Source organism: Bos taurus, chromosome 9, assembly GCF_002263795.3.
Source record: "Bos taurus isolate L1 Dominette 01449 registration number 42190680 breed Hereford chromosome 9, ARS-UCD2.0, whole genome shotgun sequence".
Lineage (NCBI taxonomy): Eukaryota > Metazoa > Chordata > Mammalia > Artiodactyla > Bovidae > Bos > Bos taurus.
The window spans coordinates 74,948,360-75,020,448 of NC_037336.1; the positions used below are offsets into that span (position 1 = coordinate 74,948,360).

The 72,089-nt window shown below is 40.3% G+C and overlaps 1 protein-coding gene across 6 annotated transcripts; it reads right to left on the bottom strand.

Annotated features, from left to right (window-relative positions):
* Positions 1–20,735: 20,735 nt before the first annotated feature.
* IL20RA (interleukin 20 receptor subunit alpha) lies at positions 20,736–53,863 on the bottom strand. 6 transcript variants are annotated; one of them, XM_005210962.5, is made up of 8 exons: positions 53,622–53,863; positions 50,702–50,747; positions 35,452–35,587; positions 30,290–30,468; positions 28,760–28,935; positions 28,043–28,187; positions 23,793–23,932; positions 20,736–21,625 (listed from the first exon to the last, which is right to left on the bottom strand). In XM_005210962.5, the coding sequence occupies exons 3-8, from the start codon at positions 35,526–35,528 to the stop codon at positions 20,834–20,836; spliced, it is 1,509 nt and encodes a 502-aa protein (XP_005211019.1). In that variant the 5' UTR covers positions 35,529–35,587; positions 50,702–50,747; positions 53,622–53,863; the 3' UTR covers positions 20,736–20,833.
* Positions 53,864–72,089: the final 18,226 nt, after the last annotated feature.

Consider the following 72,089-nt stretch of genomic DNA (forward strand, 5'->3'; position numbering starts at 1 on the left):
CAAAGTTTTCACAGCTTATAACATACTCTTAACAGCTCCAATAACTGGAGTTACCTCAAAATGAAAAAGATTCAAAAATCACTTACATTCCTGGATTTTCCAAGAGCAATTCACATTGCTTTCAATATCATTAGAAAATAAAGTTGCCAAAAGTATAAATTTTGATGGTGTAATAATTACATTTGCAGATGTGAGCCAGGAAAAGTCTATCAGTCAAGCTACACTAATAAAGTATTATTTATTGTGTCAACATTCAGAAAACTAGGATCATGGCATCTGGTCCCATCACTTCATGGGAAATAGATGGGGAAACAGTGGAAACAGTGGCTGACTTTATTTTTGGGGGCTCCAAAATCACTGCAGATGGTGATTGAAGCCATGAAATTAAAAGATACTCCTTGGAAGGAAAGTTATGACCAACCTAGATAGCATATTGAAAAGCAGAGATACTGCTTTGCCAACAAAGGTCCATCTAGTCAAGGCTATGGTTTTTCCAGTGGTCATGTATGGATGTGAGAGCTGGACTGTGAAGAAAGCTGAGCACTGAAGAATTGATGCTTTTGAATTGTGGTGTTGGAGAAGACTCTTGAGAGTCCCTTGGACTGCAAGGAGATCCAACCAGTCTATCCTAAAGGAGATCAGTCCTGGGTGTTCATTGGAAGGACTGATGCTGAAGCTGAAACTCCAAAACTTTAGCCACCTTATGCAAAGAATTGACTCATTGGAAAAGACCCTGATGTTGGGAGGGATTGGGGGCAGGAGGAGAAGGGGATGACAGAGGATTAGATGGGTGGATGGCATCACTGACTCGATGGACATGAGTTTGAGTGAACTCCAGGAGTTGGTGATGGACAGGGAGGCCTGGTGTGCGATTCATGGGGGTCACAAAGAGTCGGACACGACTGAGCAACTAAACTGAACTGATTATGTTATATAAGATTGTAATACCAAAAATATTATTTTGTTCATTTTGCAAGTTCAATTTGTAAATGATTCCTATATATCACTATTATTACCTTGTTACAGTCTGAATTCTGTCCCCTGTCCCCGGTTTGTATTTTGAAATGCTAACCTTCTCTGTGACTGTAGTTTGAGACAGAGCAATTAAAGAGATTGTTTTCTTGTTCAGTGGCTATGTCTGACTCTTTTTGACCCAAGTCCTTATAGGAAGAGGAAGAGACACTAGGCATTTCTCTTTTCCTGTGTGCACAGAGGAAGGGTTATATGTGATACAGCAACCAGATAGCTGTCTGCAAGCCCAGAAGAGAGGTCTTACCAGAAACCCTAACAACACCCTGATCTTGGGCTTCTAATCTTCAGAACTGTACATTTCTGTTGCTTCAGCCACCCAGTTTGTGATATTTTGTTATGGCAGCCTGAGTTGACTAATACACTCCTGTATAATTTATAAACAACTGTAAATGAAAAATATATTGTAATAACTTTAGTGCCATCCCCTTCCAAAAGTTGCTTTTGAATAAGGGGTTCCACATTTTCATTTTGTGCTGCACCCTGAAAATTTTGCAGCTGATCATTCTCTGAATTGAGGTCACCTCTGTGTCTCTCCTAGGGCTTCAGAGTGGCTCTTCTCTCTGTTTCTCTCTAATCAGCTTTTCCTGGTTGCATGTAGCCCAAGATGGCACTTCCATCCTGACTCTCTGTGTCCTCTCAGATCCAGCGCTCAGCACCAACCCATTAGTTCTGTGTCAGAGCCCTGACTTTGTATTTCTAAAAGAGAGAATCTAATTGGCCTGGCGCAGCCTGTGGATTTGCTGGTCCGGTGTTAGCTGTCCATCAGTTCTAATGGACGGGGGCCACACATGTGGACCTGATTAACCAGGCCTCCAGCTGCAGGAGCTGAGATGGAAGGCAGCTGCAAAGGTTGTGAAGTGGGCTTGTGCTCTCAACTGAGGCGATTAAGATGCATACCTGAAGGATTACTGGCTTCAATTCCAAGCTCAACTTCTTTTCTAAGGGTGTGCACTATCTTCACTCCTAAATATAACCAACCATAGTTTAAAAAGCAAAACCCACTGCTCTGTGCTAACAAGTATTTCAAGGCTGTATTCATCAGTTCTCTGCTGGCAAAGAATCCATTAAGAATAGGATTAGGTAGGTGGAGAATTTCAACAGAATAATGCAATGTCCGTTCATTTTAAGTAGAGGGTTCTCAATTCATTTCTACAGGGATTTTTGACATCCTTCCTTATTTAACATTAAACTGTATTTGAAAAAATTAAAAACAGCAAAGATATAAATAAGCAGCAACATAAGTATTTTCCAGTGAGATAAGTTTTAATAACATACTTTGGTAAGATTCATATATATCATTTAAAAAGTATAGTAAAATCAGAAGTTTTGCTATACATGTTCAGAAGTGAATTTGAAAGAGTACTATTGAAATAAAAGTACAAATTAAAATGATGGATTACTGACAATTACCATATGATGTCACTTATATGTGGAATCTAAAATACGGCACCAATGAACTTATTTGCAAAACAGGAACAAATTCACAAACACAGAAAATAAACTTATGGTCACCAAAGGGGAAAGAAGGTGGGGGAGGCATAGATGAGGAGTTTGGGATTAGTAGATACAAACTGCTACACATAAAAGAGATAAACAACAAGGTCTTACTGTAAAGCACGGGAAACTATATTCAACATCCTGTAACAGATCAGAATGTAAAAGAATATAAATATTCTTTTTATATAAAAAGAATATAAATTTATAAAATAATTATAAAAATATATAAACATAACTGAATCACTTTGCTGTACACCCAAAACTAACACCACATTGTAAATCAACTCTGTATCAATTGAAAGGTCACCAATTTTCAAAAAGTTTCATACAGTCACATCTTAGTTACCTCTAGGTAACTTTCAGACTTATTGACAACTCCTGCCGTCTGGAACACAGCAGTCGAACAAAGTTCCCTGAGGTGCTGAGACAGCTCTCACGGAATCAGTGCATTGAAGCTCATTTGCTTTGATTGTAGAAGAGGGACCTGGTCAGGGCCTGTTCACCCTTACTTTACACACTCTCTAAATAACTTTGATTTTCTGGTTTGCTAGCCCATAGCAGACTGAAACCAAAAATTAATTAGGGTAGTGGAAATAAGTGAATAAAAAGCAGAAATACTGCTAAAATTGATAAAGTGATTATTAACAACAGAGAGGAAACTGAAGAGGAGAAACAGTAAAATCACAGTAGTGTGGAGACATTTAATACACCCATGCATCCATTTAGCATCTCCCATGCATTTAATAAGCATAAGCTAAGTGCCTCCTATTAGCCTATCACTGTGCTCAGTGTCCAGGACACGGAGATTGGAAGCTAATGCCTGCCCTCAAGGGCTTATAATCCAGCATACAGACTGACAGATAAAAATGCTGTTATGATATGCTGCTGCTAAGTCGCTTTAGTCATGTCTGACTCTGTGCGACCCCATAGACGGCAGCCCATCAGGCTCCCCTGTCCCTGGGATTCTCCAGGCAAGAACACTGGAGTGGGTTGCCATTTCCTTCTCCATGTTATGATATAGTATGGTGAATAATCAAGTGCTGGATAAGACTGAACCCAGGGCTATGAGCCAGAATGCATTTAAGTGGTTTCAGCTGAGATGTGAAGAAGCCCCAAGTGAGGCCATGGAAATGAAGAAATGTGTGAGACATGAAATGTCATGGAGGTAGAATTTCCAGTTCAGGATGACTGATTGGATGGGAGAGGTGAGGAAGAAGGAAAAGTTGAGGATGGCTCTCAGATTCCTGGCTGGCGTGAAGACACAGGGAGAGGCTCTAATCTCCCCAATGAGGGCATCACCTTATTACAGTTGACAATTTAAATGAAGACGTGGGAGTCATGACAAAAGGTCAGGGAAGTGTGAAATCCATTTAGCAGTGATTTTCTGTGTTGGGGAATAAAACACCTCATTGGAAGTGGATGGTACACAGAGAAGTCCTTGTAAGTTCCTTGAGGGTAGGTAGGACATACATCATTTATCCTGGTGTCCCCATGCCCCAATATGGTGGACACTTAATAATAATTTATTTACGTGAATTACAAGAAACAGAATCACTTTGACCTTTTCTAGTCATCTCCCTTTAGGGAGTAAGACAAAACAGAGGAAATTTGTATTAATAGATGTCTTTCGTGCTTGAGCAGATAGCTGTTGGCTCCAGACATATTCTTTCAAGCAAGATTTTTCTTAAGGGAACTGAAAAGTCCATCTTGCCATGTTGGATCAGATCTTCTGAAGACCCTGGCAAGTAGCCTTTCCATCTCCTTAGGTTACCAGCAGCTTTTATGAAAGTAGCAGATACCAATTCTCTCCCTGAAACTGCAGGGTCTGGAGGGAGCAGGCAGTGCCACCTCAGGCAGTGGGAGTGGCCCTGTGTACTCACAGTGTTAGTCGCTCAGTCGTGTGCAACTCTTTGCGACCCCATGGACTGTAGCCCACCAGGCTCCTCTGTCCATGAAGTTCTCCAGGCAAGAATACTGGAGTGGGTTGCCACATAGGCACTCTGCATTCTCACCGGTCCAGGGATGGGTGTGAGGTAGGAGGCTGTCATTCCCTGAATGCAAGGGGACCTCATTCAGCCTTCCTGACCCCTAGAAGGTTCCTCATGGGTATCTATTCAGAAAATAAACTCATCTCTGAGCAACAGCTTGTAAACAATTAATTAAGTCAAGATGCATTTTAAAAAAAAGGTCAGAATTAGGTCAGGGTTGGATGAAAGGAAGAAACAGTCTAGATACATTATGGAGCTTCTCTGAAAAGAACTGTTTTTGTGAGTTTAATCACTGACATCTACTGGAGCAATGCTATTTTTTTTTTTAATTTGAATGTTTAATTTTGAAAGTTAAGCCTGAGAAATAGAACCATTTTATCCTTTATCAAACAGCTATGAGTCATGGTGGATGTGTCTGAAAAAATCAGTTATAAGATCTGGGTTGGCTTTGAAGCAGAAACAAAAACAAGATAAAACAAGAATCACATCGCGCAAGGAAAACTGACTCCAAAACATTCTCAAGAATGCTCATCCTTAAGAATGAAACACAGCTTATCCCATCAGATAGCCAAATTGTGAGATTGAATACCAGATTTTGTTACTACAAAATCTCTGACTGGATAAACATCCCACTGCAAGGATATGGGTGTGTGAACTAAAATGAGAGACGGCTGTAGGCATGCTTGGTCTTTATGTCTTATTTTTTACATCTCTTCTTTGGAGGAGTCATGCTTAACCCCCCAAAGCAACTGGGACTGTCTGGAGACCTGAAAGATGTTCAGTATGTATTGCTGGCTAGTTGCCAGCTAGAGGTGAGCCGTCCCACTTCAGCTACTGCTCTGTGGAGAAATCATTCTGGAAGCATTTAGCTGGGAAGTGGGCCACCAAGGAAAGGGTGCAGAGCCCAGCTCCTGGGGACAGAGCGTGGCCGAGGAGGGATGGGGGCACTCCTGACCTCTCCCTGGCTTTGCTTTCCCTAAGCAGATGTCACCTGCCAGAGGGAGGTCTTGGTCAACTCAGAGCTGACCCTGAGAGCTGGTGGGGCCTAAGACAAACAGGCAAAGCGGGGCGGGGGGGGGGGGTGGGGGGCGGAATCTGGGGGCTGCAGCACTGAGCACAGTGACCAAACCCTGTTGGGTTTCTGAATGCAAGTGTGTGTGTGTTAGGGGGGCGGGGTGGGGGGTGGCACGCTGAGAATGGAATCTCCTGTTAACAGCGGCTCCTTACCCTTAGTGGAGGGTGATGAAGACATGACAGATTCTCCTCTGGGAAGGCTGTGGGATCCGAACGAGCCATTTTTGGATATAAATGTCAGTGGCTTTGCCTGCTGCAGTTCAAGGAAGACGTAATTGCTGTGTGCTAACTCCCCGCACGGAACCACCCACCTCCCTGGAAGCTGAGCGGCAGACTCCAGCGGAGGGAGAGGCGGCAGAGGCTGCTCCTGCTCGCGGCTGCTCCCCACTCCGGCTATCTCAGAATTCTGACCCTGACAGCCGCGAGGAATTCAAGCTGGCAGAGGCCAGAGAATCCGTCAGGGATGTGAAGACGTCTTGGGCTGTTCTGCAATTGAGGGCGCATGTATGACCCAAAGTGTTAGTCACGCGGTCACCTCTGACTCTTTGTGAGCCCATGGACTATGGCCTGCCAGGCTCCTCTGTCCATGATATTCTCCAGGCAAGAATACTGGAATGGGTTGCCATTTCCCTTCTCCAGGGGATCTTCCCAGTCCAGGGACTGAACTCGGGTCTCCAGCACCTTCTGAACCACCAGGGAAGCCCCACCATGACCCAAAGGCAGGAGCCTTCTCTGTCAAAGACATGCAAGAGTTTACACATTCTGAGATAAATTCTGGGCCTGTCCAAACTTTTGCAGAAGGTCTCCAATTGGAGACCACTGATTTCTGTAACTTTCCCTGGAAACACAGATGTGACTCAGATATTTCTGTTTGCCATTGACCTTATCAGATATGTAGGGTCTTTGCTAGATTCTTGTGAACTTTGAAATTCATAATTTCTTTCTATCATACCTACCACCAAGCCTAGAATTCTGTTTAAAAGTCAGACTTATTGAGGGTTAGGGTAATTGCTGTTCCAATATATTTGCATTTTAGATTCTACACAAACCAAATATGACTTCCTAAGTGAGCATGGTATCTAGCAGTATTGAAATATTTAGCTAACATCTCACTGACAAATACAAAGTTTACTTTGGTTCTTTTAAACAGTTAAGATTAAAGTTTCACAAGTTTGTATGAACTCCTTTATCTGTGACTGAGTTGAAGAGCTATCAAAATTCCTGGGGTGATAAAACTCTGTTGTTTCCTAATTTCGAGTCTAATAGGTGTCACATGGGACGAGTTACCTTCTGTTGTGTTCATCTGGTTTTACTTCCTAATTTCAATTACATTTTTTAATGTTCCTGTCTGAGTTTATACACTGTGCCTGTCCTTATAACATTATTGGAACAATACAAGTCATTTAATTCTCACCATAATTACTTTTTCTGTGACTCTTTGGTTTTTAAAAATGCAATAGCTAGCTATCTCCATCTTCCTGAGAGTGGTCTGGTAACAGAGAGTGTCAGTGTGCTCATAATAGAATTTCCACACTTCTTAAAATGTCACAGTTGACACATGACCATAATGAAGATGAGAAAATATGTGAGCAGAAAAAAACACAATGCATTTATATATGCATATTTATGAATATATATATTTTAAAAATATATGTATATTTGTAAAAATGTGATATATTTAATCACTTTTTAATATTTTCCTGTTTAATATAATATGAACATGTTCCTTTATTCTAATGGTTGCCTAGTTTTGCCTTGTATGGTTGTAACAAAATTAACCTTTTATTAATGAAAATTCAAATTATTTAAAAATCCTTTTTATGGTCAATGCAGTGATGAATGTAATTATAGGCTTGTGCCTACACTGAAGTATTTTTGTAAAGTGAATTCTCTGAACCTAATTTCTTTTTGACCATGTCTCTGCTCATGACCTCTGGTTCCAGATTGGGAAAGGAGTATGTCAAGGCTGTATATTATCACTCTGCTTATTTAACTTATATGCAGAGTACATCACCTGAAATGCTGGGCTGGATGAACCACAAGCTGAAATCGAGATTGCTGGGAGAAATATCAATAACCTCAGATATGCAGATGACACCACCCTTATGGCAGAAAGCTAAGAGGAACTAAAGAGGCTCTTGATGAAAGTGAAAGAGGAAAGTGAAAAAACTGGCTTAAAACTCAACATTCAAATAACCAAGATCATGGCATCCAGTTCCATCAGTTCAGTTAAGTACAGTCAGTCATATCTGACTCTTGGAGACTCCATGGACTGCAGCACACCAGGATTCCCTATCTATCACCAACACCCAGACCCTGTTCAAACTCATGTCCATCACGTTGGTGATGCCATCCAACTATCTCATTCTCAGTCATCCCTGTCTTCTCCTGCCTTCAATCTTTTCTAGCATCAGGGTCTTTTCAAATAAGTCAGTTCTTTACATCAGGTGGCCAAAGTATTGGAGCTTCAGCTTTAGCATCAGTCCTTCCAATGAATATTCAGGACTGATTTCCTTAAGGATTGACTGGTTTGATCTCCTTGCAGTCCAAAGGGCTCTCAAGAGTCTTCTCCAACACCACAGTTCAAAAGCATCAGTTCTTCGGCACTCAGGTTTCTTTATGGTCCAGTTCTCACATCCATACATGAAAGTACTGAACTCAATATACCAGCAAATTTGGAAAACTCAGCAGTGGCCACAGGACTGGAAAAGGTCAGTTTTCGTTCCAATCCCAAAGAAAGGCAATGCCAAAGCATGTTCAAACTATCGCACAATCACACTCATCTCACATGCTAGCAAAGTAATGCTTAAAATTCTCCAAGCCAGGCTTCAACAGTGTGTGAACCGTGAACGTCCAGATGTTCAAGCTGGATTTAGAAAAGGCAAAGGAACCAGAGATTAAATTGCCAATATCTGTTGGATCAATGAAAAAGCAAGAGAGTTCCAGAAAAACATCTACTTCTGTTTTGTTGACTACACCAAAGACTTTGACTGTGTGGATCACAACAAAGTGTGGAAAATTCTTAAAGAGATGGGAATACCAGACCACCTTACTTGCCTCTTGAGAAATCTGTATGCAGGTCAAGAAGCAACAGTTAGAAGTGGACATGGAACAGCAGACTGGTTCCAAATAGGAAAAGGAGTACATCAAGTCTGTATATTGTCACCCTGCTTATTTATCTTACATGCAGAGCACATCATGAGAAACGCTGGGCTGGATGAAGCACACGCTGGAATCAAAATTGCTGGGAGAAATATCAGTAATCTCACATATGCAGATGACACCATGTTTATGGCAGAAAATGAAGAAGAACTAAAAGCCTCTTGATGAAAGTGAAAGAGAAGAGTGAAAAGTTGGTTTAAAACTCAACATTCAGAAAACTAAGATCATGGCATCTGGTCCCATCACTTCATGGCAAATAGACGGGGAAACAATGGAAACAGTAAGAGACTTTATTTTCTTGGGTTCCAAACTCGCTGCAGATGGTGACTGCAGCCACGAAATTAAAAGACACTTGGTCCTTGGAAGAAAAGCTATGATCAACCTAGACAGTGAATTAAAAAAAAAAAAAACAGAGGCATTACTTTACCGACAAAGGTCCATCTAGTCAAAGCTATGGTTTTTCCAGTAGCCATGTATGGATGTGAGAGTTGGACTGTAAAGAAAGCTGAGCACTGAAGAATTGATGCTTTTGAACTGTGATGTTGGAGAAGGCTCTTGAGAGTCTCTTGGACTGCAAGGAGATCCAATCAGTCTAAACTAAAAGAAATCAGTCCTGAATATTCATTGGAAGGACTGATGCTGAAGCTGAAACTCCAATATTTTGGCCACCTGATGCGAAGAACTGACTCATTTGAAAGACCCTGATGCTGGGAAAGATTGAAGGCAGGAGAAGAAGGGGACAACAGAGGATGAGATGGTTGGTTGGCATCACTGACTCAATAGACATGAGTTTGAGCAAGCTCTGGGAGTTGGTGATGGACAGGGAAGCCTGGTGTGCTGCAGTCCATGGGTCACAAAGAGTTGTACATGACTGAGTGACTGAATTGAACTGATAACCTAATCATTTTGCCATACAGCAGAAATTAACACAACTCTGTTGATCAACTAAATTAAAAAAAAAAAAGGGCTCCTGGTCTTTAGCTGCCCCCTGCCCTCCTCTTCTCCCAGGCTTCTCCTGGTTCACCTGCCTTCTTTCTGACCTTCCCTTCAAAGTGAAAGTGTATGTACATCTCAGAGACATAGTACTTATCCTTCTCTCAGCCAAGAACCCCTTCCTGGATTGTGGTTTTGCTGTTGTAATTAAAAGCTTATAGCTAACCCCAAAGTCAACTATTCTACTATGTTTTCTTCTAGAAGTTTTATAGTTTTGCATTTTACATTTAGGTTTATGCTCTATTTGAGTTAATTTTTTGTGAAAGGTGCAAAGTTTTTGTCTAGAATCTGTTTTTTACATGTGGATGTTTAATTGTTCAACACCATTTGTTGAATATATTATCCTTTCTTCAGAACTGCCTTTATATCTTGGTTAAATATCAGTAAACTATATTTGTGTGGGTCGATTTCTGGGCACTGATTCACATAAATTTTAAAAACCCTTTATTCATATTTTCCATTAGCAAATATTTATTGAGCAACTAATATATCATAGACACTGTTTTAGGTGCTGGGAACATACAGTTAAAAGAAGATCAAAATCCCTGCCTTCATGGAGTTTACACTCTAGAGGTTAACTAATAACCTGGGAGAATACTTTTGGAGTTATTCACATTCTTTTCCCTACTAAGTATAGTGTGTCCTTCAATGCCCAGGTATTTGCTGCACTGTGAAGGTACCCCCTTCCTTCCCACCTCCGTTCATTCCATTTTCACTTTCTCTAGTTGTTGGAAAAGCACAATAATACAATTTGTAGATCTAGGCATACCTGAGATTTTGAGTGCAGTAAGATATTGGTTAAGTTGTATTTACCAGTCTACTCTGATGCCTCCAGCAAAGAAACCTCTACTCCAGTGCTAACTGCTGCAGAGTTTTCTGGATAATTGAAATGAAAACAACTAAGATTTATTCAGGTGAAGGTAGTATAAGCAGTGTTTTCAAAATGTAAACCATGACAGAGATCTGAGTACCTCATACGGTCATGAATTAAGAATTGCCACTTAATTACAGAAAGCCCTTCCTTCCTTGGAACTGAACTCTGCCCTCTAGCAACTCCCAAATACGTGTCCTAACTTCATTCTTTGAAGCAAGAAACACATGGCTAATGTCCTCATTCATAGGAAAGTCCTTTGCATGTGGCAGCTGTTAGGACTTTACTAAATCCTGGATTCCATCCACATTTCCCCTTATATCTTGGCTATTGGACCCACTCTGAGATGCTTTCTGATTGTTCAAGCCTTTGTTAAAATGTGATGCTCAGGCAGAAGGAGAAGAGGGCGACAGAGGATGAGATGGTGGGATGGCATCACCGATTTAATGGACATGAACTTGGGCAAACTCCAGGAGATGTTGAGGGGCATGATGCTAAAGCTGAAACTCCAGTACTTTGGCCACCTCATGTGAAGAGTTGACTCATTGGAAAAGACTCTGATGCTGGGAGGGATTGGGGGCAGGAGGAGAAGGGGACGACAGAGGATGAGATGGCTGGATGGCATCACTGACTTGATGGACGTGAGTCTGAGTGAACTCCGGGAGTTGGTGATGGACAGGGAGGCCTGGCGTGCTGCGATTCATGGGGTCGCAAAGAGTCAGACACGACTGAGTGACTGATCTGATCTGAGGGAAGCCTGGCGAACTGCAGTCCATGGGGTTGCAAAGAGTCTCAGCAACTGAACAACAACAACAGAGGAACACGTGCTCTAGATTTTTGAGACTGAGGTTTAGATGATGTGGGTTGCTAAGAAGAAATATTAGCACATGGCTTAATTATACTTCTGTTTATACCTTGTTTGGGGGAAAGTTCAATGTTTAAAGTTCATCATTATGCCTGGATGAAAGGTGTTTCCACTTGAAAGTGTGGTTTAAACCTGTAATTTTGCAAATCTTTCATTCTGGAAGCTGCTAGTAACAGGCTGGCAGGAAATATGGGGACTTAGGAAAAGCAAACACGTTTTATTTGCCAATGGTCACTAAGCATGTGTAACCAAGGCAAGCTTATTATAGAAAGGAGCAGTGAGCTGCAGTATAAAGGCAGAGCCTTTGAAAGTCCTAATCCTCCTTCCCTGCATACTAACATCAGCAGAGATCAACTACTAGCTGCTTCATAAGGAAGGGATGTGTTTACACTACGTAATTTTTGTCAGTGGGGGACTGCCAGCCTGTCTGAGACATTAACTCTTTGTCACCTGTGAGTCAGAGAAGTGCTTGCATTTCAGAAGTTCATGTGAATCACATGTCCTCCTCACTTCCTGTCGGGACTTTGGTATTCAGTCTTTGAATAATGGCAGTTCTCAGTCAAGCCAAGGTTTTCAGGGCACGTCCTTCACTGGGCACAGAAATCCAATGAACCGATCCATCAACAGTTGTTTTCTGTTCAGAATTTTAAGACATAGTCAAATCTTGGGAAACCAAGAAGCTTTGTGAACAGGATATGGCCATAAAATACTTGTTCCTGACCTGCAAGGGAAAATGTCTGACAGTTCGCATCGTTCCAAATGGCTTTACCAATGGTACAAAGCTGACACAAGTTATGGAACCTTGTTATGAGAACAAGTTATGAGAATGAAACAAAATTCAGGGGCTTTCAGTTCAGTCGCTCAGTGGTGTCCGACTCTGCGACCCCATGGACTGCAGCACGCCAGGCTTCCCTGTCCATCGTCAACTCCTAGAGCTTGCTCACACTCATGTCCATCGAGTCGGTGATGGCATCCAACCATCTTACCCTCTGTTGTCCCCTTCTCCTCCTACCTTCAATCTTTCCCAGAATCCGGGTCTTTTCCAATGAGTCAGTTCTTCGCATCAGGTGGTCAAAGTATTGGAGTTTCAGCTTCAGTATCAGTCCTTCAAATGAATATTCAGGACTGATTTCTTTAAGATTGACTGGTCTGATCTTCTTGCAGTCCAAGAGACTCTCAAGAGTCTTCTCCCACACCACAGATCAAAAGCATCAATTCTTCAGTGCTCAGCTTTCTTTTGGAGAAGGAAATGGCAACTCACTCCAGTACTCTTGCTTGGAAAATCCCATGGATAGAGGAGCCTGGTAGGCTATAGTCCACAGGGTCGCAAAGAGTCAGACATGACTGAGCAACTTCACTTCATTTCAGCTTTCTTTATAGTCCAACTTTCATATCCATACATGACTACAGGGCTTTGGGTTCCACTATTTTTCTTTATTAAATATATACACATTAGGACATATATAATATGCATGCACAGTTTAAAGAAGAATACGCTGTCTCCACCTTATTTAAGGAGCCTGCTAATAATTCTGTTGAATCCCCATGAGCTCCATGGGCTCCCTGGATTTTCAGTCCCTGAGGGTATCCATGATTCTAAACTTTGCTTCATGTTAATCATTTCTTTGGCTTTCTTTATAGTTTTACCGTGTATATATGACTAGTGTTTAATTCTGTGTGTTTTGAGGTGTTATATAAAGGGATTTATGCTCTGTATATTCTTCTAGAAATCACTCTTTTTGTGCCACATGCTTGTAAATTTCATTCAGGTTGCCATGTAGATGTCTGGTTCCTTCATTTCCATATCTTTCTCCTGCTAATAGATAAACACACTCAGTTTGTGTCAGGCACTCTTCTAAAAACTGTCAATGTATTGATTCCTTAAACCTCCCACAACTCTAGGAGGTATGGACAATTCTTATGCCCAGTTCACAGATGAGGGAACTTGGTTCCAAGATGTTAAATAAATTGCCAAAGGTAACGTGGCTTCCCAGGTGGCGCTAGTGGTGAGAACCTGTCTGCCACTGCAGAAGATGTAAGAGACACAGATTTGATCCCTGGGTCAGGAAAGTCCCCTTGGGTAGGGCATGGCAACCCACTCCAGTATTCTTGCCTGGAAAATTCCACCGACAGAGGAGCCTGGAGGGTTATAGTCTGTCCGCAATGAGTTGGACATGACTGAAGCTGTGGAAAATTCTGAAAGAGGTGGGAACACCAGACCACCTGACCTGCCTCTTGAGAATTCTGTGTGCAGGTCAGGAAGCAACAGTTAGAACTGGACATGGAACAACAGACTGGTTCCAAATAGGAAAAGGAGTACGTCAAGGCTGTATATTGTCACCCTGCTTATTTAATTTATATGCAGAGTACATCATGAGAAACACTGGGCTGGATGAAGCACAAGTTGGAATCAAGATTTCCAGGAGAAATATCAATAACCTTAGATATGCAGATAACACCACCCTTTTGGCAGAAAGTGAAGAGGAACTCAAAAGCCTTTTGATGAAAGTGAAAGAGGAGAGTGAAAAAGTTGGCTTAAAGCTCAACATTCAGAAAATGAAGATCATGGCATCTGGTCCCATCACTTCATGGCAAATAGATGGGGAAACAGTGGCTGATTTTATTTTTGGGGGCTCCAAAATCACTGCAGATGGTGACTCCAGCCATGAAATTAAAAGATACTTACTCCTTGGAAGGAAAGTTATGATCAACCTAGACAGCATATTAAAAAGCAGAGACATTACTTTGTCAACAAAGGTCTGTCTAGTCAAGGCTAAGGTTTTTCCAGTGGTCATGTATGGATGTGAGAGTTGGACTGTGAAGAAAGCTGAGCACTGAAGAATTGATGCTTTTGAACTGTGGTGTTGGAGAAGACTCTTGAGAGCCCTTTGGACTGCAAGGAGATCCAACCAGTCTAAACTAAAGGAAATCAGTCCTGGGTGTTCATTGGAAGGACTGATGTTGAAGCTGAAACTCCAATACTTTGGCCACCTGATGCAAAGAGCTGACTCATTTGAAAAGACCCTGATGCTGGGAAAGATTGAGGGCAGGCGGAGAAGGGGACGACAGAGGGTGAGATGGATGGATGGCATCACCAACTCAATGGATATGAATTTGGGTAGACTCCAGGAGTTGGTGATGGACAGGGAGGCCTGGCATGCTGCAGTCCATGGGGTTGCAAAGAGTCGGACAAGACTGAGTGACTAAACTGAACTGAACTGAAGCTATTTAGTATGTGTGCATACACGCAATGTGGGTTAAAACATTGCCTGCCATATCCCGATGGTGCACGAAGAGGGGTTTCAGGATAGAGAAAAGCAGGATATTGGCCCTAGATAGTTAAGGTGAGTATCAAAGGAGTGATTTCAAGGAGCCCAGCCTCTTGCATCTTCCCAGACACAGAAAATTCCTAAATTCATTAACTTGAGATATCTGGTTTTCTTTAATTATCAGTAGTCTTTTGATGTTCTGTTTTTTAAGCTTTTATTTTATATTGAAGCATAGTTAATAACAATGTTGTGTTAGTTTCAGGTGTAGAGAAAAGTGATTTGGTTATACCTACATTGGAAAAGACCCTGATGCTGGGAGGGATTGGGGGCAGGAGGAGAAGGGGACGACAGAGGATGAGATGGCTGGATGGCATCACTGACTCGATGGACATGAGTCTGAGTGAACTCCGGGAGTTGGTGATGGACAGGGAGGCCTGGAGTGCTGCGATTCATGGGGTCGCAAAGAGTCAGACACGACTGAGCGACTGAACCGAACTGATACATGTATCTATGTTTTTCAAATACTTTTCTCATTTAGATTATTACAGAATACTGAGCAGTGTTCAATAGATTGGGATAGATTGGGAGTTTGAGATTAATATGCACACACTGTTACATTTAAAATAGAGAACCAACAAGGATCTACTGTATAGCACAAAGAACACTGCTCAATATTCTGTGACCGATATTTTTCGTGCAAAAACTCTACATATCCTGGCTCCTTCCTTACCTCTTCGGAGCAGCCCCTCGGAGTTACCTGAGAGACTGCCTCCCAGGCTTAAATCCTCAGAAGGTCTGTCAAATAAAATATAAATCTTAACCTCTAGGTTCTCTAATTTTTTTCAGTTGACAATCCTTATATAGCTTTGTTTCTCAAATGCTGCCAGATTCTTTTAGAAGCACAAATTTGACAAATTGAATGAAGATCCAATATCCATGCCTTCTTTCGGGGGGGAGTTAGGATTAAAATTTTCCACTCTCACATCAAATGTTCTGAAGGGTCTGCATTTCAAATCAATTTCAAAGTGGGGAAGAATGCACTTCATGAGAAGGAAGAATAAACTGTCTTAACTATGTTAACTCTGTGAGACCTCTCAGAGCAGTGTCTAATTCATACATCCCACAGAAGTCAGTTTCAGGGACAGGCAAATGGCAGATGGTATTTATCCCCAGCAGTGTTCATCGTCTCCGTGGCCTGGGTGTGAAAACACAAACATGAGCCATATGTCCATCGTCTGAATTGGTGGGAAGCCTCCAAATACCACTTAATTCAGAGAATGACAGATTGAGATACCAAAAGAAATCTGTTGAGAAGTAGGAGAAGATACCTCATCTGCTTCCAAATTTAGCAAAGTGCCAGAGATACAGTTGTAGGAGAACCCAAGAGAGGCAGCCTTGCCTGAGGACAGAAGAAGCCTCCTTCAACTGGCATAAACGCAATGCAACCCCCAAGCCCTCACCCCTTCAGGAAGGGAGCTTTGGATGAAGCAATGTTCTCAGAACCTTAGCCCTACATCTATACTGACTTTCAGAAATGAAAACGAACTGGAAGATTTGTTAAAGTCTAAAACTAGTAAAGTAGAACAGAAATCTTGCTGCTGCTACAGACAAGCAAATCTGGAGGAAAATCAGTGATAAACATGAATGAAAGCCCAAAAAGCCAAGATTGCCTTCTAGGACCTATCACTGAAGATCTTAAAGACTTTAAGAGGAAAAGTGGTCAAAATTAAGCGCAACAGAGTCCAGCACCTCAAAGGAAAGGTAAACGACCATCTAATAGTCATCCAGCCACTTTGCAGGATGTGATTTCCGGGAAAAACATTTTGGAGAGGTTCAGTTATGTTTAAAGGATCCATTAATAACATGGCATTATTAAGATCCATGTTGCTCTTAATAATGCCAACTTTTGGTTGCTATTTGACTAAAAAAAAATTAAAGCGTTAAGTTCAGAAAAAATAATTCATCATCTGTCATTTCAGTAGTTCTAGTTTGAATAAGATTGGTGCTTCATAAAGTTAATCTAAGTATAGTTAAGACAGATACATATTTTTGAGTGAGTGAAAAGAAGTTATGAGAGAGTTCAGTAGGATTCTTTTTGGGAGAAAAACTGCAACTAGCTAATAGGCTGCATGAAACTAAATAGTAATGTACCTTGCTGGTAATTTGTGTGTAGTCAACCTCTTCTTTTTTAATTAAAAATTTTAATGTATTTATTTTTAATTTAACTTTTATTTTATATTGGGGTATAGTCGATTTACAACATGGTGTACAGCAAAGTGATTCAGTTATACATACACATTTCAGATGCCTTTCCCATATAGAATACAGAATGCCTTTCCCATATAGAATATTGAATAGAGTTCCCTGTTCTACAGAGTCCTTGTTGGTTGTCTATTTTATATATAGTAGTGTGTATATGTTAATCTGAAACTCCTAATTTATTGTATTATTTATTTAAAAATTATAGGCCTAAGTTTTTGAGCAAAGTCTTTGAAAAAAAAAAAAAAAACCACAGATAGAAGATTTATGGAAGATACAATGTGGGGAATCACAAAGGAAATTGGAAAAAAGTTCTTCTCAAGATAATTTAGCAAAAATTCATCTCAAGACATGGGGGTGGTAGTGTGTGGGCCAGAGAGAATTTGATTTATGAGCCAGGTGCACCGATCCACACTGATGGAGCCCTCTATTTGATGTTCTCATTAGATTTACCATGCTGCACAGACTTGTGCTCTGGGCTGTACAAGCAATTTTACCCTGCACCGATTTCCCTCTGAGATGAGTTCAGCCTGGGGGCATCTGAGCTTGTCCACATTGTGGCTGAGGGGAATGCCCCTCTTCACCTACTTCCTTCCCATGAGCAGTGTTGACACTGGGTCTCACTCACTTTGTAGTGAGGGTGTTTTTATTCACCGGGTTGTTTAGAATTTATGGGGTGTGGACATAGAGCCGTCAGCAGGTGTTTTAACGAGGAAAGACCATCTGATGTAGAAGAGGTGTGTGAAATCCTAAAACTGATGAACAGCTAATGAAAGGAGGAAAGCGCTGGTCCAAGATTCTGAAACCTCAACTTCCTAGCTCCCTTGGGACCTCAGTCCTAGGGATGGAATCTGCTGAGGCCCCAGAGGATGGCTTCTTCAAGCTGCTGAGGCTGTGGTCACAGAGGTAACAGGAAGCATGATGGCTGCCACCCACACAGGTACACCACATCAAAGAATATGCCACCTTTCCCCCCACAAGACATGCCTACTGTATGCTCACATTTGAATATGTATATGTGTGTATGTATATTGCAAAGTACTGAAGAAACAAAATTTTACGAAGGCTTAATACTTCTGATATGCTTAGAATGTCAAGAGCAACTCAGAATTAGATTCTCTTTTACAAAACCACAGATGGATTTCAATCTGAAGGCACAATGTAGGAAGCAAATTACTATTGTACTTTTAGGGAAGAGAAACACAGTGAGGCGAGCTCTGCTTTTGAATCACAGCAGTCATACGTCTAAATGGCTTGTCTTCTTGATGCTAAGCACATGTTTTGGAAGTTACTAATGATAACATGGAGAAGGAAATGACAACCCACTCCAGGATTCTTGCCTGGATAATTCCATGGACAGAGGAGCCTGGTGGGTCCCAGTCCAGGGGGTTGCAGAGTCAGACACGACTGAACGACTAACACTTTGATGAAAACAAGCACTGCACTCACTATGTGCTGGGCACTGTTCTAAGTGCTTTACATGTTCCAAGGCTTTTTCATCCTTAAGATAACCCTAAGGTTGCTGTTATCCTCCCTACAATGAGCACGTGGTAGGACACAGTAGATGCTCAGTAAGTATTTTGTGAATGAAATTAATGAAGCAAACAGTCGTCAATCACTTTATTTTCTTTTTGCTCTTAATAATAACTCATTCTTTCCCACTCCTGAACTTCCTTTATAATAATAATAAATTTGTTCTTCAAAACGGGCTGTCTGTTTTGAAGAAAATGGTGAAGGAGAAAGGAATAGCTAATGGAATTTAACTAGGATAGTACTGTTTTATGATATACATTCGTTCCCACAGTATATTAAGTCAAATCTTTCATACACTCTCTCTTACATATTTACTTAATAATACATTTGTTCTTCAAAACTAGCAGCATAATTTTTACAAAGATTGAGAAGAACAGGACACTCTGGTTAATAGAATTATGCTCTAAATTAAATTGCTAGATCAGAAGCTGTTTGGATTTGTGGACAATCTCAAAAGACCATGACTTCAGAATCCAGGGTTGTCTGTGCCAAGAACATAAATAAGAAAATATGGATATTATCCGTTTTCCTGAAAGAGCATCAATGGATCATGAGTTCATGATTAAAACAAACCTACATTAAGGTAAATTATAAAAAAATTGTTGTCTCTGCAGGTCAAATATGAATAATTTTATATGGCTCAACTTAACAGATTCTGTCATATTTTAACACAGTGTTACTACTGAATTTTTTATTTTCTAGGCAAACAGTGAAGGAGGTGGGAATGGTTACTGAAATTTAACAAAGTTGGTATTGTTTTATGATATAGTTTCATTCTCACAGTAAACTATGTCAAAATTTTAATACACTCTCCCTTACATATTAACTCAACATTTCTTTTGTATGTCTTTACTTGCTGATTTTAAGATTATGTAGTTATGGGATATTCATTCACATAAATTCCAAAAAGTCTCTGAGGCACAGTCCATTCAAATATAATATTTAATATTATAATGGTAACTGGAAGGACTAATGCAGAAGCTGAAACTCCAATACTTTGACCATCTGATGCAAAGAACCGACTCATTGGAAAAGACCCTGATGATGGGAAAGATTGAAGGAGGAGGAGAAGGGGACGACAGAGGATGAGATGGTTGGATGGCATCACCGACTTGATGGACATGAGTTAGAACATGATCCAGGAGTTGGTGAGTGACAGGGAAGGCTAGCGTGCTGCAGTCCCTGGAGTCGCAGAGTTGGACACAACTGAGCGACTGAACTGAACTGAATGGTAACTGACTCAGCTACTAAATATGTTTTGGTTTATAGACTACCTAAATATCTTTTTGAAAAACACATTTCCAGAAATAAATGTAAGACTATTATAAAATGTGACATTTTCTTTTAGGTTAATTCCCTACTAAAAGCTCCCACTAAATTATTGAGAGAATATTTTCTGAGTATAAAATAATAACAACAATTTATGTTTACACTCCAGAACTTCTCCTAAAGTATTAATATATCTACTTACTGTAGTCCAAATCATGTGACATCAAGATCTCTGCCTGATACCTTCACTCTGAACATGGATTATTATGACTAAAGAGTGGATTAGGGTCTTTAAATGTGACCACTTCCCACCCATTTAGAGGTATTTGCAAGTTTTACGTATGTCATCATTTGGGAAACAAACCAAATTCTAAAAAAGTAGCGCTTGTACAATGAATGACCTTCATGGAATGTTTTTTGTGTGCTATACACTTGATAGGGGCTTCCCTGATGGTTCAGATGATAAAGAATCTGCCTGCAATTCAGGAGACTTGGGTTCGATCCCTGGGTCAGGAAGACCCCCTGAAGAAGAGAATGGCTATCCACTCTAATATTTTGCCTGGAGAATTCCATGGACAGAGGAGCCTGGCAGGCTACAGTCCATGGGGTTGCAAAGAACTGGACATGACTGACTAACACTTTCAGTTTCACTTTCACAGTTGGTAAAGGCCCAGGAAAAACTGTACAAGTGTTAGAAAACCATAAATAAGAAGACTACAGTATACCCACCTGAATAAATCCTGCATCCAGTTTGGTCAACATTTTTGAATATTTACTGGGTACAAAGAGGGTCAGCCCCTGCACTCTGGGAGCCCACCATTGGTGCAGGAGACCCCCATGCATGACTAAATCACCCACATGAGGCAGAACTAAGCAAGTGCTATGAAAATAAAAGAAATAAGTGATTCTCACTGACACAGAAATCTGAGTAGACTTCTATCTCAGTACTTTATTATTGGGTCACTTCTCTGCACTGACATGTTTTGTAACAGTAGAGGTCTGGCAAAGGGACATTTGAGGGTTAGTCTTCCATTTGTACATATAATCCCCATTCTTCCATAAATTGCATGAGATAGGCTTCATTTTCTTCCGGTGCCTTGTCTGGAGCCTGGTCCTGGTAGAGTCTAGATAAGAGGCCCTCCTCCCCGAGCCCCTCAGATTCAGGATGGCCACATCCCTCTGGGTCATGTTGAAAGCTGGGTAATGAAGGTATACACAGCTTGCCAGTCTGAGGGTCCCAGTCAACGAGCGTGGTGGACGGCTCTTCCTCTGGCCCCTCCTCTGTGTCCACATGCCCCTGCCGCAGGTGGTCCAAGTCTCTGAGCTGAGGGGTATATGAACACAGCAGTGTTTGTGGACCCAAGTCTGCTAAAGGTGCCTGTTGTTCAAATATCTTTCCTTGAAGGGACACCTCCTCCTGCAAATTGAACTCCTGTCCTCTAGGCCCCACAGAAATGTCACTACTTCTTACATCATATTCATATTCAATGACTGTTTTATCCATGGGCGTTGTTCTGCTGGGTGGCTCTTGCTGGGTTAAGGACGTCCCTTTGGAGCTTTTCTCAAAGTCACATACGATGTCCACCGCATGTGACACATAGCCCAGGTGTTCCGCCCCCACATCCTCCCAGTGGGGTTCCTGGTCCTCGATGGGCTCATTCAGGTCTGATGCCTCACTGCTTTTCTCCATTACACTTATATCCTTGGAAGAAGTTTTAGAATCCTCCAAAATATTGAGGGTGATGAAGTTGATCACAATTTTTTCAGTAGGTACAAAAAATCTTTTGTCAAATTCATTTCCATAAATCAAAACCTAAAAAGAGAGAATAGAACAGTTTTCATCTTTTCACTTTAGGGAGACATTAAAAACAGCTGTTAGTTAGAATTTATACTGTCCCCACATGGTTTTAAAGGCCTATACTTACCAGCTCATGAAAGTTAAAGTTATGCTTGGAATACACAGGAAACCTCCCTCACCTGGACCCAGGGGACCCAAGTTGCACAGGGCAGTGAAAAGTGGTTCCCTGGGTGGTCCCGATCTAATCCAAGGGTCAGGGTGTGATTGCCCCTTCCTCTAATTGGCTCGGGGCATTCAAGGGGGTTATTTAAATTCTGGAGCCTCAGTTTTAAATTCTGTAAAATCAGAATTCCTGCTGTGTCAGGAGGGGTGAAAACAAATAGAGGTTTTGAAATTCCTTTGTTAATTACAGTTTGAAAGTGAAAGTCACTCAGTTATGTCCCACTGTTTGCGACCTTATGGACTGTAGCCTGCCAGGCTCCTCTGGGATTCTCCAGGCAAGAATATTGGAGTGGGTAGCCATTCCCTTCTCCAGGGGATCTTCTTGGCCCAGAGATCGAACCCAGGTCTCCTGCACTGCAGGCAGGTTCTTTACCACCTGAACCACCAGGGAAGCTCTAATTATAGTTTAAATGTACTTATCAATAAATCATCCTCTGGGCCACCAGCTCTTTTTTGCATATACTCTGGACAGGAAATGTGGAAGGGTATGAAAACTAGGTGTAAAAAGGGAAGTAAGCACACGACTAGAGATGGTTTAACTAACTGCCTCCCTACACTATGCTATAATAGGGCCAAAATCGGAAATTCACCTGCCAGTTCATAGTAGATGGAGAAACTCTAGATCGTGGGAGGAAACTTGTTTAAGATTAACATTTTCCTGGGGATACGTGGACGGTGCCGATTTAGACTGTTGACCATGAATTACGTTCCAGTTCTCACTGTCCACGCTATGATGTGATTTCATTTAACTAGAAAATAGCAACTCCAACATCATTCTTTTATGAAAGCTTTGGTTTCAAAAAGCCACACATGGTCAGTTCTCCTGTGCCTTTTCCTCCTAGGAAAGGTCTCCCTATCTCATTAAAAAGCTAACTCTGAAACCTAAATGAAGGCAGAACAATAGAAATGTTTTAAAACAGAACAGAAATGCACATATGTATCATGTACATATGAACATGTATTTTGATAATTCCCAAAGAAATAATTTTTGCTTGTTAAAATATGCTCAGCCCTTGGAAGCCCTCTAGTACATGGTCTAGAAGCATAAGGTTTGTTCCCTCTTCTACCTTCTTACTTCTCCTTGCTGTGAGTGATGAAGTCCTGGCTACTTTCCCCCTAAATGTGTTTCCACTCCGTGTCTGTCTCCAGCCCTATCTCCCACTCTCCTCTTTTAGACTCTTATCTTCTCTCCTGGACAACTCTCACAGTCTCCTAGCTGCTTTTTTGGTTCTAGGCTTCCTCCCCTTAAAGTAGACCTTTACACTACCCAGATGTATCTAAAACTCAATATTGACCCTGATGATTCCAACCCAAAACCCGACAGAGTTTTGCAAACACAATGAAGCCCAAGAATAGCACCTTGGGCTAGATAATTCCTTAGAATAGCACCCAATTCTCCCATTACTTGGCCTTACTCCCTCAGTCTCTTTCATAGTTCCTTATCAGGAATCTTGTGGTTTAGAAATATTATGTGGTTTTCCAAATATCCACCCACCTTTGACTCGGCTATTTTTTCTGCCTGTGGTAGGTGCCCTAACTCTCTCAACATTCATGACCAAGCCCTGGCATGAAATTCCTTCTGATCTTCCAAGTAGGGTGCCACTGCCCTTTCTGTACCCTCAAGAGTCCCAAGAACTCACTTTCATCTTAGTCTTCACATATCATTTAAAAATTCTAGTTCCAAACTAGATTTAAGCCTCTGAAGGGGCATGGATCATAACAATTTATGTGTGTACCTCAAGACCTAGTCTAATCTGTTCAGTATATAAAGTCTTTGTCAAAGTAAAGGAATCTTTCTCTTTAGTTATATTAATGAGCTAACCTAGTACAGAAAGTGTTTTTAACTCAACTCTAACTTGAAACTCACTCTGCCCACAAAAGGAATGGTATCTGTTCTAGAATGTCCTTTTCTATCTTCTTGGAGGTGTGTTATAATGCCTTTACCACAGTAAGCACTCACCAGATTTGCTGGGTGTTTCTCTTTGCCGACATGGATATATCTGTACATAGAGTAGCCCATCACAGAGAAAATAAACACAGTAACAGATATGGGCAAAACATACCAGAGGATGATTTTAACCTCCAATGCTGTTGTTTGATCTGTGAAAACAGAAAAGCGAGGTGGGGTAGATAGTTGTGATTTGGTGGGGTGGGAAAACATTGCTAATGTCAAGCGACTTTGCAGAGATCAGTTTAAAAATTAAGTTTTATCATTTATAAACTGAGAAGCTTGAGCTAAATGTTATAAGGGATCTCAGAATTCTTACTCTAACAATAGATGGCCTTAAGGAATCATCTGGACTTGTCTCAAACCTTTACGGCAACGATGCCTTAACAACCCAAATCAGCAGATATTCCAATAGCTTATATTTGGCTATGAGACTCATACTGGTCCTTATATTTGAAGTTAAGTGTGTATTAAGGCAACTCAGAGCACTGCAAACCAAATAAAACCCTCTTGTGACGATCCCATTAAGCTGCTCCACGTTTCCACATCTCTCATTTGACTCAATCTTTTCCATATATTCGGGAGAGGAGAAGAACATATGGTGTCATCTTCTATGTAACAGATAGAACCATCCGACACAGTTGGCCAGGCCTTCTGGTAGGTCTGGAGCGTGGGGATGCGTGTGGGCGGTGGCTGAGGTGGTATGTGCTGAGAATGGCAGTAACTCTCTTCCAGGTCCTGCTGTCCTGTAGGTGCATGGTGAATTTAAAAGTCCATAGAGGAATGAAAAGATCTGCTGAACAGTTTTAATAAAAGTAGTTCTGGATCACCACTGATCAGACTGTATGGTTGATAGACAGGACTCACTGTGACTAATTTATATTTGCTAAGCTTCTATGGGGTACCTGAAAATTGAAAGGGTTAATTTTACATGTCAATCTATGTAGGCCAAGGTACCCAGTTATTTGGTCCAACATTATTTCAGATGCTTCTGTGAAAACTTTTTTTAGATGAGATTAGCATTTATATGCGGAGAAGGCAATGGCACCCCACTCCAGTACTCTTGCGTGGAAAATCCCATGGATGGAGGAGCCTGGTGGGCTGCAGTCCATGAGGTCGCTAAGAGTCGGACATGACTGAGCAACTTCACTTTCACTTTTCACTTTCATGCACTGGAGAAGGAAATGGCAACCCACTCCAGTGTCCTTGCCTGGAGAATCCCAGGGACGGGGGAGCCTGGTGGGCTGCTGTCTATGGGGTCGCACAGAGTCGGACACGACTGAAGCGACTTAGCAGCAGCAGCAGCATTTATATGAGTAGTCTTGAGTAAACCAGATTACCCTCTATAATGTGGGTGAGCCTCATCCAATCAGTTGAGGGCTTTGATAGAAAAAAGACTTGATTACTCCCCACTCCTCTGGAGGAGAGAATTCTGCTACCTGATCACTTTCAGACAAGAACTGTAACATCAACTCTTCTTTGGTTCTCCAGCCTGCTGACCTGCCCTGTGGATTTTGAATTTACCCTGTGCCTTCAAAATCATGTGAGTCAACTCCTTAAAATAAGTCCTTTTCTCTCCCTCTTTGTGTATATACATATAAAGATTATGTATGTTGTGTTCTCCAGAGAATTGTGACCAATACAGCTGTAGAAAAAGGGGCCGCTTTAGCACAAATGACAAACGTTCTAGGGCATTGCGCCTGTGTGCTCAGTCGCTTAGTTGTGTCTTTGTGACCCCTATTGACTCTTTGTAACCCCAGGGACCCCAGGAGCCCACCAGGCTCCTCTGTCCAGGGGATTATCTGGGCATGAACACTGCAATGGGTTGCCATTTCCTCTTCCAGGGGACACTCCTGACCCAGGGATCAAACCCACCATTTCCTGTGGCTCCTGCACCGGTAGGTGGATTCTTTACTGAGCCACCTGGAAGGCCATTCATTACATACTAATACAATCAGCAGGCGTGTCCCGAGAGCATTCTAACCCATGCAGACAGTGGATGCTCTGGATGCCTAGTCCTGGGAGAAAGCTGCCAAGTCACTGTCTGGTTAACTGTCCAGTTAAAAAATGGAAAGAGAAGCATCATGGACTTCTGGTCAACAAATGCCAGTAGGAAAGGTCCAGGTACATGGGTCTAACTGCAGGTTCTTCCACCCGAGAGTGCATCGGTCTACACGTTCCACATAGAAAGACACCAATAATGCAGATGTGGCAGGTGACTGAGTATCACCTGCTCCTACTTCAGGCTACAACTCAGCCCAGTCCTCTTTATTAAAAAAAAAAAATTTGTATTGGAGTTTAGCTGGTTTACAATGTTGTGTTAGTTTCAGATATACAGCAAAGTGAATCAGTTATACATAAACATATATCTACTCTTTTAGATTCTTTCCCCATACATGCAATTACAGAGTATTGAGTAGAGTTCCCTATGCTATATAGTGGGTCCTTCTTAGTTATCTATTTATTCTAGTGTGTATATGTCAATCCCAGTCAGTCCAGACCTCTTAATACAATCTCTGATCTCTGGACTAAACTCACCCTGCTTAAACAGGGCTGCGACAACAATGACTGATGGCACCAGCACAAGTTTGCAACAATCACTTGATAATCTGTATCTATATTTTAGGAATTGGGGGATTTTGGAGAACAGAAATATTTCTAAGAATAGTCGCAAAAGAGGTAATAGCAAGTTTTTGAAAAAGTAGCCCCTCATAGTGGTGTCTTAGAAAGGTACCTGGGTTGATCAACAGCTAGGAGATCAAGAAAAGGTCAGAACCTGAAATGGAACCTTGTTGTTTTGTTACTTTTCCAGGACTAGTGAGAAAGTCAGTTCCATCTGCTTACTGGGAAGTATTTAATTTAATCTGTATTTTAGTTGCTTTAGCTTTGCCAATGGCTTGAATGATTTCTACTGGGAATTCATTCCTACCATTTGGCCACTGATCAAGCTGTTAGTAAACAGAACACTCTTCCAAATACAAAAATGATTTCCTCAATCTGCTTTGTTTTGCCTTTTGCTTGTTTTGCATTTTAATTGTATTGGACATATGGTAGAGAATCCTTTGTTTAAAAGGGGAAGGTATGATAAGGATGGAGATTCAAACATAAGGCTTTTCATTTTTGATATGTATTCACAAAATTCCCTCTTTAATCCCTGGGACAGTTTCATCTCAAAATGTGGAAGGCATGAGGAGAGAGGAAAACAGGGATTCTGTCACCATTCCTGTCCCATAGCTGTGATGATAAGGGCTTGGGGGAAAATGGTTGTTTCATGTGGAAGGCCAGAACATTTGGAAGAGAGAAACAAGAATGGATGAAGAGCTGTTCCATGAAGGCAAACTTTAGGATTTATTTTTAACTTTTATGTTTTGAGTTCAAGGTCTTAACCACTCTCAGGGAAAGTGTCAGTCACTCTGTCGTGTTGGACTCTTTTGAAACCCCACTTTTGCGAGTCCACCAGGCTCCTGTGTCCATGGAATTCTCCAGGCAAGAATACTGGAGTGGGGTACCATTCCCTTCTCCAGGGGATCTTCCCGACTCAGGGATCAAACCTAGGTCTCTTGCATTGCAGGCTGATTCTTTACTGTCTAAGCCATCAGGAGGACCCTCCCTCAGGGAAGAACAATTAAACAAATGCCAAGCTCCTAACTCTAGTCTCCTAACAGGAACAAGAATCTTCAACCGTACTTCCTTGTCAGCCAAGTTCAGAAAACATGAGAAGGAGGCAAATAGAAAGAGAGAGAAGCAATCATAAAACAGAAAGAGTAATAACTGATTTGCTGACCCCAGGCCCTCCCACAGCCAGCGAGTAATATTTGAACACAATCCACACAGTCTCTAATTTGTATTCTGGAGGAGAAGCCAAACACTATCTTAAAGTGTTTTTAGGGTACTGTCTGTTTCTAGGAATAACATCATCTGATGTTCTTTAAGACCCAAAGGACTTCTACTGATCAGAGTGATTATAGATTTAAAGAAGAAAGACCATGTGAATAAAAATTCCTATAATTCTATTTCTGCAAGGCAGAGTGATATTGGCAGTGGATGCCAGGACCTGTACTGAGAATTCCCCAGGACGTGAAAACACTGTGAGTCAAGTTCAGAGGCAGAGTCCCAGGCTGTCTGGGGATGGTTGTTTCTGCCTTCGCTTCAGCCTGTTTCTGGTAGACATGGATTTGTCAAAACCTTGTCTATACTGCCATACTTCCTTCTAGTTTTACCAGATTTCCTTCCTTAGATCAGATGAGATTTTCAAAGCTTACCTTCTAGAGTACTGACACACTGCCTCTCAGAAGGGTGAGTGAGGCGAGGAGGGCCTGGGACAAAGGACTCCACGAGTACACAGTACAGAGTGCCCGGCTCCAGCCAGCTGAACACCAGAGTGTGGTTTGTCACACACTGGGACCACTAGGATAGGGAATTGCAAACACAGTTAGAGCCAAAAATTTCCAGCAACCCCCAGACAAACAATGACAGAAAGAAATAAAAGATGGAGGTACCAGTAAGTCCTTCACTATCACTATGAGTTTTCTTTTTAGCAATAGCTTTAAAATAACTTTTCCCTTAAGCTTGGCAGGATGTGGTCAGGAACTGAACAAATTGTGGGAACAATTCTAAATAATGACATAGGAGGGATTTCTTATTCAGCTTTGTCCTGTGTTCTTCCTAATATTTTTTTCTTTTCTCGGAGAGTGACTGGCAGATGTTAAGCAAGCAGAAACTCTCCATCAAAGTGAGGTGGACAATTGCTCTACATGATAGCAACAACATCATAGCAGATACTTTCTGTAAGGAAAATCTGAAGGTAGCTCTTTAAATTTCTATGCATCACCTTCATCTGTATCCTGCAAGGCATCACTTTTGAGTAACACACTTTCCCAGATTCACATGCTGGGAATTTTAGAATCAGGGCTGCATGTTCCAGCATTAGCTTCAGAAAGTGACACAGATTACAGGTCCCCATTCCATTTCAGGCTTACCGTTCTATTGGATTTAGTATTATATATAGACACATTATACTTCAGATTAGAGTATATTTGTTGCATGGAAATAGAGCTTTCTTCTGGATTTTTCTTCCACTTCTTTGGAGCCGTCAGAACAATAGAAATGGATTTCTCATCAGTAGTCAAAGCAACCTCTGGTGGGCCAATTTGTGCTTAAAGGGGAGGGGAGAGGGAATTATCATGTTCAGATGTAGAAAACACCTTGGATGAAGCTACAGTATAATTCTACTGGGATCAAAGCTCTAAACCCCATCTTCTTATTTGAAGTGCCTCAGAATGCTCACCTAGACCCAAGTTATACCAAATTTTGAAATAATCAAGTCACAGACTCTGATACAGTGTTAAAGCAGCTGATTTACTTAGTCACATGCAGTTCCTAGTTACTTAGATAAACAGTACTAGAGGATAGTAAATACAATTAAACGTATTTGCAACACTACTATGACCTGACATTATAATGTGATAAATAACATTAATCAGATTTGATGTGTTTGTAAAGATCAGCAGTGGAGAAATGAAGCACTGCTAAAGACCTTTGGGGATGTAACCTTGGGAGAATGATCTAGAACAGAGATTAGCAAACTTTTATCACAAAGGTACAGGTCGTATTTTAGGCTTTGCAGGCCACGTGATCTCTGTTGCAACTATTATTTATATAAATGTAAACACCATTCTTGTCCTGTAGAAAAATAGAAACGAGTAGGGTGCTGTATTTAGTCTGAGGCTCTGGTTTGCTGACTTCTGATCTAGAAGGGCAGCAAGGGAAAGGTGCCAGCTCCAGAACTCAGGGAGCACTTGTAAATGTCATCCTGGCAGCTCTGAGTGGGTCCTCTATGGCCGAATCAGTCTTAGATTGGGGATGGAAAAATTTAAAAAGCAAATACCAGGAAGATGTTGCCTCATTCTGATTTATACCTAGAAATTACGTCATCACTCTATCGAGTTTATAACAAGCAGAGACTTAGTTTGGTGATCAGAACAGTCTTTTGTTAAACTTATTTTTAATTAGAGGATAATTGCTTTACCATGTTGTGTTAGTTTCTGCTGTACAACAATGTGAATCAGCCATAGGTACACATATATCCCTCCCTCTTGAACCTCCCTCCTGAAAACAATCTTTAGTCACCCTGTGGGTGACTAAAATAGTCAAATAGTTTCTAAAACCGCAACATTAAGATAAATCTGTCAGTTGTTCCTGAAATTATACAGTCTCAATTGAGCAATAAAACAAAATCAAAATTTGACAGTTTGGCCTCTAGTGTCAATTCTGGATCGGGGAGCAATTTGAGAGACACTTGGTCAAACCTTTTTTTCTGAAGATGAGGCTCTGAGATACAGTAAGGTGAAGTACCCAGTATTGGGCCGGTCACTCCACCTAATGGACAGAGCGCAGAAGAGAGCCAAGCAGAGCACTGGGATTTGGAGGAGGCTATGTATGAGGCAGAGATTGTTACATTAGGTCAGATGAACTTGATACTTTATTTAATACAGGACTGAGCTACTTACTTTCTAAGAAAGGATAGAATCGTCCAGTTTCTGCCCATTTGGAACAATTTGTTCCCCACATGGCCTTAACTTTAGCATAATATTGATGTTCATAGTCAGAAGTTTCAGCAGAGAGGTCACAGTAGGTCCTACTGATATTTCTGCATTCAGATTTATTCAGCCATTTCTTTTGCCCATATCTGCTGAGAAGAAAACTGTGAATCAACAATGAGGTGCTCTCCATGCTTTACAATAGGAAACAAAAACAGTCATTATATAAAACTGAATGGAACTTAAGACCTTCTCTTCAAAGCAACAAAAGTGCCTGTCACTGAGATAAAAAAGAATCTACTTTTGCTGCTAGCAATTTTTTTCATTAGCTGTCAGGAGCATGAGTCAGAGTTTCTGTAATCATCTTTCCTTTCTGTGAATTATAATGTGGATAGTACATTTGAAAGCATGTATTTTATTATTATTCTTGGGCTACAGTATACATTTTACAGATTGTGTGATCAATTTTTCTATGTAAGTTTACAGCCCACATGCATACCAAGGTCAGTTTGATGGATATTTTTTGTTTGTTTGTTTTGGATGGGATGTTTTAAGAAAAATTACTTTTTTTCTTAGAAATTCTTCTTGACATTTTCATAAAATTTAAAAATATACTTGCCTTCAAGGGTTCTAGGGAAAATTCACTAGGTTGGAGTTCATTTCCAAATCTGCATTTTCGATGATCATAGTGATAATGATGATACAGACTAGGTTGTTTATATAGATTTTTCCTCTCCTTTATCAAAAACATAACACAGCAAATAGGGAGGGGGGATATTTCTAGCACTTTTCAGGTGGGAGAAACTGAGGTATTGAGAGTTTAAGAGACATGGGATGAGCCAAGTGTAAGAGACAGGGTTGCAAGAGAGGCTACTGAAAGGATTAAAGCAGGCATGTTGGGCTATTACGTGTGTCGAGCTATTAACTCTAGTGGTAGCGGAGAGAACGTGATCGGTCATGAGTGTCAGACTGGGGAACAGTTGAAGAGAATGCTGCAGTGGTCCCGGCGGAATATGTAGGTGGATTGTACAAGTATGGTGACAGTGGAATGAACGACAGGGCAAAAGTAAGAAATATCAGGAGACAAGACTTGGTGACTGAGTGCACATAAAAGATGATGGAAAAGAAGGTGTTAAGCATTACATCTCTTTCTGTCCAGGATAGATAGGTAGAATGGTGGTAACATTTTCCAGATCAGGAATGTGGAAGAGTGGGTTTGAGAAATGGGGAGTGGGGGACGGGGAGGAAGGAAAGACGAGTTCAGTTTTTGACACGTTGAGCTTAAGATATGTGTGAAAGGTATCTGAATGCAGGTGCCCGGAAGGAGCTGGAGCTCAGCAGAAAGGTGTGCGTGGGAGGTAGGGATTTTGAAATCAGTGACATAAAGCTGCTCATTGAAGGCACGGGCATGAATGAAATTATCCATGGAGACAAAGAAAAGCCTAGGATAAACTTTCAGGAGCATCAACATTTAAAGCTGAGATACAAAGTATCCTCAGAAATAGCAGCTAAAGAGGGAGAAGGAAAAAGAAAAACAGACATCACAAAAGTCAAGGGAAGACTATGTGTTGAGGAGGAGAAATTGCCAACTTTATCAAGTGTTGCCAAAGCCTAAGGGTATCTTCCCTTTTCAGAATATGGCAACAGAGTCCTGAAAGTAAACATCTCCTGTTTCCTAAGTACCATAGTTACCAGAAAACACTAAAAATGTAGTTAGATCTAGGGACATTACTGGCCGTCCAGTGCTTAACACTTTGCCTTCCAATCCAAGGAGTGTGAGTCTGATCCCTGGTTGGGGAACTAAGATCCCACATGCTTTGGCCAAAAAGCCAAAACATAAGACAGAAGCAATATTGTAAAAAATCAATAAAGACTTCAAAAACGGTTCACATAAAAAAAAATCTTGAAAAAGATAAAAAGAAATAAGAGTTTGTTGACCAATTTCTACAATTCAAGTAATCACCATGCCAAGGGGCTTGCACACTTTTGTCACCTTCTGTGATGGTGAGCCACAGAAAGAAATACATTTCACACTGTGACACAGTTCATACATATATCTCATATACTAAAACAAAGGTTTTATAAGATCATACAACTTTACTACATGCCAGGCACTCAGTTATTTTATTACTCTAATCCCCTCCACACCATCCTAAACCTTGGCATGCTAGTTATGTCCCTCAAAATTGATTTCATGGCTCACCAACAGGTCTTGACTAGTGGCTAGAAAAATACTGCCATCGCCTATGTGACCCTTTCTCCTCAAACTTCCTGACTCTGCCAAGGCCAGTGCAGCATCCCATGATAGGTGTTGAAGGAGAAATACTCTTGACCAAGTTCTGGATATAATGCTTTGTAAGTTTGACAAGCTGATAGACATGAATCCCACAATAAATGCTACACCAATGATGTTTATCCATGCCCAAAAGTCATGTGGGGCTCTAGGTGGTCTCCGACTGCTTTCTGGTAACAGCAGGAAACATTTATCAAGTGCCGTTAAGCATGATGCGTGCTTAGGATATGAAAGCTTTATCTCATTTAATTGTCATAATAACCCTTGGAGGTGGGTACCATTGTATTCATCCCATTTTACAGATGAGGAAATCGAGGCTCAGTGATGTTAATGGAGCTGCTCAAGTTAGTCTGACTAGGAACAGGCATAGCGGATTTGAACCGCTTTCTCTGAGGCTAAAATTTGTGCTTTTAATGCTACACTATATTTTCTGCATTAAATTCCTCGCGTAGATATAGTTTAAACTTTTGCTAAAATTTCATCTTTTACTTGGAAACAAGCTTCACTCAAAAGTAAAAACATATAATCTATAACCAGCCAGGTCCACAGCCTGTCTGTGAACCCAGGACTGTTTGCCTTCGGAACCGAGCATGGAATCTGTTGGTGACACACACAGCCCTGTATTCCTGCCCACCATCCACATGTACAGGGGCTGTAAGAACTCCAAAATGGAAAGTTTATTTTCAAATATTCTTTTTTGAAATGCAAATAATCTAAATTATCTGCTCTCAGAGCAGTGATGACTCTCTTTTTTAAAAAATCCTTTTCTGAATCACACAAACACATGAAGAAAAGAGCAAGCTCCTTGCTCCACCTATTGGAAAACGAGGCAAGGGCACACTCATGAGCCATTTCTCTTGACAGAGTGATGCCTCTTCCCTAAAATACTGGTTCCTGAGAAACTCAATGGCAATGAGCATGAGGTTCCAGATAAATGAGGTCATTGTGAATAGCAGCCAAAGTCTTCTACTACCTTTAATGGTCAGAATATTTTTTTTCAAAGACAAAAATGACATTATTGTTTTTATTTGTAAATATGGTACATTTTTTAAACTCACACACTGAAAAAAGTATAATGGAGAGATAAATAAATTACCCTGAAGCCCATTACCCCAAAGCATTTGGTACGTGTGATTCTGTACATCTCACTGTGCTTATATGTATCCAGAAGAAGGATTCAATAATTGAATACATAGACAAAAACTCGATTATGCCATACTTATGATTTTAATAAAAATCGTAAATTTGATTTGAACTTTAATGAGAAAGAAATTAAACTGAAATGAATCACTGCAGTTCAAATGTTTCATCACCACAAGATATTTGTTCTTAATATCTTTTAATAAGATAGTTTAAATTAAGAAAATCATATGTGAAAGATATTGAAAGTTTAGTTATTCAAATGATAACATTTTCATTTTGGATCACATATAATACCTTGGTGCTATAAAAGTCAGTACACGTACAGTCTTTCCCCACCTTATGATTTGCTATATTATTAAGTCCAAACATTCAAAGAAAGTTCTGTAACCACATTTCTCATTACTGTTTAGTCTTAGTTCTACATTTAGGTGGTTTCAATGCATGCTACTCATCTTTTTTGCCATAATCTTGTCATTATTAAGGTTCTTTAGGTTCATTTTATCTCTTTCAGTTGGAGATCCTCTTTAGTTAGTGTTTCCCTTCCAAACCCTCTGCAAGAAAGTTTCAGTGGAGCGATATCCCAAGTTCCACCTGCTTGAAAATACATTTGTTGAACTTGGTAGGAGTCTTAGGTCACAACTATATTTCGCTCAGAAGATGTATCACTGCCATCAGCTGAGTGTTGCAGATAGAAATCATTGCTTTTACTATGATGGTTATAAATCATGTCATTTTTTCAAAGTTCAATAACTTCACCAGGATGTCTTCCTATTATTTTTATTAAATTTTCCTAGTCAGAGCTTGCATTTACAATATGCAATTCCAGACAGTTATTATTACCTGTTCAATTATTGCTATCAGCTATAATAGATTTTTCATCTCCATAAAACATTTTTATTTTCTATCTTCTTCCTAAGTTCTGCCATCTTGCTTTTAAAAAAAGTTCTTCCTCTTGGAGTCTTAGAATCTTCTTTTTGACTGTTTATCTCTTCTTTGACATTTACCATTAGAGACCATGTTGTTTATAGACTCAAACTACAGACAATTACTTGTCTGAATTTTCTTTCTATTTCCACAAGAAAGCTTTCAGGAACTTTTAACTTATGCTCATTTTTTTTTCTTTCTCCCTTTCAGTAATTAGGGATAGGCTGCTGGATCTTTGGGACAATTACTCTTTGAAGGGAGCAGTTCTTTATTAAATACTATGTAAATGGGTATGGGAGTGACAATCTACCCCACATTCGCTCATCATTTTGCATTCTTTCTTGTTTTTCATGAGTTTTGAGGGAGAGGTGAAAAGTGGAAATGTCCATTCATTACTATCTTTAATAAAAACCATGAGTTGTACAGAATTCTGTACTGTTTCACTTAAAAATACCCTGTAATTCTAATAAGTTTACATGTTTCAAAGGTGATGGATCTCCTTGTTTGCTCAGCCACAGAATAACATTTGATCAACTTCTTTTCTTCATTTAAATATTTCCTCTCTTGCCTAAGCACTCAACACTCTGTTTACATGAAGAAATTATTGTCTAATGTAATCTAACAAAACATAACAAGATAATTTAACAGGAAATATCTAAAATCTCTCTTTTTCTTCAAACACTCATTTAATAGAATAGATGGTTTGTTAATCTTTGCATAGGATTCTAAGTCTTGCTTTTATAAATAAACTGAAGGAAAAGAATAGACTTACATGAAATACTGCACAGTGTAACTAACTTCCATGCCTTGTAAGCCCTCTGGGGGGTTCCACTGTAGGATATTCTTCATGTTTATGGATATGAAGGCAACATTTGTAGGTTTAGGCAGATCACCAGAGACACAGGGAACTGAAAAAGGAGCAGAGAGGAATTGAGGGTTAGTGGAGAGAAAGGAAGACCTAACCTGTGGTGGCTGGTGTCTAGATACAGACCCCAAGAAGCAGTACCTTCCAGTACTTGTGCTCTGTGAATTTCCTTCCAGCCCGACCTGACTTCATGACCCTCTTTAACCAACAGAAGTGATTCTGAGACTGAGCCTTAACAAGGCCTGTGAGCTTTCACTTTTGCTCGTTTGAAAGCCCTGAACTGCAATGTAAAATGTGGGCTACTCTGCTGGACAAACCATGTCGAGAGGCCATATGACAAGGGAGATGTCCAGCTGTCCTAGCGTCCCAGCTGAGCCCAGCTTTCCAGCCAAGGAGCCAGAATGAAGCCACTGTGGACACTGTAGCCCCATTTGCCTCAGACTAAAGCTGCGTGAGAGGCTTTGAGAGAGGCCAGCAGAAGAACCATCCAGCTGAGTCCTAGTTAATCATCAAACCGTGAGAAATAATAAAATGATTGTTTTAAACCACCTTGCTTTTCTGAAATAAATTACCCCCTGAAATGTGTTGTCAGTCATTAATGTTCAACGATGCAACAGAAATTTTGCTTAGAGTTTTGTAACTGTTTAAGTGATCCTCTAGAACTGCTAAGTGGTGGTTTATTTGCTCAGCTGTGTCTGACTCTTTGTGACCTCATGGACTGTAGCCTGCCAGGCTCCTCTGTCCAGGGGATTTTCCAGGCAAGAATACTGGAGTGTGTTGCCATTTCCTTTTCCAGAGGAACTTCCTGAACCAAGGATCAAACCCAGGTCTCCTGCATAGCAGGCAGATTCTTTACTGACTGAGCCACCAGGGAAGCTTAAAATGCTATATCAATTATCAAAATGTTACAAACTCTGTATCCTAAAGGATTAATTTCTAGAAATCTACTGTAGAAAAATGATTAAAAAATAAATACTTTAATAGTTTAAATAAAAGTAATAATTGGTTAAATACAGAGAATTAATAATGTGACAACAATATCAAAACACTAAACACTTTTCTCACCATACCATTCTATTTTTTGAAAATAAAACATATTTCATTATAAATGTTGTGAACCTCTTTGCAAGTTTACATTATGGATAAATCATGTGTATTGCCACAATTTTGGTGGCCAGTCTCCAAGATGACCTTCAGTAATCCCCTCTTCCTGGCATTCACAGCCTGCATATTCCCCTCTCACACTGTAGCTGGGTTGGTCTATGTAACCAATAGAGTATGACAGAAGTGAGAGTACATCATTTCCAATATTAGGTTATAAAAGATACTGTGGCTGGCATCTTGCCTTCTCTCTTTTGGATTATTTACTCTAGGAAAGGTCAGTTGTCTTTTTGTGAACAGTTCTCCACAGAGGACCTTGTGGCAAGTAACAGGCCTCCAAGATATGTTGAAGAATTGAATGAAGTTTCTTGCCACAAACACATGAAAAGATGCTCCATATCACTCATTATCAGAGAAATGCAAATCAAAACCACTATGAGGTACCATTTCATGCCAGTCAGAATGGCTGCCATCCAAAAGTCTACAAGCAATAAATGCTGGAGAGGGTGTGGAGAAAAGGGATCCCTCTCACACTGTTGGTGGGAATGCAAACTAGTACAGCCACTATGGAGAACAGTGTGGAGATTCCTTTAAAAACTGGAAATAGAACTGCCTTATGATCCAGCAATCCCACTGCTGGGCATACACACTGAGGAAATCAGAATTGAAAGAGACACGTGTACCCCAATGTTCATCGAAGCACTGTTTATAATAGCCAGGACATGGAAGCAACCTAGATGTCCATCAGCAGATGAATGGATAAGAAAGCTGTGGTACATATACACAATGGAGTATTGCTCAGCCATTAAAAAGAATACATTTGAATCAGTTCTAATGAGGTGGATGAAACTGGAGCCTATTATACAGAGTGAAGTAAGCCAGAAAGAAAAACACCAATACAGTATACTAACACATATATATGGAATTTAGAAAGATGGTAATGATAACCCTATATGCGAGACAGCAAAAGAGACACAGATGTATAGAACAGTCTTTTGGACTCTGTGGGAGAGGGAGAGGGTGGGATGATTTGGGAGAATTGCATTGAAACATGTATAATATCATATATGAAACGAATCACCAGTCCTAGTTCTATGCATGATACTGGTTGCTTGGGGCTGGTGCACTGGGACAACCCAGAGGGAGGGTATGGGTGGGTGGAGGGAGGGGGGTTCAGGATGGGGGACACGTGTACACCTGTGGCAGATTCATGTTGATGTATGGCAAAACCAATACTGTAAAGTAATTAACCTCCAATTAAAATAAATAAATTTATATTTTAAAAAAAAGGCACATTAGTGAGCTTAGAAGTGGATCCTCCAGTCCCAGTCAAGCTTTCAGATGACTACAGCCTCAGCCATCTGTACTCTCATATATACTCTTGACTATACTCTTGTGAAAGACCCTGAGCCAGAACCACCAGATAAGCCATTACTGGACTCCTGACCCACAGAAACTGAGAGATAATATTTGTTGCTTTAAGCTGCTAAGTTTTGAGGTAGCTTGTTACACAGCACTAGATAGCTAATACAACAAAGAGTCTAAAACTTAGAGAAATTAATCACTTAAAACACAAGTTAAATGGAGGAAGGAAAAAAATGGTTCCCTTCATTTCCATGATGTTATAAAGGACTACTGCAGTCACAATCTTGAAAAATGTTCTATTTAGTAGTTTCATTTCATCTTTATGAAAAAATTTTAAAAACCAATGAGAAGAATGAAAACTTCTTAGACTTTTAATTACAAGTGAGGGTTACAGCAACAATTTGTTGAATTTTTTAAAAAATATAAATGCTCTGTAAAAAACATTATATTGAGTTGGCCAAAAAGTTCATTTGGTGTCTTCCACAACATCTTATCATGAACTTTTAAGCCAATCCATTAAATACACTAATAAGGATTCAGAGTAGTAAACACCTTTAATAGAAATACATTTTAAAATGGATGTTGCTGTTTGGTACACTATTTCTGGGGGAAGACTATCCTAGCTTTTAGTCCTTTAGATTCATTTGGATTGACATTATCTTTTAGATTTCCTAGGCAGAAAAGATATCAGTTTTGGATATCCTCTAGTCAATAAATCAAAGCATGACCCCCAGGGACAGCCCTAAAATAACAACAACAACAAAAAAACTGAAGACATAGGGATACACCACTTGAAGATGGAAGATTAGAGTGATACATCTGTAAGTCAAGAAGCCTGGCTACTACCAGAAGCTAGGCAAAGTGAAGAAGGAGCTTCTGTCAGAAGCTTTAGAGGGGCATGGCACTGCCAGCCCCTTGGTTTCATATTTGTAGCTTTCAGAACTGTGAGAGAATACATTTCTGTTGTTTTAAGCCGTCCAGTTCATGGTACTTTGTCATGGCAGCTCCGGGAAACTAATACAGCTGCCACCATGTGGATACATAATGATGAATAAGCAGGTATGTTTCTGCCCTTGTGGAGATCCCAGACTAGTGGGAAGAGAGACACCATTGACAAGTCAAAAATCAGACAAGCACGTGGTGACCCAGCTATGGAAGAGAATAAGGTTGGAGTAGTGGGTCACAGAACCTACTTAGATAGGGGCTTAAGAGTCAGCTGTGAGGTGGGAGGGCAGTGCTCCAGGCAGACTCCAGAAGTGGGGAAATGCCAATCCAAAAATACCATGCCCTTGGAACAGTCAAAAGGTCAGTGTGGCTGGAAAAAGTGAAGGCTACTGGCCATGTTGTGATTGAAGTTCAAAGGGGCTAGATCCTCCACCGCCGCCCCTGTCTTTGTAAACACTGGACAGGAAGTTGGGATATAATTGAAATACAGCAGAAAAGCACTGATGCCTTTTAGGCAGGGGAAGTCAAGAGCCTATTTGTATCTCAAACGGATTACTTCACTATTGAGAGGAGAAAAGATTGAATGAGGGCAAGAATAGACCTGGAGAAACGGGTGAGACCACAACTGTAGCAACCCTAGTGAGGATGGCTGAGCTGGCACCAAGACGCTGGCTGTGGATATGGAAAGTGGGGTGGCAACAGCTTGGAGCTCTATTTTCAATGCAGAAACAACAGGAATCTGTGATGAATCAGAGCTATGAGAGTCTTATCGGGTGTAAGCTACATCAACAGATGAGGATTTATTCAGGAATATTTGCCCTTTTGAGGAGAAGGCAATGGCAACCCACTCCAGTACTCTTGCTTGGAAAATCCCATGGATGAAGGAGCCTAGTAGGCTGCAGTCCATGGGGTCGCTAGGAGTCGGACACGACTGAGCGACTTCACTTTCACTTTTCCTTTCCTGCATTGGAGAAGGAAATGGCAACCCACTCCAGTGTTCTTGCCTGGAGAATCCCAGGGACGGGGGAGCCTGGTGGGCTGCCGTCTCTGGGGTCTCACAGAGTCGGATACGACTGAAGAGACTTAGCAGCAGCAGCAGCAGTAGCAGCCTTTTTGATGATGCAAAAGAATGATGGAAAATAGAATTAGTACTTGTTTCTGAGGGGGAGAAATAGCACATTAAAAAAAAAGCACAATCGATAACCAGTATTTCCTCGTGGTGTTTTCATCTTTACAAAGTCGTAGGTACTATTTGTTTCCAGTTTGGAAAAACATAAAGAAAACACTCCTGAATAAATGTTCCAACTGAGATAAGTCATTGTCTTAACCTGCCAGTACTGATAAGATAATTTAGTCAACATCCAAGTGAAAATATGTCATACCCACATTGATATCAGGAGTCATGTGCCGATCTGTGAGTTACAACAGCACTTTTGTTCACATAGATTTATGGCCTGTGAGTACAGATCTGAACTTCTGAAAGTCCTTCTATTTAATATCACAATCAAAATCACAAAGGTTTTGGATTGGTACACATAATTTTATTTCTGGGAGTGCTGTACCACTACAACCTTGGTTTGGTACAAGGGTCTCCACAGCCTGATCTGGCCTCTCCTTACGGTATTCAGCCAAATGCACTACATTCACTAGTCACAGCAAATTACCTGCAAACTCCTAACTTGCTTAGCATTTTATACCCTTTATAATTTTGGTACTCTCTCCCTAAATATCTTTTGGAACTAGAAGATGCCTTATTTTCCCTTGTATGCCTCCATTCAATGAATACTGGCCTGTGCTATTCTAATGACATGATTGTGTTGTGATATTGTGGAGAGTATGCATGGTATACCCTAAAAGGGGGTGGGCATTTCTGATGACAGTCACTGGGGAGGAGGCATTTCTTTCGAGAGAAAGTGAAATTCAGAAGACCTCAGAAAGGGACCAGAATTTTGGGCTCCCTTTGAGCTTCCCTGATGGGGGTGTGAATGTTGGGCAATGGGAGGGAGACTTGAGGCGGGGTCCCCTTGGATTAAGGGTAATTAAGACGGCTTCTGCAAACTAGCGGTTATCAGGGGGGAGGGAGGAAGGGCAATACAGGGGAAGAGAATTAAGAAGCACAAACTATTACGTATAAGATAAGCTACAAGGATATATTGTACAACACAGGGAATACAGCCTATAAATGGAGTGTGAATGGACCAATGAACAACAACAGAAAAGATGGCTTACTACCCTAACAGAGCTGTGAGGGGTCAGCAAGGAGGACCCACTTAATGATCTCCCAAGTAATGATGAGTTAGCTCTGGCTTGTAAGTCATGTCATTTAGACTTGTGTTCCCTCTTTGTGTTTATTTTCCTCTCATTATATCTTGGCCTTTGGGAAAGCCTTCTAGCCCAGCTTCACCTATGTTATAGCACCATAAATAAAAGGTCCTTTGTCTCCTCTTGGGTCCTTGAGTAGAAAGAGAATAGATAAATGGTATTTGAAATGAGTAAGTCTTTGACAAGTTCATTAGTGGAGTTTTACAAAGTGTGGCTGCTGCATTAGTTCCAAGAGTTATCTTATAGTTACCTTTCTGTAAGTGTAATGAAATAGTATAACATTTTCCTAATGGCCTCAAAGATAATACTAAGGTCACTGTCTAAATATGTTGCAGTTTCAATCATATGCCTGACAGTAAAAGGTATTTCTATTTCATTACACTGTGGGAAAAAATCAATGCATAAATTAGTACTCGATGAACACCAGTAAAAAATGGCGAGGTTTTCAGTGTGAACTCATGGAGGGTAACTGGTCTCATGGTTATCCAAACCTCTCTCTTCTGGGGCTGAGACTTTCTGACTTACCCTTTATGGACAATATATTCATGCACTCCTGAGGAAAACCACCAGACTGCAAGAGGCTGAATAGTCAAATGTGGCAACTTCTGGGGACTTCCCCTTGGGGCCATTCAAGTTTCACAGGCTCATTAACTTGGGAACCTCAGCATTGAGGAAGCCCTGCCCAGCTCGGCCCTGAGAAAGTCTCCAGCCCCATCTGTCTTTCTGCAGCTGAAGCAGTGAAGCAATCACCAGGCTCTGAGCTGTTTGACACAGGGCACCATGTCTTACAAGACCCTTTGTATTCCCAGTGCCTGGCAAGTACTTTTGAACTGAACGAACCAGGGACTGCTTGGCTCACATACGTCATGAAGACAGAGCAGGAGCCAGGTTCATATGAACATCGGAACAAGGGTGATACAGTGTGAACTACCAAACCTTGACAGCTTGAAACAACCCCGGGAAACTTGCAGTGTACACAGGGGATACTCAACATACTTTTAATGAAGGAAGAGCAGCTCATGGCAAGTGGTTGCCACATACTGTAAATGTCTTTCAAAATAGGAAAATACTTTACTACCTTGTAAGACCAAAAGAAGAGAAAAAAATCACCTGACTGAGTTTTCTGTTGTGGGAAATGGGGTTAAGAAGAGTTGATGTACAAAATGGCACCAGAGGGCGATTAATCAATTTCAGGAAGCAAAGCTGTAAATATCTCATCCCAACCTCCACCAAAGGAGAGCTAAGCAGTGTCTCTGCCTTCCAGTAGGTGAAGTATTGTTCTAACTTCATCACGCTAAAAGGAAAGGCATATTTTCTTTGGTCTTAAGTTTTAAATTATTTCTCCTGAAAAACATGAACTCTTCTTTCCTCCTTCCCCAGCCACTGCAATTATATTTCAAGTGCTCTTAAAAAGTGAGTCGTCTAACCAACACTGAAAGCGTGATGCAGGAACTATTTACCTGAGAAAATATACTTAACTGTCTTCTATGAATGAGAGAGTACGGTTTGGAGTTAACATTAGTTCCTCGATTATCTTTCTCTACCAATTCTGCTACTATTTCCCTATTACTGCTTAGCCCATTTGCTGTTGTGCTTTAGTACGGCCTCTTCTTTGTCTATGATAGGACTGCTCATTGTTATACAGGGCACGGCCACCTGCTCTATCTCATTGGCTTCTAATAATTGTTTATGTAAGTAGGTCAGAGAGAAGTCATAAGAACAAGAGTTCTAGAGCCACACTGACACCTGCTCCCTGCTCTCTGCTTACCTAAGCTGTGTGCCCTGAAGTAAGTTATTTAGCCTCTGCACTCAATTTCCTCATTTGTAAAACGAAACAATATTATTATCTGCCTCACAGGCTTGCTGGGATGATTAAATAAGGTTCCTAAAATAGTGCCTGGTACAAAGAAAGAACTCAGTAATTATTAGCTCAGCCTTGTCCTTCATGTGCTTCCCTGGTGGCTCCATGGTAAAGAACCCACCTGCCAATGCAGGAGACACAGATTCTATCCCTGAGTCAGGAAGATCCATTGAAGGAGGAAATGGCAATCCACTCCAGTATTCTTGCCTGGAGAATTCCATGGACAGAGGAGCCTGTTGGGCTACTGTCCAAGGGATCGCAAAGAGCTGGACACGACTTAGTGATGAAACAACAAAAACGTTGTCCTCCATGGTTACTATTCTCCTTTCACAGCTGAATAAAGGCCCAGAGAGGCTGACCAACTTGCCTGCGGTTGTTCAGCCATTCGGAGGGTGATTGAGTCCAAGTGTTCTTAGGACAACAGAAATCTCTCTGCTAGGATACTCACTTGCTGCTTTTAGGGAACACTCCAAAGAACAGTGTTGTGGGAAGAAGAGATTGCACAATCATTATAAAGTTTGCATGTTACTGAAAATTGCTTCTAAGGAGCTATGTAAGAAATTCAATGAGGAAAACCTGAGTATTTCTCCTTCACTGAATCTTTTTCTGGTGGAAGTATACTTAGTCATATCATTCATTCAACCTCATTACCAGGCACCTACTAGAAATAGAAAATCCAGTTACTAAGGTGCACTGGAAGACAGAAACACAGAGAAGGCCCTGCTCTTTCAGAGCAGGTATGTTCTGAATCTGGACATAATCCATCAATACACGCTTTCCCTGCCAAGTATGTGAATGTTTATATGGATGAGTGATATATAAGTCATACATGAAAAACATGTTATTTCTTTATAGCCACACCTCAATAAGTAAATCTATGTGCTTAAACATGTTCTGGAATATTGCTGTTGGTACATGAGAGTAAATAGGACTTTAAGATTGAGACTACCTCTTAAAATAAATATATTGGCGTTTACCCATCAAAAAGAGTGCACATGTTCCAAGCAGTTTCCTTGGGGCGGTTTATAATTATTTCCGGCATTGCTCAGCTCCGGCATTTGGGACACATATCCTTTTAGCTACAACTGTCTTCAGAGGTAGTTTATAAATATGCAAAAATTCCATCTCATTATTTAAAAATAGGCACACCTTGTTTTTGCCCAACATAGCATTTCTTAGCTTGGTTATACAAGTTGCTTGGAAGTGGCTCTGAAAGATTTTGAAAATTAAACCACACCTTCACGATGAGGTTTGCCACTTAATGGGTTATTCTGACCAACGTGTGCAGGTCCTATCCAGAACTCTGAAAAAAGGAGTTAAGGAAAAACAGTCAGATTTTTGTGCATAGCTTCCTAAAATGCCTATTTTGAAGATGTCATTATCAATTTGTGTGTGTTGGTCCCATTGTTAGAGTATCAGTCTCACTGGCTTATGTCATTTCTTGTGTGAATGCCTTCCCTTCCTTTTCAGAAATTGGCTTTTTGAGGGCAAGGGTTTGATTTTCTCCACATTTTGTGATTGCCAAAGTGTCTATCCAAAGTGACTACCACAGTAACTATGGGAAAGAAGATTCACATGTGCGTTGTAGTCTCTACAACTCAATAACTTGCCTCAGAAAGGAAAAGACAGAAGAAAGAACAGAGACAGACTTCCCTAGTGGAACAGTGGATAAGAATCCACCTGCCAATGCAGGGGATATGGGTTCAATCCCTGGTCCAGGAAGATTCCACACGCTGCGGAGCAACTAAGCTGCCCAACATAACTACTGAGCCTGAGTGCTGCAACTACTGAAGCCCGTGTGCCTAGAGCCTCCGCTCCCCAGTGAGAGAAGCCACCACAGTGAGGAGCCTACATACCACAACAAAGAGTAGTCCCCACTCTGCAATTAGAGAAAGCCCACGTGCAGCAACAGAGACCCAGCGCAAGCAAAAAAATTAAAAATAAATACATGAAAAGAAAGAACAGAGAGAAACCATTTGGAGCCACTAAGGTATTGGAAAGAACAACTATTGGGAGCTCCAAGTTCAATCAACAGATATTTATTAAATATCAACATATATCATCCACTTTATCTTTCACATCATTTTCAAATCCAGTACTTCTTTTTATCCTCACATATGTAATACAGTTTTTCCACTGCTATCTCTATCACTTCACATATTTAGAAAGAAAATGAACAAGATAAAAATGTGAGAAGACAGAGAAAAATAGAAAAAAAGTAAGAAAAACAAACAAAAAAAATAAGCCTTAAAAATAATTACTTAGTAGTGGAGATTTGGAAGTAATCATTTAATGGAAACTTGGAAGTAATTAATAGTATTTACTTCTGCTCATTGTTGATTGGGATTTTGAGGCAAACGAGGTTGAGAGTGTGATCTCAAGCTGTCTAATCAAATAAGATGAAGACAGAAGTATATGGCAGCCATTAAAAATACAGTCAGAAAGATGCGTTCTTTTTCAGTGGGCTACCTCTCCTCTGTAGTGACAAGTCAATGCTTTGATGTTTTTGACAGTGACCTGGACTCGATTTAGACCTCTTTAGGTTGATTATGCCTTGATGAAGTTGTGTAACTAAATGTAACACAATGGACAGGGGATCCATGTGCAACACAGGTCCCTCTAAAGATCAGCCCTTAGGGGTAGTTATCCTGCCACAAAGATGTTAAAAAAACACCGGTCAGGCTAAGGTACTGGCAACAAGGGACTTCTCCAGGATCAATGCAGAGAACGGATTGATGCAGACATTCCCTTGCTCTTGTTATTAAAGCTAACTGAGCCTTCAAAGGACGGTGTTGATTCAGGAAGCAGGAAACAGCACCTAGGATACCAGCCTTAGAAAACTGCAGCTGTAACATGGGTGCCTTTTGATAACTGCAGATGGACTCAGCACTGAGTAGAGCCACAGTCCACAGTGACCTGGTGAGGCTGTCAATGACCTTGAGGTCAGGCTGTCCGTAAGCTGCAAAGCTCCTTACTCCTATCCATTTGGCAATACCACCCTCAAAAAAAATCCCTCCTTTTCGTAGGATTTTGCTATTTGTTGTTGGGTTTTTTTGTTGATTAGTAGCTTTATAAGAAAGAAATATAAGTGTGGAAAAGGAATATTAACTACTTTGTCATTTACAGATAGAATATGCTTAGAGCAGGATTTAACTTTATTTTCTTGCTAGTATTAAAATGAAAAATACAACGAGTATATTGGCAATTCTCATAAGTGTCAGTTTCCCTTTTCACAGAAAGCCCTGCTTGACTCCTAAATTAGAGCAGTTGCCTTATTCTGTGCTTCTAAAGAAGCTTGGTTTCTTCAGTTCTGGCATTTATACTGTAATCATCTGAGATTAAAAGCTCTACAAAGAAAGCGTCCTTGCTTTCTTGTTCAATTCAATACTTAGAACAGTTCCTGAAATGTATGAATGAATTACTCTGAGTAAGTGAATGAATAAATGAAAAGTACTCAAAAGAAGGTTATTTAAAAATCACATGCATCAAGTTATATTTTAACTTATGAAAACTCAAAATGAATGTGTGGGGGTAAGACGCTGATTCTTTTTCATTACATCCGATCAACTCAAATACCTCATTCCCCTAAGTTATTTACTCTTAAGTTGGTACATATGTTGTTCTATTTTGCATTAAACCAACCATTAGCCAACTTAAAAAATAACAACATAAAGCATTTAGTAGATAATTTAGAGAACCTTTTAAACATATACATTTTAATGTAAAATGGAGGAGGGAGGCTGACTTGGAATCATATGAGTAATTAGCCTTAAGCATGAAAATGGTCCATGTTGGAGCAAGATTTTGCAGGAAAGTGCCCCACAGAGAAATGGAGGCAGGAGGTAGGGGTTGGAAGAGAGTGAACCCCTCTGCTGAAGAAATTTTAACTCCATCATCTTAATACACATCCATTGATGTTTCTCTTTTTTAAAAATTAAGATATAATTGACATAAACATTATATTAGTTTCAGTCATACAACATAATGATTCCATGTTTGCCTATATTACAAAATGGTGGCTTTCTCTTATGTTCATGTTAAAGAAAGAATAAGAGAAGACTCATCTATGCCCTTTACATTCTCAAGGGACGCTTTCATGTGTGAGACCTCTACAAAAGTTTCCCTTTGGCAGTGGACATAGATTAATAAATATGTTGAGGAGAACTACATAGGATTGAAAAGGCAGCTTTTCTTTACTTTAGGAGCCAAGCTCATGGGTCCTGCTCACTACCCTCCAAGTCTTTGAGGGTATGGTGTGTGCCTGCTCAGTTGCTCAGTCATGTCCAACTCTTTGCAAACCCCATGGGCTGTAGCCTGCCAGGCTACTCTGTCCAAGGAATTTTCCAGGCATGAATACTGGAGTGGGTTGGCATTTCCTCCTCCAGGGAATCTTCCTGGCCCAGAGATTGAACCTGGGTCTCCTGCGTTGCAGGCAAATTCTTTATCATTGAGCCACCTGGGAAGCCCGCTGAGGGTATGGTTGGTGTTATAAATGTATGTTGAAAGGAGTATGTTGCAATCCCAACCTCCAGTACCTCATTAGGGTGGGCTTCAATCCAACATGACTGGTATCTTTATAAAAATGGAAAATTTGGACACAAAGACATGCACAGAGGGAAGATTATGTGAAGAGACAGAAGGAGCACTGTGTGAAGGCAGAGGACTGGGATGGTGCTCAACAGCTAAGGAACGCCAAGGATTGCCAGCAACCACCAGATGCTAGGAGAGAGGCGTGGAACAGATGCTCTCCTACTGTTTTCAGTTCTAGCTTCCAGAACTGTGAGACAGTAAATTTATATTGATCTAAGCAACCCAGTTTGAGGTACTTTGTTATGGCAGGCCTAGAAATGTAATATAGTAGGTGTCTGTTGCTCACATCTTTCCTCAAAAATGAACATAATGTTTATTTATGAGAACAATGAATGCTTGAAGGGCTGCCAAGTTACCTGAAAGTAAAGAGGAAGGGACTGATGTAGGAGAAAAAAAAAAAAAAACTGCAACATTGAAAAGGAGGAAATTTAAATGGGGGAAAGACCGTAAACAGAAGCTTTAACTAAGAGGATACACTTGCCAAAATACTCATACTACCAAAATACAAATGTAATTGTATGAAATGGAAATTTCAGGAGGCTGGATGAAAGGCATACATGCTCAGACTCAAGAAGGAGAACTTCCTGACAAACCTGTAGAAGAGAGGAATGCCATTCTCTGTGCCTGGAGGTGGAGCTGGCATTTGATGAAGCTGCGCATAAAGTGACTGGAAAAGTTGAGCGGAAGTCATTTTGGCATCTCCGCGTGCAATGCAGTGAGCACTGCATTGAAAAATAGAACTGATTTTTAATAGATAACATTTGTAATCAATAAAAATTTCCTTTCCAGAAAAGTCTCATTAATTGCATTAAAGTCCATCATCACAGATTTCACCAGCTCTAGCCAAAACATTATGCCATACTTCCATTCTCTGCAATCTAAGAAGTGAAGAGAAAGAAAACTGCCTCTACAAAATGAAATTATATTTGTATGAAATTCTGAGTTTAAATGAGGGGTCAAGGTCTGTGTCTCATAGGAGAAGACAACAAAGATAAAAAGGGAGGGTAAGCATTAGAGACCTGTGTTCACCGAGAACCTGATGGTAAATCACTTAAGGACCAACATGCCAGGGGTAGTGTTTAAAATGTGGCAGATGAGCCATCTCATCATGATCTACAGTGAGTCAACCTGACAGCTTACGGACAATCCAGAATACACACCTACAGAAAAGACCAGGAGGAAGACCTGGCATGGTGTAACTGGGGAGGTGGTTAGCTGAGATGAAAGAAGACAGAGGGAATGTGATGGTTGCAGTCAATGAGCTGAGCAGATTGTTCTGTACAACTTGATCCACTCAGAGTGAGGACCAACTCTGAGAGAGATCTCAGCTCATTACACAGAAGAACATTCCAGTAGCTGGAAGTCTGCAACGACAGGATATCATGACTTGGGTGTCAGATAGTGAGCTTCCTACAATGGGAGGTGCTTCAACAGCAGAGAGGTAATGCCTTGGAAGTTATGCTGCAGAAGAGATTCACAAGAGAAGGAGTTGGATGGGATTTTAAGGTCTTTTCAAGCCTAGTTTTCTGCATCAAAAAGAATTCTGAAAATAAAGCAGTTGCCAGTCAGCTTTTTTTTTTTTTTTTTTTAAGAGGGCCTAGAAACAACATTCCAGTAGCAATGAGATTTTGGTTTCTAGATCTTATTTTCCAGGAGAAGGAACTAGAGCTCCTTGGGGAAGTGGCTGATTCAGCCCTTCATACCTGCATGCTAAGTCACTTCAGTTGGGTCGGACTCTTTGTGACCCTATGGACAGCAGCCCACCAGGCTTCTCTGTCCATGGGATTCTCCAGGCAAGAATACTGGAGTGGGTTGCTATGCCCTCCTCCAGGGGTATCTTCCCAACCCAGGGACCAAACCAGTGTCTCTTATGTCTTCTGCAATGGCAGGCGGGTTCTTTACCACTAGCACCACCTGGGAAGCCCGTTCAGACCTGGGGAAGGGAAAATACAAGATGAACTTGAAATATTTTGTGATGCTACAAAGTAATGAAATGCTCAGGAAAGAATGGGGCCTGTTGAAAGCATGCAGGAACCAACTAAAAGAGCTTTTGATGGCCAAAGCTGGAAAATTTGAGCAATAAAATTAATACTAAATAATAATAGTATTGGATTATAACTCAAATAATAAAGCAAAACATTTATGAATCCATATTAATATATGTAAGAAACTAAATAAACAAATAAATGACAGAGAAGCAAAGGCTCTTCCCTGCATTAGAATTCCAATTTAATAAATTGAGAAGGAAAGAGTGAAATTAAAAAATCACCGTTAAGCATAACAGTTATTGCATCCAGTATCCACTGATGAATATTAAAATTAGTGGGTGTATGTTTGAGGAGAAACAGGATACTTGCTCCATCTCAGAATATCTTCCCACTAGATATTTATTTGGAGAAGGCAATGGCACCCCACCCCAGTACTCTTGCTTGGAAAATCCCATGGATGGAGGAGCCTACTAGGCTTCAGTCCATGGGGTCGTGAAGAGTCGGACACGACTGAGCAACTTCACTTTCACTTTTCACTTTCATGCATTGGAGAAGGAAATGGCAACCCACTCCAGTGTTTTTGCCTGGAGAATCCCAGGGACGAGGGATCCTGGTGGGCTGCCGTCTATGGGGTCGCACAGAGTCGGACACGACTGAAGCAACTTAGCAGCAGCAGCAGCAGCAATTTATTAATCAGAAAATGAAAATAGGAACTCTACAGTGAAAAACCCTACAGACACCACCTAAACCAAATGATCAAAGTTAACATCATCAGGAAGAAGATGTACTGATATCATAAACCCTTTGATAGGATGGGCTGATAAAGATAACGTCATTTCTGTGGTATTATTGCCCAAAGGGAATAATCTCACTCTAATGAGGAAACCTCAAATGAACCCATACTGAGGGACAAGTCTGAGGGAAAGGTGATCAGGACTCCTAAAGTGTCAAGGACAGGAAAGCAAACAGAGACTGAGGAACTCACAGATTGGAGGAGAGGAAGGAGACAGCAACTGAAGGTAACTGGGATCCTGGAACAGAAAAGCAGCATTAGTGGGAAAAAAGGGTTAAACTGAAACAAAGTCTGTAGTTTAGCAGATAGTGTTACATTGTTGTTGTTTAGTTGCTAAATTGTTTCTGACTCTTTGGGATCCTATGGCCTGTAGCCCACAAGGCTCCTCTGTTCATGGGATTTCCAAGACAAGAATACTGGAGTGGGTTGCCATTTCCTTCAACACAGGATCTTCCCAACACAGGGTTCGAACCCGTCTCTTGCATTGGCAGGCGGATTCTTTACCACTGAGCCACCTCAGAAGCCTGAACAGTGTTACATCAATGTTAATTTCACTGTTCTGAACACTGTATGGTTATATAAGATCTTAAAATTAAGAGAAACAGGGTGAGGGGGTTCATGAGAGCTCTATTATTTCTAGAGCTTTTCTGTAAGTCTCATATTAGCTCAAAATTAAAAGCTAAAAAGGAGAAAGCAATGAAAAAAATTTAATTAGTTCACTGGAATCATTTGTGTGTGTGAAAAATATCTTAAAATAACTTCTCCATGAAATAAAATACCTGCTACTGCTGTGTTTATATCAAAGAAGAAACACTTCAACAAATACCCTCACTGTGTTAAATATAGCATATTAGTTCTAACAAGCAGAGATACTTTAATATTTAGACCATATTCAAAAGCTCCAAACCTAGAGTTGGCTCCTTTGTTCATAGACACAATAAATTCTATTTTTTCCCTCTTTGGGGATTTTGGGAAGCTCTTCTTGAGGGAGGCACACCGGAGGTGAGATGTCAAGTCTGAACAGGAGTTAGCCAGAGACAGAGTGGGCTGGAACATTCCAGCACAAGGAATTGCAAGTATGAAGTCCCTGTGATGCAAAACAGTTTGGTTTGCTCTAGGAACTGGAAAACGTCCACAATAGTAGGAATTAAGTGGTGTGAGTGAGGCTGAAGAGACTGGCAGGAGGGGTCACATAAGACCACACAGGAGACTTTAGAATGATTCTATCAGCAGTGGAAGTTTCTGAAGGGTTTGAGGAGAGGAGATACGTGACTTTGGCAAGTCATCTCCTCCCACTCTCTGTTACTGGCTTTAAATGCTCATTAATATTATGCTGACCAGGATTCTTTATCTGCAGTGACGAATAAGACATGGGATTAGGCCAACAGGACCAGACTGCCAAACCATAATGATGAATTTCTTAGTGAAACTTCTGTCCCTGGAGAGTTGATAGAGTTGAGTTTGTGTCCCTCCTGCCATGTGGGTGTGGTACAGATGTTCCAAATTCCTTTAAAAGTTGACCTGAAATGAAATACCAAGAACTTTCCTAAAATGCTGATGCCACATTGAAATTTTTTTTTTCTTTCTCTTTGGATGTTTGGTATTGTAGTACAGCCCAATCCAATCAAAGAGTTGTGTGACTTCAAATTTTTGTGCCAAAATTTTTGAAATGTTAAAGCCTTTACTACTGGAATGTGGCAATGTCACATAATTCTTAGAAAGTTCACATGGCTCAACAGATATGGTGGTGGAACCAACAAGATGGGATAGCTCTCTATCCACATAAACACATGTACCTTCTCACCTGATTTTCCCATCAGCTCTCAGTGTGCCTTGAGGCCCAGAAGAAGACAGGAATGTTTTAAGACGAGCCAAGAAAGTACCTGGGTCAGGAGAGAGTTTCTTTGTTTTTTCCCCTAATTTTGCTTTGAAGCCAAGAATATTATTACCTTCTAATGTCAGCCTCCCAATACAATTAAGAAGCAAGCTTTATTATTTGATTAGAAATAGAAACAACCAAATTCCTGTCAGTTAGTTGAAGCTCAGTATCTGGCTAAGTCAGGAGCAGTCTCTTCCCATTCAGCTTACCTAGGAATATTTATCACAAGAGAAAAGAATGACAATTTCTGGTAACTTCAGGATTTAGAAGAGAAAGAGAAGCTTATTGTGCATAATGTCTATTGTCCAAAAATCTCTCCAAGATCTATATGCACGCTTTTCTTTTAATTATACTGAACTTTTGCAACTTGTTCTTTGATTACTAAGGACACCACAGTTTCATGGACAACTTTTTGCATTCACAGTCATTGTTCAGTTCTGGGTTAAAAACATAGAGGCCTGGGCCAAATCTGCACAAAACACAGTATTTCAAGCTCTGTTGCTTGAAATTAAAAAAAAAGAGGGGATCCTAGATACCTTGCTTTAAAAACATTCTTTTTCTCTTACACCAGAAATGCAGAAGGAAAACAGAAATCAGTTAATGAATCATTCTGATTTACTGGCTTGCAGCTGGTAAAGTTAAAACTTAAAAACAAAACCAAAAACAACCTGTATCACAGATCAGTTCCAAGTTTTGTTACTTCCGAAAAATCAAAGGGCATTTACATGTACGTGGTCAAAACTGCAAAGGAAAAAAAAAAAAAAAATGACTTGCCCAGGAAAGGGATCTTACTTTAGAAACGTTGCCCCTTTCTAGCTCCTGTCCACTGCGAGCCCAACTCTTTCCCGGAGTTTGGTTTTTTAAAGTGCAGGCATCGCCTCCTTCCCTGGGGTGCTCCCTGTAAAAGGGCAGCTGGTCCGTGGGGCCGCGGCGGGGGTGGCGACAGCCTGCGATGTGGGGGCAAGTGCAATGTGCAAAGGCACTGTCGCCGACCGCAAGTTACCAGCTGCGGGTCCACTCGGAGCGACTACCGTCAACCTGCCTTCACCGTCACCTGCAACCCTCGCAACAAGTTCTCAGCGCACGCGAGGCAGCGGCGTTTCTTCCCCGGGCTCCCTGGCTCCCCGCGCGGACCTGAGCTCCTCCTGCTCCGCGCGCCTGAAAGCAAAAGGCGGGGTGGACGAAATCAGTCAGAGCTGGGCGGTCGGCTGGCCTCGGGCGCGATACTCCTACCTGCCCGTCCCGTCGGCGCGGCCACCAGCAGCAGGAACAGCAGGGCCGGGAGGCCGGGTGCCGGGGCTCCTCTGGCCGCCGCCCTCGCTGAGGGTCCGGGGGCGCACATGGGCGCCGGAGCTGGGTCACATCTTTGCAGGCAGCCGTCAGCGTGGGACTCCCCCTCGGGCCGCGGGCGCTGGGAGCGTGGTCTCCCCTCCTCACCCTGGGCCAGGGCTCTGGCTGCGCGCCGCGCTCCAATTGGCTGGGTGCCCGGGGAGGCGGAGCTGCGGCGGAGCCCCACCCGCGTCCCGCCGGAGCCTGGGCTGGGTGCCAGCGCCAGGGGAGTGTCCGACTTCTCCTCTAAGCCCGTCGGGCTAGCAGCTCCGAGAATCCTTGACTTTCCACCTCCCTAACCAACAAGGTCACTTGTTACTGTTGTTTCGTCTCTAAGTCGTGTGGTTCTCTTTTGCAATCCCATGGACTGTAGCCCACCAGGCTCTTCTGTCCGTAGGATTTTCCAGGCAAGAATTCTGGAGGGGTTGCTATTTCCTTCTCCACAGGATCTTCCCCACCGAGCAATGGAACCCACCTCTCACCCTGCAGGCAGGTTCTTTACCGCTGTGCCACTGGGGAAGTCCAAGGAGGTCACTACTGCAGGGAAAACTTCCCTCTCGACTGTTTAAACAGTTCCTCGTAGCAAATTCTTTCTGTTAAAGTAAGCAGTGTGTTTTCTGTTTTCCTAACTGGACTCATTGATTTGGTAAGAGTTTGGAGAAGGAAATGGCAACCCACTCCGGTATTCTTGCCTGGAGAATCCCATGGAAGGAGGAGCCTGGTGGGCTACAGTCCACGGGGTCGCAAAGAGTCGGACACGACTGAGCGACTTCACTCACTTTCACTAGGAAGGACAACATTTTATGTTATCAGTGGCTTTATGTTATCAATGGGCTTCCCAGGTAGCACCAGTGATAAAGAACCCACCTGCCAATGCAGGAAACATGAGACGCGGGTTTGATCCCTGGGTCGGAAGATCCCCTGGAGGAGGCATGGCAACCCACTCCAGTGTTCTTGCCTGGAGATCCCCGTGGACAGAGGAGTCTGGTGGTCTACAGTCCATGGGGTGGCAAAAGAGACCCACATGACTTAGGGACTAAACACATAACACACAATGCTGCTGCTGCTAAGTCGCTTCAGTCGTGTCCGACTCTGTGCGACCCCATAGACGGCAGCCCACCAGGATCCCCCGTCCCTGGGATTCTCCAGGCAAGAACACTGGAGTGGGTTGCCATTTCCTTCTCCAATGCATGAAAGTTAAAAGTGAAAGTGAAGTTGCTCAGTCGTGTCCGACTCTTGGCGACCCCATGTACTGCAGCCTAGCAGGCTCCTCCGTCCATGGGATTTTCCAGGCAAGAGTACTGGAGTGGGGTGCACACAATACCACTTCTCAAAACAAAACCTTAAGAGTTGGAGGAAGATTTGATGAGATAAGATTCCATAGGATTTTAAAGGGCTTCCCTTGTGGCTCAATCAGTAAAGAATCCACCTGCAGTGCGGGAGACCTGGGTTCGATCCCTGTGTTGGGAAGATCCCCTGGAGAAGGGAAATGCTGCCCACTCCAGTATTCTGGCCTGGAGAATTCCATTGACTGTATATAGTCCATGGGGTCACAAAGAGTCAGACACGAGTGAATGACTTTCACTTCCTTCACTAAAGCAGTTAAGTCCCTTTCTGGATTTTAAATACTAGATATACACACACACTCTAAAGTGTCACTCAGCCATAGCAAAGAATGAAATATTGCCATTTGCAACAACATGGGTGAACCTAGAGAATATTTACTAAGTAAGTGAGACAAAGACAAATATGTGCTATCACTTATATGTAGAGTCTAAAATATAATACAAATGAATATATATACAAAACAGAAACAGACTTACAGACATAAAAACTAACATGGTTACCAAAGGGGAAAGGGAAGGAGGGATGGATAAATGAGAATGAGATTAACAAATACAAACTACATAAAACAGATAAACAGCAAAGACTTAATGTAGAGTACAGGGAACTATATTCAACATCTTGTAGTAATCTATTTGGAAAATAATCTAAAAATATGTGTACAAATAACTGAGTTATTTTTTTCTCTATCTGAAATTAACACAATATTGTAAATCAACTATATTTCCATTAAAAATTAGTCTAGCACCATCATTATTACTTCAATTCTGGTGGATTAAACATGATGTATATTTGCCACAGAAGTATTTTGAGTCAATCATTTTTAGTATCTAAACCTTAAGACTTGTGTGTGTTTTGGTTCCAGTGTGAATTGTTCATGGCCCTAAAAGGGCTGAGGCAAATATACATAACTTTCCCTCCCTGTCTCCCAACCCCTCCCCCCCCTTTTTTTTTAAATTGATGTATAGCTGATTTACAATGTTGTGTTAATTTCTGCTGTCAGCAAAGTGATTCAGTTCTACATATATACTTTTTCATATTCTTTCCCATTATGGTTCATCACAGAATATTGAGTATAGTTCCCAGAGATCTATAGTCCCCTAACACTCCTTAACTTGAGCAGGAACAGTTTATTGTTCCCTTCTTCTAGGAAGCAGGAATGGGGAGCGTGCCTGAGACCTGTAGTCCTTTCCACTCTTAAGTGGGTGCCCCTTGTTTGTGAGCCAGCCATCTTCTGTGCGCCCTTGCCTCCCTCCCTCTCTCCCTTCCTCCTCACCTTCTCCTGGGCACTGATCAGACAGTAAGTCAGAATTTTTCGGTCTCATACCTGTGAACACACTCACATTTCTGTCCTCAGTTGCCTATGGCTTTTGCAGGATGAGTGTGACCTGAGAAATTGCTAGGCCTTCAGTTGTTGCCCATGCATTAAAGAGGACAGACATGACTTTTGCTTTTAGCTGTGACCTGGAATTCACCTTAGGGCGTTTCCTTAGTACCTTTAAATTCTACCATCTTCTCACTATTGTGAACTTCAGTAAGAGACAGTCTGAGTCCCTCCCAGTCTAAACCTCTCGGGTTGAAATAAATTCTAGTATATCCTTCCACAGATTTTTGAAATGACTCAACACATTCAGATCAACATTTTTCTTCTCAAACATTACAATTCTTCTTGCCATGACTTATCACACTGGGATCTTAGTTCTGTGAAACCTGATGTATGAGTTTCTGGGCTTTCTGTTCAGAAAGGTCATAAACCAATCCTTCTCATCCCAGCCTGGACATTAATACTACAAACAGATAGTATAAATTTTCCCTATTCCAGTTTAACTCCTAAACAGTTTCCAGGGGTAATATCATCATCATCATCTGAAGTTACTGTGTTCTTATTGTCAGCCAGGTACCAACTAAAATGTCTATATTTGCTGCTTTCTTTAGTCCTTAAAACAATTCTATGAATCGGTTATGTTACCCCGAGTTACAAAAGGAGCAAACAGGCTTGTACAGACGGTTTACTTAAAGGGATAGAACAAGGATCTGAATCCTGGTTAATGCAATTCCGAAGGCTGTATTTTAATGACTTCCTTGTATGCCTCTTATATTAATACATAACAAAATGAATCACATACACATGAGGGGTGAACTGTGAAATAGCATACATAGTAAGATGTATTCTTATTAATTTATGAAAATGCAGCATGAGTTGATTTCCTTAGTGTAAACTACCCTGTGAGTGAAAAGAAATGCCATTCCTGCACACCCAAGCATGAACAGGGCAGGATCAGAATGTAATAAGGCTACTGCTCCAGGAGTACACCTGAATATTAGGGGACAGGTGGCAGTTAGAACATGAGGGGTGGCAAGATAAAGTTCTCTGAAAAGGGTTGGGGGTGGTGGCAGAAAAGGAGAGTTCTGGGGAAATAATAAGCATCCAGTATTTAGAGGATTTCTACAGTCCTTTTAGGCTACTCTGCCATGCTCTCTTCATTGAATGAACTACTCTGTGGCTATATGGGGGCACTAGTAATTTTTGATATGCTGTCTGCTTAAATCCAAATTATATCTAATGTTTCAAATCCTATGGGATCTTATCAAATCTTCCCCCAACTCTTCAGTATTTATTTTGGGAAGTGGTATTGTGTCCTGTGTGTTCAGTCACCAAGTCATGTCTGACTCTTGTAACCCCATAGACTGTAGCCTTCCAGGCCTCTCTGTCCAGATTTCCCAGGCAAGAATACTGGAGTGGATTGCCATTTCCACCTCCAGGGGATCTTCCTGACCCAGGGATTGAACCCATGTCTCCTGTGTCTCCTGTGTTCCTTGTGGGTTCTTTACTGCTGAGCCACTGGGGAAGCCCCTTTGAGAAGTGGTACACACTTTTTTTTTTTTTAATTTAAATTTATTTATTTTAATTAGAGGTTAATTACTTTATTTTAAAAATGTTTTGTAATTGTGAAGACTAATATGTACACAGAAAAATGCACAAATGTAGTTATTACAGCTCAGTTCAGTTCAGTTCAGTTGCTCAGTCATGTCCAACTCTTTGCAATCCCATGGACTGCAGCACGCCAGGCTTCCTTGTCCATCACCAGCTCCTAGAGCTTACTCAAACTCATGTCCTTTGAGTCAGTGATGTCATCTAACCATTTTATCCTCTGTCATCCCTTTCTCCTCCCGCCTTCAATCTTTCCCAACATCAGGGTCTTTGCCAAGGAGTCAGTTCTTTGCATCACATGGCCAAAGTATTGGAGTTTCAGCTTCAGCATCAGTCCTTCCAATAAATATTCAGGACTGATTTCCTTTAGGATTGACTGATTTGATCTCCTGGCAATCTAAGGGACTCTCAAGAGTCTTCTCCAACACCACAGTTCAAAAACATCAATCCTTCATCACTTAGCTTTTTTTTTATAGTCCAACTCTCATATCCATACATGACTACTGGAAAAACCATAGCTTTGACTAGATGGACCTTTGTCGGTAAATGTAGTGTCTCTGCCTTTTAATATGCTGTCTAGGCTGGTCATAACTTTTCTTCCAAGGAGCAAGTGTCTTTTAATTTCATGAATGCAGTCACCATCTGCAGTAATTTTGGAGCCCCCCAAAATAAAGCCTGTCACTGTTTCCATTGTTTCTCCATCTATTTGCCTTGAAGGGGTAGGACTGGATACCACGATCATAGTTTTTTGAGTGTTGAGTTTTAAGTTTAAAACTTAGTTTAAAACTAAGTGTTAAGTTTTAAGCCAACTTTTTTTCCCCTTTATATATATATATATTGTGAATTTATTTATTTTTTAATTGAAGGATAATTACTTTACAGAATTTTGTTGTTTTCTGTCAAACACCAACATGAGTCACCCATAGGTACATATATATCCCCTCCCTTTTGAACCTCCCTCCCATCTCCCTCCTCCATCCCACCATTCTAGGTTGATACAGAGCCCCTGTTTGAGTTTCCTGAGATACACAGAAAATGCCCATTGGCTTCTTTTCTACACATGGTAATGTAAGTTTCCATGTCACTCTCTCCATGCATCTCACCCTCTCCTCCTCTCTCTGCATGTTCATAAGTCTGTTCTCTATGTCTGTTTCTCCATTGCTGTCCTGCAAATAAACTCTTCAGCACCATTTTTCTAGATTCTGTATATATGCATTAGAATATAATATTTATCTTTCTCTTTCTGACTTACTTTACTCTGTATAATAGGCTCTGGGTTCATCCACCTCATTAGAACTGACTCAGATCTGTTCCTTTTTATGGCTGAGTAATATTCCATTGTGTATATGCACCACAACTTCTTTATCCATTCATCTGTCGATGGACATCTAGGTTACTTCCATGTTCTAGCTATTGTAAATAGTGCTTCAGTGAACAATGGGATACATGTGTCTTTTTCAATTTTGGTTTCCTCAGGGTATATGCCTAGGAGTGGGATTGCTGGGTCATATGGTGGCTTTATTCCTAGTTTTCTAAGGAATCTCCATACTGTCTTCCAGTGGCTGTATCAGTTTATATTCCCCAAAACAGTGCAAGAACATTCCCTTTTCTCCACATCCTCTCCAGCATTTATTGTTTGTTGATTTTTTGATGGTAGCTATTCTGACTGGTGTGAGGTGATATCTCATTGTAGTTTTGATTTGCATTTCCTTAATAATGAGCGATGTTGAGCATCTTTTCATGTGTTTGTTAGCCATCTATATGTCTTCTTTGGAGAAATGTCTGTTTAGGTCTGTTCCTACTATTTGATTGGGTTGTTTGTTTTTCTGGTCTTGAGTTGTATGAGCTGCCTGTATATTTTAGAAATGAATCCTTTGTCAGTTGTTTCATTGGCTATTATTTTCTCCCATCCTGAGGGTTGTCTTTTCACCTTGCTTATAGTTTCCTTTGCTGTGCAAAAGCTTTTAAGTTTAATCAAGCTCCACTTGTCTACTTTTGTTTTTTATTTCCATTACTCCAGGAGGAGTAGAGGATCTTGCATTGATTTATGTCATTGAGTATTCTGCCTCTGTTTTCCTCAAAGAGTTTTATAGTTTCTGGTCTTACATTTAGGTCTTTAATCCATTTTGAGTTTATCTTTGTGTATGGTGTTAGGAAGTGTTCTAATTTCATTCCTTTACATGTTGCTGTCCAGTTTTCCTAGCACCATTTATTGAAGAGGCTGTCTTTACCCTAGTGTATATTCTTGCCTCATTTGTCAAAAATAAGGTACCCATAGGTGCATGGGTTTATTTCTGGGCTTTCTATCTTGTTCCATTGGTTTATATTTCTGTTTTTGTGCCAGCACCATACTGTCTTGATGACTGGAACTTTGTAGTATAATCTGAAGGCAGGAAGGTTGATTCCTCCAGTTCCATTCTTCTTTCTCAAGACTGCTTTGGCTATTTGGGGTCTTTTGTGTTTCCATATGAATTGTGAAATTTTTTGTTCTAGTTCTGTGAAAAATGCCATTGGTGATTTGATAGGGATCACATTGAATCTGTAAATTGCATTTGGCAGTATAGTCATTTTCACAATATTGATTCTTCCTACTCAGGAACATGGAATATCTCTCCCATCTGTTTATGTCGTCTTGGATTTCTTTCATCAATGTCTTATAATTTTCCGTATATAGTTCTTTTATCTCCTTAGGTAAGTTTATTCCCAGATATTTAATTCTTTTTGTTGCAGTGGTGAATGGGATTGACTCCTTAATTTCTCTTTCTGATTTTTCATTGCTAATAGATAGATGTGCAAGTGATTTCTGTGTATTGATTTTGTATCCTGCAACTTTGCTAAATTCACTAATTAGCTCTAGTAATTTTCTGATACTATCTTTAGGATTTTCCATGTACAGTATCATCTGAAAGAGTGAGAGCTTTACTTCTTCTTTTCCGATCTGGATTCCTTTTACTTCATTTTCTTCTCTGGTTGCTGTAGCTAGGACTTCCAGAACTATGTTGAATAATAGTGGTGAAAGTGGACACCCTTGTCTTATTCTTGAACTTAGGGGGAGGAGTGCTTTCAGTTTTTCACCATTGAGAATAATGTTTGCCGTAGGCTGATCATATATGGCCTTTACTATGTTGAGGTAGGTTCCTTCTATGCCCATTTTTTGAAGAGTTTTAATCATAAATGGGTGCTGAATTTTGTCAAAGGATTTTTCTGTATTTATTGAGATTATCATTTGGTTTTTATCTTTCAATTTGTTAATATGGTGTACCACATTGATTGATTTGCGTATACTGAAGGATCCTTGCAACTCTGGAATAAACCCAACTTGATGATGGTGTATGAGCTTTTTGATGTGTTGCTGAATTCTGTTTGCTAAAATTTTGATGAGAGTTTTTGCATCTATGTTCATCGGTGATATTGGCCTGTAGTTTTCTTTTTTGTGTGTGTTGTCTTTGTCTGGTTTTGGTATCAGGGTGATGGTGGCCTCATAGAATGAGTTTGGAAATGTTCCTTCCTCTGCAATTTTTTGAAAGACTTTTAGAAGGATAGGCATTAGTTCTCTAAATGTTTGATGGAATTCTCCTGTGAAGCCATCTGGTCCTGGGCTTTTGTTTTTTGGGAGATTTTTGATCACAGCTTCAATTTCAGTGCTTGTAACTGGGTTGTTCATAGTTTCTATTTTTTCCTTGTTCAGTTTTGGAAGATTGAACTTTTCTAAGAATCTGTCCATTTCTTCCAGGTTATCCATTTTATTGCCATGTAGTTGTTTGTAATAGTCTCTTGTAATCCTTTGTATTTCTGCATTGTCTGTTGTAACCTCTTCTTTTTCATTTCTAATTTTGTTGAGTTGATTCTTCTCTCTCTCTTTTGTTTGTTTTCTTTTTTTTAAATTTTATTTTATTTTTAAACTTCACAACATTGCATTAGTTTTGCTGTTTTCTTTTCTTTTTTTTTTAAACTTTACAATATTGTATTAGTTTTGCCAAATATCGAAATGAATCCGCCACAGGTATACATGTGTTCCCCATCCTGAACCCTCCTCCCTCCTCCCTCCCCATACCATCCCTCTGGGTCATCCCAGTGCACCAGCCCCAAGCATCCAGTATCATGCATCGAACCTGGACTGGCAACTCGTTTCATACATGATATTATACATGTTCCAATGCCATTCTCCCACATCTCCCCACCCTCTCCCTCTCCAACAGAGTCCAAAAGACTGTTCTATACATCAGTGTCTCTTTTGCTGTCTCGAACACAGGGTTATTGTTACCATCTTTCTAAATTCCATATATATGCATTAGTATACTGTACTGGTGTTTTTCTTTCTGGCTTACTTCACTCTGTATAATAGGCTCCAGTTTCATCCACCTCATTAGAACCGATTCAAATGTTTTCTTTTTAATGGCTGAGTAATACTCCATTGTGTATAAGTACCACAGCTTTCTTATCCATTCATCTGCTGATGGACATCTAGGTTGCTTCCATGTCCTGGCTATTATAAACAGTGCTGCGATGAACATTGGGGTACACGTGTCTCTTTCCCTTCTGGTTTCCTCAGTGTGTATGCCCAGCAGTGGGATTGCTGGTTCATAAGGCAGTTCTATTTCCAGTGTTTTAAGGGATTCTTCTCTCTTTTTTTCTTGATGAGTCTGGTTAAAGGTTTGTCAACTTTGTTTATCTTCTCAAAGAACCAGCTTTTAGTTTCATTAATCTTTACTATTTTTCCTTTCATTTCTTTTTCATTTATTTCTGCTCAGATCTTTATGATTTCTTTCCTTCTTCTTTTTTTTTTTTTGTTTCTTCTTCATTTTCCAATTGCTTTAGGTGTAAAGTTAGGTTGTCTATTCAACATTTTCTTATTTCTTGAGGTAGTATTGTATTGCTATAAACTTCCCTCTTAGAACTGCTTTCACTGCATCCCACAGGTTTTGAGTTGTCATGTTTTCATTGCCATTTGTTTCTAGAAATTTTTTTATTTCCCTTTTGATTTCTTCAGTAAGCTGTTGGTTATTTAGAAATGTATTGTTTAATCTCTATGTGATTGTGCTTTTTACATTTTTTTTTTCTTGTAACTGATATCTAGTCTCATAGAATTGTGGTTGGAGAAGATGCTTGATACAATTTCAATTTTCTTATATTTACTGAGGTTTGGTTTGTGACCCAAGATGTGGTCTATCCTGGAGAATGCTCCATGTGAACTTCAGAAGAAGGTGTATTCTTCTGCATTTGGATGGAATGTCCTGAAGATATCAATGAGATCCATCTCATCTAATGTATCATATAAGACTTATGTTATTAATTTTCTGTTTTGGTGATCTGTCCATTGGTGTGAGTGGGGTGTTGAAGTCTCCTACTATTGTTGTGTTACTGTTAATTTCTCCTTTTATGTCTGTTAGTATTTGTCTTATGTATTGAGGTGCTCTTATGTTGGGTTCATAGATAGTTACAATTGTTAAGTCTTCCTCTTGGATTGATCCCTTGATCATTATGTAGTGTCCTTCCTTATCTCTTGTAATCTTCTTTAAGGTCTATTTTGTCTGATATGAGGATTGCTACTCCAGCTTTCTTTTGCTTCCCATTTGCATGGAATATATTTTCCCAGCCTCTCACTTTCAGTCTATATGTGTCTTGAGGTCTGAAGTGGGTTTCTTGTAAAGAGCACATATATGGGTCTTGTTTTTGTATCCATTCAGCCAGTCTGTGTCTTTTGGTTGGAACATTTAGTCCATTTACATTTAAAGTAGTTATTGTGTAAAGTATAATATATGTTCCTATTGCCATTTTCTTAAGCCAACTTTTCACTCTCCTCTTTCACCTTCATCAACAGGCTCTTTAGTTCTTCTTCACTTTCTGCCATAAGGGTGGTGTCATATCTGAGGTTATTGATATTTCTCCTTGAAATCTTGATTCCAGCTTGTGCTTCATCCAGCCCAGCATTTTGCATGATGTACTCTGTGTAGAAGTTAAATAAGCAGGGTGACAATATACAGACTAGACGTACCCCTTTCCCAATTTGGAACAAGACTGTTGTTCCTCGTCCAGTTCTAACTGTTGCTTCCTGACCTGCATACAGATTTCTCAGGAGGCAGGTAAGGTGATCTGGTATTCCCATCTCTTTAAGAGTTTTCTACAGTTTGTTGTGATCCACACAGTCAAAGACCTTGGCATAATCAATAAAGCAGAAGTAGATGTTTTTCTGGAACTCTCTTGCTTTTTCTATGATCCAACAGATGTTGGCAATTTGATCTCTGATTCCTCTGCCTTATCTAAAACCAGCTCAAACATCTGGAAGTTCATGGTTCACGTACTGTTGAAGCCTTGCTTGGAAAATTTTGAGCATTACTTCTCTAGAGTGTGAGATGAGTGCAGTTGTACCATAGTTTGAACATTGTTTGGCATTGCCCTTCTTTGGGATTGCCCTTCTTTGGGATTGGAATGAAAACTGATCTTTTCTAGTCCTATGTTATAGCTCAGTGAGTTACAAAGTGAAAGCATTGGTAAACATCACTCAATTCAGGAAATGGAACAGTTCTAACCTGATAGAAACCCCTGTCCTAACCGTTCTCTTCTTTGCCAAATCACACAGGGTGTATTCTGTCTTCTCTCACTAACACTAGGCTATGAGAGTTATCTGTGTTACTGCCTGTAGCTGTACTGTCATGCTGAGAAGTTATTTATCAGATGACTATGCCATGATTTATTTATTCATTCTATTTTTGATGGCATTTAGATTGTTTCTGGTTCAGAACTATTAGCAATAGTACTGTTTTGAACATTCTTGTATGTGTCTCTTGCTTGGGTGCGCATATTTCTGCCAAATACATACCCAGAAGTGTAATTGCTGGATAAGACAGACCTAATTTCAACTTCTGTAACTTAAGTAACTTACTACCAAAATTGATTTCTGAAGTAGTTAAAGAATTTACACAATTCACACCCCTGTCAGGATAATGAGAATTCTTTTTCCACATTCTTTCTAATATTTGATATTTTCAGCTTCATAATTTTTGCCATTTTATAAGATATGTAGAGTTATGTGATTATGGTTTTCATTTCCATTTTTCTGATGATTAATGATGTTAAGAACTTTTTGGCAAATTTATTAGCCACTTGGATAATACATACTAGTTCTTATGTCATGGATCTGCTTAAGTTCTTTTCAATTTTTTTTTCTGTTAAATCATGTCTTTTAATTTCATTTTTAATTGTTTTGAAGGAATTTGTTACATCTTCTAAATATGACACCTCTAGCTGTTATATATGTGGCAAATATTTTCCCTCTTGTGGCTTGCCTTTTCACTCTTGAGAGTAACAAAAGAAATTCTTAAATGTAATCAAATCTAATTTACCAATTAGTTGTTTTATGGTTTGTTTTTGTTCTATCCTCTAAAAACTGTTATCCAAGGTCATGACAATATTCTAAGTTTTCTCCTGAATCTTTTTTTGTTTAATTTTTCACATTTCAAATTATGATCCACCTGGAATTGATTTTTATATATGATGTGAAGTAAGGATTCAAGTTTAATTGTTTAAGAGTCCAGCTGACACAGCACTATTTACTGAAAAATCATCCTTTTCTTAGAATTCTTCATAAACTGTCGTCCATGAATGGGTTTGCTTATAGACCATACTCTTGTTCTGTTAGTCTATTTGTCTATTACTGTGCTGATTCCACACTACTTTAATTATCTTTTTGCTAGTAAAGCAAGTCCTTGTACTTTGTTCTTATTCAAGTACCTTGGCTATTTTTTTTTCCCATTTGGATTTCCAAATAAATTTTAGAATCACTTTCCAACTCCCACAAAACAACTGGTAGAGACTTAAAAAAAAAACAAAACTTTTTAAATTAAGTCATAACATATGTAAAATAAGGTACAAAAAATTCACTTAAATTTTTCATGGATACACAACCATGTTACCAAGTACAGAGAAAATTCCCACATGCTCCTCTCACATCCCTCTAACATAGTCACTATGGTGACTTCCATTACTATTTTATTAGGTTTAAAAAGATTATTTGGTCGGATGCATTGGGTCTTAGTTGTGGCACACAAGATCTTCATTGTGGAGTACAGGCTCTGGAGAGCGGTGCACGGGTTTAGTTGCCTTGAGGTACATGGGATTTTAGTTTCCTGACCAAGGATTGAACCCTTGTCCCTTACATTGAAAAGCAGATTCTTAACCACTAGACCACCAGGGAAGTCCCAACACTTGATTAGTTTTTACTCTTCTTGCCCTTCTTATTAATGGAACCAGACAGTATGTACTTTTTTTTTGCATATGTCTTCTTTTGTTCCACATAATGTTCATTTGAGGTTCATTCATGTTATAACATGTATCAGTAATTTTAATCCTTTTTTCATTGCTAGGAAGTGTTCCATGATAAGCTTTTAATATCTGCATTTGTTCATTTCTGTGCCAAAAGCAAAAAGTTTCTAGGGCAGAGATCAGAATTGCTATTACTGTTGTTTGTCATTTAGTTGCTGCTGCTTCTGCTGCTAAGTCGCTTCAGTCGTGTCCGACTCAGTGCAACCCCAGAGACGGCAGCCCACCAGGCTCCGCCGTCTCTGGGATTCTCCAGGCAAGAACACTGGAGTGGGTTGCCATGTCCTTCTCCAATGCATGAAAGTGAAAAGTGAAAGTGAAGTCGCTCAGTCGTGTCCAATTCGTAGTGACCCCATGGACTGCAGCCTACCAGGCTCCTCCGTCCATGGGTTTTTCCAGGTGAGAGCATTTATTTGCTAAGTCATGTCCAACTCTTTGTTGACCCCATGGACTGTAGCCCGCCAGGCTCCTCTGTCCATGGGATTTCTCAGGCAAGAATACGAGAGTGCCGTTTCCTTCTCCAGAGGATCTTCCCGACACAGGGATCAAACCCACGTCTCCTGCATTGGCAAGCAGATTTTTTACTACTGAGCCACCAGGGAAGCACCACAGATAGCATAACTGTATCCATTTTCCATGCTCTATTCTTCTCTCTCTTCTGAGATGGTGTGAGGAGAGCCAGGTAGATATCCTATGCATGAGAAAGAGGATAGGAAGTCCTAGATTATGAGTCTGGAAGTTCAAATAGAGTATATATGGCTTAATGACTTCACTTTCACTAACTGCTGCCTACCTTTCTGAAAAAGGGGGAAAAAAAAAAACCCTTATCTTCCCAATGTGAACAAACACTTGGGAAAGTAAACAAATTGTCTCAGGAAAGTAAAAGGGGAAAGTCCCTACCCTGGCCTGCAATCATTTGGCTCTGGGGGAGATAAGTTTTATTATCCTTTGGATGGGAACATATGGCTCCAGGTCTAACACCCTTGTCATGTGAGGAGCACTGTGAGTCTGGAGAAGAAGAAATGTTCTATGGTGTGCCAATTTTGTTTGAAGACAAACTATCCAGAAATGTGAAAATATTCGTGGAGCATTGTTTCCTTGACATGCCATTGTGTGAATACTTTATCTCACTTATCCATCCTCCTGTTGATGGACATTTGGCTTATGTCTTATTATGAAATTGTAGGAGTTTTTTTAATGTATTTTGGATATAAGCTTTTTGTCAGGCATATTTGTTGCAAATATTTTCTTCCAGTTCATGAAACCTTATAATTTTTAAAATGATGTCTGCTAGAGCAAAAGTTTCAAATTTTGTTAGTCTAGTTTTTCATTTTTTTCTTTTTATCATTGTGTTTTGATGCTCTATCTAAGAAATTTTTGTGTGTTTGAACAAAGATTTTGTAATTAAATACATTGTAAGTTATTTTTTTGTGCTTAATATAAGGAAAAAGTAGAGATTAATTCTTTTCCCCATAAGACGTTCTGTTTTGCTAAAAACAGATTTGCTAAAAGATTTTTGGTGCACACTGAACTGCTTTAGCCATTTTCCTGAGTCTATTGACCATATATGTATCGGTCTATTTCCGAATCTCTATTCTTCCCACTGATATTTGTCTTTTTTTCACCAATACCACATTAAAAAAGCAAAATAACTAACCTTTTTAGGGACTTCTCTGGTGGCTCAGTGGTAAAGAATCCACCTGCTAATGTAGGAGATACAAATCTGATCCCTTATCTGGCAAGATCCCACATGATGAGAAGCAACTAAGCTGGCCCGTGGCACAGCTACTAAAGCCTGAGCACTCTAGAGCCCGCCAGACTCCTTTGTCCATGGAATTTTCCAGGTAAGAATATTGGATTAGGTAACCATGCCCTTTTCCAGGGGATCTTCTCAACCCAGGGACTGAACCTGGATCTCCTGTGTTACAAACTCTTTACCATCTGGCCATGAGGGAAGTTATGTACAAACCTTTAAAAAAATACTTAATTGCTGAAAAATGCTAACCATCATCTGAGTCTTCAGTGAGTCATAATCATTTTGCTGATGGAGGGTCTTTTCTCAGTCTTGATGGCTGATGACTGATTAGGGTGGTGGTTGTTGAAGGTTGGGGTGGCTGTGACAATTTCTTAAAATAAGACTACAGTAAACTTTGCTGCATTGATTGACTTTTCCTTTCATGAATGATTTCTCTGTTGCATACAATGCTGTTTGGTCGTGTTTTACCCTCAGTAGAACAGTGATTGGTGGAGCAGTCAGAATACAGATGTTTATCGATTAAATTTTATATGGGTGCAACTCATGGCTCCCCAAAACAATTACAGTGATAATATCAAATATCACCGGTCACAGATCACCATAACAAATATAATAATGATGAGCCAGTCTGATATTGCTAGAATTACCAAAATTTGACACAGAGAGAACAAGTGAGCAAATGGTGTTGAAAAAATGGCTTGCTCAAAGCAAGGTTGCCACATAGCTTCAATTTGTAAAAATGCAATATTTTCAAAGCACAATAAAGTGAAGCTTAGTAAAACAAGGTATAGAGTCCAGCATTTATAGACACTTGATAAGTGACAAAGGGGATATATATATTCTTTTTCATATTCTTTTCCATCATAGTTTATTATAAGACAGTTCCCTATGCTATATATATAGTAGGAGCTTGTTGTTTATCTACTTTATATATAATAGTTTGTATCTACTAATCCCAATCTCCTAATTTATCCCTCCCCCATCCTCTTTCTCCTTTTGTAATCATAAGTTTGTTTTCTATGTCTGTGAGTCTGTTTTCATTTTGTAAATAAGTTCATTTGTATTATATTTTAGACTCTACCTATATGTGATACCATATATTTGTCTCAAAGAACACTTTTAATTAAAGGATTTATAATAATTTGGGGGGTCATCTTTTCTATTTTGAGGTTGAAAAATGGAAACCATACTCTTAACAGAAACAATGATTTCTGGAAGGGTTTATAAAAAGCCACAAAAGTTACTTCAGTCAGTACCATAAAGAATGGTGGTAATAAAGAAGATGAAAGTCCTTGCAAATGTTGAATGACCTTTCATTCATGATCATCAAAAAAGTTCTCAATGCAACAACTGTTGGTATAATAATTCAGCTGGTAGTTGCATCTGCCAGGCATGCTAATTAGCCAGACTATGCAAAACAAAACTAAAGATTCTTCTTTTCTGGTATGGAAAGACAAAAGCACAGCAGTAATAAACCTCTTTCCTCCAAATCCAGATTTAGACCGGCTTTTCTTGGTTGTAGTATAGTACCCTCTGCTGGGTAATTTAAGGAATTTAAATCTGAAGACTTTTGAAAATGCTAGATTAGCACAGAGGTCATTTCAGAGTTTTTATTTCAAAAAGGCTTAGAATAGTCAAGATAACCTTGAAGAAGAACAAAACTGAGCAACTTACACAAAGATATTGTGACTTATGACAAAAAAAAAACAACAACACTGTTAAGAGAATGAAATGGTAAGTACAGGGCAGAAGATACTAGCAGTAAATACATACATCAAAATAATGCAGAAAGTATGAATAACACCCACATATGGCTGTGAAAAAGACAGGCAATCCACTGTAAAATGGGCAAAAGTTTTAACAGGTTCTTCACTAGAGTGAAAGTGAAAGTCTCTCAGTCATGTTGGACTCTTTGTGACCCCATGGACTATACAGTCCACGGAATTCTCTAGGCCAGAAAACTGGAGTGCATAGCCTTTCCCTTCTCCAGGGGATCTTCCAAACCAGGATCAAACCCAGGTCTCCCGTATTGCAGGCAGATTCTTTACCAGCTGAGCCACCAGGGAAACCCAAGAATACTGGAGTGGGTAGCCTATCCCTTCTCCAGCAGATCTTCCCGATCCAGGAATCGAACTGGTGTCTCCTGCATTGCAGAGAGATTCTTTACCAACTAAGCAATCAGGGAAGCCAAAAAAAGATATCAAAATAAATAATAGACTTCTCAACATCACAGGTCATCAGGGAAAGGCATTAGATTCTTTTAGGAGCTCGAACCCCACTGTGAGCTGAGCTTGTGAGGGATCTTGGTTGCAAGCTCCTTATGAGGATCATCCTCAAATCTTCAGGGAAAGGCATTAGATTCTTCTAGGAGCTCGAACCCCACTGTGAATTGAGCTTGTGAGGGATCTTGGTTGCAAGCTCCTTATGAGGATCATCCTCAAATCATCCCCCACCCCCAGTTTGTACAAAAATTGTCTTTCAGGAATCAGTCCCTGATGCCAAAAAGGTTGGGGACCTCTGCTGTTGGGCATGGTCCTGAGCAGGGAGGGAAGTATAGTTTGCGTGTCTGTGCTGTTCCTTGGGACCCTTGTTGTGGAGAGCACTCACCATGCCTATGACCACAGTATTCTTGTGGAACCCCAGTGCCTGGGACTTTAATGAAGCTCAAAGGAATACAAGATAAGTGGGGGATGCTGACAGCCCTGAGAAGCCCCAGGTCTGCTAGAACCAGATCTTGCATTGAAAAGAAAGAACACAATGCTATTTTAAGAAACACAAAAACAAAGAATTCTACCATATTCTTACCTACTCATGTTATTTCCTTGCATTAGCCAAATGCATATGCTAGCAATGATAACATGGAAGGAAAGGAAAGATAGGGCAACCTATAGTTCTTTTTCCTTTTGATCCTGCTTTCTCAACAGTAAACCAAGGGTAGAAAGTATTGGGCAAGTACCAAGAAGCAAAGCAAAAATATTTACCTTTGTTCCAGGAAGCACATTCACTGTTCTGTTAAAAATGAGATGTGTATGCATGTACAAGCTATGAAAAATGAACTGTGCTATTTCAGTGATCCTGTCTGCAGCTTAAATGCTTTAATATTTGCACTTGAAACAGCCATTGCCCAATATATAGGTAAACAGTAAAATATATGTCAAAATGTAAGCATTTTAATTTTTTTACTTACTAAATAGCAAATAAAAGAACACCATAACAAGTTGAGAGAGACTTGGGAAAAAGGAAAAAGCTTTACATTGTAGTATCTTTAATAGCATGTTTCTCTACTTTTTGAACAAGAGGCTTTGCGTTTTCATTTTGCATTGAGCCTTGCAAATTAGGTAGCTGGCCCAGTTTCTGAATCAGTGATTTTAACCCTAGATAGAAACTCAACAAAACTGAATGCTTGTTTTCACCCAAATACATGTACAATAATGTTAATAATAGATTTCTTCATACTAACCCCACAAAAACAAGAAATAATCCAAAAGTTTGTTAACAATAGAACATATAAACTGTACCATAACCATACGATGGAATATTAGACAACGATGATTAAAAAAATGGATTACAGCTACATGTAGCCCCATGAATGAACCTCACAGGTGATTATTGAACAGAAGAATCCGGACGCAAAAAGAGCATGTGCTATGTGATTTAAGAAGTTAAAACAGCTGACTAAATAAGTATATAATGAGAGAAATAAAAACACTGGTTACCTTTTGGGGGTAAGCTAGAAGGGGACAAAGACATCTGAGGAGCTGAGAATGTTTTATATCTTGATCTCAGTGGTGGTTAAACTTTTACAAATGTAAAAACTCAAATGTGTAAAAATTAAGCAAGCTGTACCCTTTAAGATAAGTGTAAGTGAAGTGAAATTCTCTCAGTTGTGTCTGACTCTTTGCAACCCATGAACTATACAGTCCGTGGAATTCTCCAGGCCAAAATACCAGAGCGGGTAGCCGTTCCATTCTTCAGGGGATCTTCCCAACCCAGGGATCAAACCCAGGTCACCTGCATTCCA

What these genes read in the sequence shown, in the direction of transcription:
- IL20RA (XM_005210962.5), bottom strand. Translation starts at nt 35,528, where the DNA reads ATGAAGAATATCCTACAGTGGAACCCCCCAGAGGGCTTACAAGGCATG. An exon ending in ATTCTATCCTTTCTTAGAAA is followed by an intron (nt 28,936 to 30,289) that starts GTAAGTAGCTCA and finishes CTCCCCTTTAAG; the next exon opens with CACAAATTGGCCCACCAGAG. An exon ending in GTGTGTCAGTACTCTAGAAG is followed by an intron (nt 23,933 to 28,042) that starts GTAAGCTTTGAA and finishes CTGTTTTCACAG; the next exon opens with ATCAAACAACAGCATTGGAG.